General features: G+C 41.0%; 1 protein-coding gene across 4 annotated transcripts; it reads left to right on the plus strand.

Moving 5' to 3' along the window:
* The first annotated feature begins 25,694 nt into the window (after window positions 1-25,694).
* Window positions 25,695-38,438, plus strand: usp2b (ubiquitin specific peptidase 2b). Of its 4 annotated transcripts, none has more exons than XM_081365054.1 (12): window positions 25,695-26,262; window positions 31,094-31,144; window positions 31,512-31,635; window positions 31,760-31,871; window positions 32,011-32,121; window positions 32,949-33,013; window positions 33,133-33,236; window positions 33,332-33,409; window positions 34,026-34,104; window positions 34,253-34,360; window positions 35,176-35,296; window positions 36,601-38,438. In XM_081365054.1, exons 1-12 carry the CDS (start codon window positions 26,104-26,106, stop codon window positions 36,683-36,685), a joined length of 1,197 nt encoding a protein of 398 aa, XP_081221180.1. In that variant the 5' UTR covers window positions 25,695-26,103; the 3' UTR covers window positions 36,686-38,438. The 4 variants fall into 4 exon arrangements, with proteins under 4 accessions (XP_081221180.1, XP_081221182.1, XP_081221181.1 ...); XM_081365056.1 differs by having other exon boundaries at window positions 25,739-26,262; window positions 35,176-35,334; XM_081365055.1 differs by having other exon boundaries at window positions 25,970-26,262; window positions 32,011-32,142; window positions 35,176-35,334.
* Window positions 38,439-66,229: the final 27,791 nt, after the last annotated feature.

Here is a 66,229-nt window from a genome sequence, read left to right on the forward strand (position 1 = left end):
TTATTTTAATAATTATTTTTGAATTATTACTAATAATAATAATAATAATATAAAAAATATAATAAGTAGCCTAATAATATAATAAAGGTATAAATGTATAATTGTGTGAAATGCATTATAAAAATTGGCTAGCAATTTCGACAAGCAAATACCAAGAAATAGGTCGCATCAGTTTGTCTTTGAAAAATCCGCGATGGGACTGAGCTCGAACAGCTTCAACATCAGCGACTTTTTATTGTATGAAATCGCTGTCAATCAAAAGGAGACGCAGCCTTTCGACAGACCCTCCAATCATCACGCGGAAGCCCGGAGTCCGGGCCAGCCCACTCCTCATTCACTCCCAGAGACCCTGAGCGTCCGTGGGCGGGACATAATCGCAGCATTTATCCAATGACCGTCTAGTTTCGAAGCGCTGAAAAAAATTGTTCAGAGTAGCCCCATTGAAGTCAACGGACGCTGGGCTTCAACAGGGAAATGCACTGTGACGCTACGGGAATGTATGAGAAGGAGATCGAGTCAGCCGACCTGCTGTATGTAACTGATTCTGAACGAGCTCGTCTTTGAGACGAACGTTTTCTAACGCATTTTAGTCAATAAAATGTTAATACAAAAGTACATATTTGACCATTCATTTTTTGACATTATAGGGGAAGCCGAGCTTCCCTTGCAGTCTTAAAGAAATCGCTACTGCTTGGGACCTTTCCCTGGTGCTTCGAGCACTTCAGGATGCTCCCTTTAGCCTTTGCAATCAGCAAACTTAAAGCTTCTGTCCATGAAGACTTTGCTGCTGGTTGCACTGGCCTCCATCTAGAGGGTAGGGGACCTGCAGGCATTTTCAGTCGACGAATCATGCCTAGAGTTCGGGCCGGGTGACAGCCATGTTGTACTGAGACCCCAGTCTGGCTATGTGCCCAAGGTTCCTACCAGTCTCTTCAGGGATCAGGTGGTGAACCTGCAAGTGCTGCCCCTGGAGGAGGCAGACCCAGCCCTGGCTTTGCTCTGTCCTGTCCTCGCTAACAGATATCTGTAGAGCTGCGTGCTGGGCGACACCTAAAACGTTCACTAGATATTATAGTGTACGTGTAGAGCTCTATATCTCTATAAATCCTCTCATCCTAAACAGGTAGAAGTACTGAGAGGCCCGCCTCTGTCGGCTTGCTGCGCCCTACTGTGCGCCTCTTATTGATCCAGAGTGAAAAACCTGTTGAGTCCTCCAACACCCTCGGCCCGGACATGGCGGAGCGTCCGGCACCAGGCATTTATCCGTTGAATCCTTGAGAACCGGGTCAAGGCTGGGTCCCATATGTGTGAACCTGCGGGGATCCCATATGTGTATTTCTTCCATGGCTGCACCTAAACGGAAGCCCGTTTCTTTCCCTTAGGCTAAGTCACCCAGTATTCATATGCAGTACAAACTTCGGGTTAGTCCATATGTATATCTCCACATAACTCCTTCTGGGAAGAATGTGGGTTCCGCAGCATTCTCCTTCCTAACAGAAAGGGCACGCTTTCCCAGTGTTATCCAATAATCTCACTGTATGGGTTATCACAGAACAACAGTGACAGATATACTCTGTGTAAGCCCTCTCCAATCGCCCTTGAAGGCAAGAAGGGACAAGAGGCTTGCACAGGGCGCTAGATGGGGTCAGCAGCTGTGGCCCTTTGGCAGGGATTCCTATTTGTCGGTCTCGACATGGCGTCAACTGACCGACTGAAGAGGAACGTCTCGGTTACATATGGTAACCCTCGTTCCCTGAAGGAGGGAATGGAGACGTCCCGTCGCCACATCTGCTGTGGCCCGTTGGGGCAGCCAGCTTATCGGCTCGGCTCCTCAGCAAAAAACTGAAGTGCAATCGTACCTGCTCCTCATTATATAACCACGCTGCGTGGCTGAACAGCTGATATATAAATGATTGCATGCCTCATGTGCATTGGCTCGTTTAGTTTCACTCGGAGTAGATTGGCCTCTCTAGCGAGATTCCTATTCGTTGGTCTCAACGTGGTGTCTCCGTCCCCTCCTTCAGGGAACGAGGGTTACCATATGTAACCAAGACGTTGTATTCAATTGTTTTGATAGAGGGAAACCAGATAAATTTCTAGTTTCAGGGTAATTTGTTCTTCAGACATTCTTCTTTAAACACAATAACTATCAGCTATTTAAAAAGTTACCTACATTTGGTTCTTGACCATTGAAAATGGGTAAAATTCAGCAATTTGAACATGGAGCTGCTTTGAGATCCCCATATGGGACTGAACTATATAGGGCCTAAAAAATTAAGATTCCAAAAGAAAAATTAATTAAGAATGAGAATCTAGAAGGATATTAAGATATCTTGAATACTTTTAGATTTACAGGCATGAAAGAATATTTTATGGCACTCAGACAGGTATGTTCTGTGCAATTGAGCTGATAGAAAAAAATTAGATACATTTCTAGTTTTAACATTATTTGTTCTTTAGGTATTCCTCTTTAAATCAGCTGTATGCATAGTGACCCACATTTGGTTTTTAAGCACTGAAAATGTGTACAATTTACCAATTTACTGGAGCCACATTAACATGCCCATATCTCTGGGATTGAACCATCGAGGACCTTTAAAATGTTTCTACCTTGTTCTGCATTTTTCTGTGTACTGCACTTCTCCTACGGGGGCAGTAAGGGAATTTGAAATGGATTGATCAGCAGCAGATTTAATCTGGCTTGCTATCGTAACAGCTCTGTCCAGTTTAAGATCAATTTCTAGTAAATGTCTCTCATGTATTCATGAGCTAAGCACATTCTCTATTAGCTGATCGCAAATCATTTTGTCAATACTGTCAATACCGAACTCACATGAAAATTCAAATAATCTCCTTGTTTAAAACCTGGTTTCATTCCTGAATGAATCAGTGTTTTTGAATTGAATCGAACCTGGGAGTGCACCTGGATATCTGTTGGAGCTGTTCTGAGTTCGGTTGCACTGGAACTTTGCCGTGATTTGCATGAATGTGAAGGGCCGTGCACAGGGGGGTGGCCCGGTGGCTAGAGCCACTGCCCCTCTGCCCTCATCGACTGAGGTGCCCCTCTTCCCCACCCCCACCGCTCCGCTCAAAGCATTCCGCTGATTCCGCTAATCCGCTCCAGGGTTTCCCGCTCGCTCCGCAGCATCACTCACAGTTCACGAAAGCTGTCGCATTAACAGGTAGGCTATGCAAGACAGTGGTTGAATCTGCGAAATTAGTAATTTGTTTTTGTTGTATTTATGTTGGTAATGTTTTGCTCTTGGTCTTCTGGCTTCTGGCTCTTTCTTTGATTTATCAAGCAGGGCTGGACTGGCCATCGGGCATACCGCGCACTTTCCCGGTGGGCCGACGTGCTTTTTGGGCCAATACATCTCATACTCATACATTAGTTTTATTATTAGGCCTATTATTTTTTCTTTTTCTTTTTAACGGCCCATAAAATTTGTACATCGGCGGCCCATTCGTTTTGTTTTGTTTTGCTTAATTGGCGGTGCTGGGTTTGAGCCGGTGTAATGCATCGGTCAGAAAAAGTCAGCGTTAGGTTTTTTTTTTTTCTTCTGACAGACCAGTCCATGAAACACGTAGATCATCGGCCCATTGGTTCTTTTATTGAATGACACTGGGCTGGCCCAATCACAACTTTAAACGAGTGAGCGAGCGTGCAGCAGTGTCAGTGTGTATCTGTCAAAATAGTCAGCGAGATGGAAACACAAGGAATGTGCAGAAAAACAGCTTGAAAAAATAAAAACAGGCCCTTGAAGCAGATACTGTAAAATGTGTCAAAATATACACTACCGTTCAAAAGTTTGGGGTCAGTAAGATTTTTTAATGTTTTTAAAAGAAGTAGCCTATCTTCTGCTCACCAAGGCTGAATTATTTGATAAAAAAACAAACAGTAATATTGTGGAATAGTATGACAATTTAAAATTACTGTTTTCTATTTTAATTTTAAATTGTAATTTATTCCTGTGATCAAAGCTGAATTTTCAGCTTCATTACTCCAGTCTTCAGTGTCACATGATCCTTCAGAAATCATTCTAATATGATGATTTGATGCTCAAGAAACATTCATTATTATTAATGTTGACATTTTGTTTCGTTACACAACAGTTGTGTACAATTTTTTTTTTCAAAATTATTTGATGAATAGAAAGTTCAGAAGAACAGCATTACTGTATATTCAAATAGAAAACAGCTGTTTTAAATTGGAATAATATTTCAGAATATTACTGTTTTTGTTTGCATTTTTAATCAAATAAATGCAGCCTTGGTGAGCAGAAGATCTTTCTTTTAAAAACATTAAAAATCTTTCTGACCCCAAACTTTTGAATGGTAGTGTATGTTTTCTGCCCTTCATCAGCTCCTGTGATGATGATGATAGTGAGGAGGATCAGGAGAGAGATGAGAGAGTGTAGAGCCTGTGGTAAGCAGAACTACTTTCAAAACACTTCGGCTATGTCATGAGTGTAGGAACCCATAACCCAGTTACAGATCATTTCCACATCTGCATAGTTGACGATTACCGCAATTCACTAGAAATTTAATGTAAACCATGTTTTTCGCCAAAATAAAAGCTTGATGCCGTTTCCGTCAAAATAAAAGAGCATGTGCTTATCTCTTTTCAAGTATAGAAATTGGTACAAAACTAATTATGAAAGTTTCCTTTATTGTTTTACAAAATATGGCTATTACTGTCATTTGATTAATATTATAACTATTATTATGTAGTAGGTGTAATGTAAATAGACACTGTAACTAAAAGAGGTTTGAATTTTTCTTTGTTTAATTTGCACACTGAATATGGGTTGGAGCTTTTAATTTTGAACTCTCAAAGTGCACCAGATTGATGAATTTAACATTAAAATGCACAAAATTTTCTTACATGGGGGGCATGCCCCCAAACCCCCCTAGAAGGACCGAGGTCCACCCACCACAGTTTTACCAAAAATCCTGTGAGAAACACTGGTATTGCTATGCCAGTGCAGCTTACAGCTTGTTTTAGGATTCATCACTGTATTAAAGGGATAGTTCACTTTGAAATTCATTTTTGATATGTTTTAGCTTACCTCAAGGGCATCCAAGATGTAGGTGTCTTTGTTTCCGCAGTAGTTTCAATTTTGATATTTTTTAGGTCAAACCGTTCTTGTCTGTCAGTCATATAATGCAGGTCTGTGGTCACTGTCTCAAAACACAAGCACAGAGTCCAAATTAAAACAATTCCCCATCGTCCAAATGAAACAATTCCCCATCATAAGTACACATTGATGGCCTAAGACACGAAACGAGCGGTTTGTGTGAGAAAACGAACAGTATTTATATAGTTTTTAGCTCTTGAAAACAGCACACGTCCAAATGGTCTGACGGCGCGGGCGAGTATAGATGTATACATAGATGTCGCCTTGGCTACTGCAGTTCATTGGAACGAAACCGTAGCAAAGCGACATCTAGTGTATATATCTATGCGGGTATAGATGTATACACTAGATGTCGCCTTCGCTACTGCAGTTCATTGGAACGAAACCGTAGCCAAGGCGACATCTATGTATACATCTATACTCGCCCGCGCCGTCAGACCATTTGGACGTGTGCTGTTTTCAAGAGCTAAAAACTATATAAATACTGTTCGTTTTCTCACACAAACCGCTCGTTTCGTGTCTTAGGCCATCAATGTGTACTTATGATGGGGAATTGTTTCATTTGGACGATGGGGAATTGTTTTAATTTGGACTCTGTGCTTGTGTTTTGAGACAGTGACCATAGACCTGCATTATATGACTGACAGACAAGAACGGTTTGACCTAAAAATATCAAAATTGAAACTACTGCGGAAACAAAGACACCTACATCTTGGATGCCCTTGAGGTAAGCTAAAACATATCAAAAATTAATTTCAAAGTGAACTATCCCTTTAATAAATGTCAAATTTTTACTATTTCATCTGTTAACTCTCACTCTTTCATATACTCACTCATTACATGGGATTAGTGGTTTTAAGGAATAGGAGTTGGAATGCATATATTTAAGGGCGTGCAAAGATGGGTGCTGTTTATGATCATATATAGTGGGACAGTCTGGGCCAAAATGCCAGGGCCGATTTTTTTTTTTTTTTTTTTTTTTGCCCCAGTCCAGCCCTGTGTACAACATATCCACGTTCTAGAATTAGCTGCTTGTCTAATCAAATTATTGTACTCTCGATCAGATCTAATACAAATAACTAAATTTTATGTTGTTGGCACACTTTGTAGTGTGCTAACCCCCCCAAAAAAACTAAATAGTGCCCCTTTTTTGGTATGGGCCACTGCCCCTTAAAATGTCTGTGCACGGCCCTGGTGAAAGCAACTCGGACTCTGGTGCCCACTTGTTCAGGAAGTAAAGTAACTTGTGCATGTGTTTTAGCAGATGAGAACTTCACTAATTCAACAGAATGCATGTAGGTGTTGAAAGTGGTGATGATTTTTCCTTAGATATGAGCAAGAGTGAGCATGCAGTGTAATCGTGCCGAGTGAGTGAAATCAGAGTGGCAAACGAATGGCTTGTATAGTATAGATATAAAATAATATAGAATTTATAGACAATTGGAAAAGTTTTTGGGGCAAACCTGACCTGTTGAAAAGAGATGGTATTCATCCCTTCTGGGATGGTGCTGCTCTTCTCTCTAGTAATATGGCTTAACCGACCGTCTGCTAGCGGCCTTGCGTCACCAAGGTCAGATAAATCCCATCACATACAGGTAGAGCCTCTTTCACCTAGCTATCATCATATAGAGACTGTGTCTGTTCCCCGAATTTGGAAATCCAAAAAATGTTTTAACCCATCTAAGGTTAAAAATGTAATTGATGTTCAACAAATAAAAAACAGCTATAATACAGATGAGCAAATGCTAAAGCTTGGGTTGCTGAATATTCGACCGCTTACTTCAAAAGCACTCATTGTTAATGATATGATTTCAGATAATAACCTAGATATGCTGTGTTTGACAGAAACCTGGCTAAAACCAAACGATTACATTACTTTAAATGAGTCCACCCCGCAAGATTACTGTTATAAACATTAGCCTCGTCTGAAACGCAAAGGGGGGAGGAGTTGCTGTAATTTATAGTAATATTTTCAAGACCACTAAGAAATCAAGTTTTAAATATAATTCTTTTGAAGTGTTAGTACTTAATGTAAAAATATATAGTATAAACGATAAATCACGTTTGAGATTTGTGTTGGCTACTGTATACAGGCCACCAGGGCACCATAAAGATTTTGTTAAAGAATTTGTCTGATCTTTCTATCAGAATTAATATTGACTGCAGATAAAGTACTAATTGTTGGTGATTTTAATATACACATCGATAATGAAAAAGATGCATTGGGATTGGCATTTAAAGACATTGTAAACTCTATTGGAGTCAGACAACATGTGTCAGGACCTACTCATTGTCGTAATCATACTCTAGATCTAATATTATCACATGGAATAGATGTTGATGCCGTTGAAATTCTGCAGCAGAGCGATGACATCTCAGATCATTATCTAGTCTCGTGTAAACTTCATTTAGCCAAGGCTGCAAAGCCGACTCCGTGTTTCAAATATGTTAGACCTATCACTTCTGCCACTAAAGATTGCTTTATCAATAATCTTCCTGATCAGTTTCATCATCTCAGCACCCCGGATAGCGTAGAAGAACTCGATATTGCAACAGAAACTTTTAACTCTCTCTTTTCCAGCACTTTAGACACAGTTGCTCCGTTGCGCTTAAAGAAGATTAAAGAAAATAGTCCAACGCCGTGGTACAACGAGCACACTCAGGCCCTTAAGAGAGCAGCCAGAAAAATGGAGCGCAACTGGAAGAAAACAAAACTAGAGGTATTTCGCATTTTGTGGAAAGAGGGCTCGATTGCTTACAGAGAGGCCTTAAAAGCTGCTAGATCTGCTTATTTTTCAAACCTATTAGAAGAAAATAAACATAATCCTAGGTATTTATTTGAAACGGTGGCTAAACTAACGAAAAAGAAAGCTTCAAGCCCAGAAGTTTCCAAGCAACACAGCAGTAATGACTTTATGAACTTCTTCTTCTGCAGATTGATAATATCAGGGAGAAAATTATAACTATGCAACCGTCTACTACACTATTGCATCAGGCAGTGCATTGTAGTCTCCCTGAGGAAAAATTTGATTCGTTCGTTGTTATAGAAGAGGAAGAATTTACTAAACTCCTTAAATCATCTAAATCTACAACATGTATGTTAGACCCTATACCGACTAAGCTACTGAAAGAGATGTTTCCAGAGGTCATAGATCCTCTTCTTAATATCATTAATTCATCTTTGTCTCTAGGATACGTACCAAAAACCTTTAAGCTGGCTATGATTAAACCACTTGTTAAAAAAACGCAACTTGATCCTACAGAATTAGTCAATTACAGGCCAATCTCGAATCTACCTTTTCTGTTAAAGATATTAGAAAAAGCAGTGTCTTCACAACTGTGTTCCTTTCTTGAAAGAAATGATATCTGCGAAGATTTCCAGTCAGGATTTAGACCGTACCATAGTACCGAGACTGCTCTCGTTAGAGTCACAAATGATTTGCTCTTATCATCCGATCGTGGTTGTGTCTCTCTATTAGTGTTACTCGATCTTAGTGCTGCATTTGACACTATTGACCACAACATTCTTTTAAATAGACTCGAAAATTATGTTGGCATTAGTGGAATTGCACTAGCATGGTTTAAATCATACTAATCTGACCGTTATCAGTTTGTAGCAGTAAATGAGGAGATGTCTCATCGATCACAAGTTCAGTATGGCGTACCACAAGGCTCAGTACTAGGACCGCTGCTGTTCACTCTGTACATGCTACCATTAGGAGATATCATTAGGAAGCATGGCATTAGCTTTCACTGTTATGCCGACGATACTCAGCTGTATATTTCTTCAAAACCTAACGAAACTTACCAATTCACAAAATTAACGGAATGCATTGCTGATATAAAAAATTGGATGACTAGTAATTTCCTACTACTTAATTCTGAAAAAACAGAGATTCTAATTATTGGACAAAAAACTTCCTCACGTAATAACCTAGAATTCTGTCTAACACTTGATGGCTGCTCTGTTAAGTCTTCGTCGTCGGTTAGGAACCTGGGTGTGCTCTTTGATACCAATCTTTCATTTGAAAGTCACGTGTCTAGTATCTGTAAAACCGCATTTTTCCATCTTAAAAATATATATAAATTACGCCATATGCTCTCATTGACAAATGCGGAACAATTAGTTCATGTGTTCATGACCTCAAGGCTAGATTATTGTAATGCACGCTTAATAAACAAACTACAGCTAGTTCAAAACGCAGCAGCTCGAGTTCTTACCAGAACCAGGAAGTATGACCATATTAGCCCGGTTCTGTCAAAACTGCATTGGCTGCCTATTAAACATCGCATCAATTTTAAAATATTGCTGATTACTTACAAAGCACTAAATGGTTTAGCTCCGCAGTACTTGAGCGAGCTCTTAACGCATTACAGTCCTTCACATCTATTGCGATCTCAAAATTCCGGCCAGTTGATAATACCTAGAATATCAAAATCGACTGCTGGCGGAAGATCTTTCTCCTATTTAGCACCAAAACTTTGGAACAGTCTTCCTACCATTGTCCGGGAAGCAGACACACTCTGTCAGTTCAAAGCTACATTAAAGACACATCTCTTTGACCTAGCTTTCACATAATACATTATAGATTTCTATAATTCAATGTTAGGCTGCATAGATTAGGTCAGCTGGAACCGGGAACACTTCCCATAAATCCTGATGTACTCGTTACATCATAAGAAGAATGGCATCTACGCTAATTTTAGTGTCTTTGTTTATCCCGAGGTTTTCCCGCAGCCAGCCGGATCCAGGCTGTATCCAGATCTGATGAAGGACCTTCGCCTGAACCCGATCCATCGCAGTGCTGAAGTGCCAACTAGTCTCTCCCTATGGAGGATCCCTTTACCACTCTACAGATAAAGCGTTGTCGGGAAACTCAATTCGCGTACCTACCCCGAATTGATAAAATAAAATAAAATTCTGTATCAAAAATTATAAGGAAACGCCAGTACTTTGTTTAGGCTTGGTTTGTAGGGAATTCCAAACCTGCGCACATATATTTAAACGCACATAACTATAGAACCAATTCTTAATACGCATGTGACCGCCATCTGCGTTTCTCACAGGTTCGCTTTTAAAGTCTGTGTAGAGAGAATGGTGTTGTCTTAGCGGCCACAAATTTAATAACAAATGATCGTTGCGACGGAAGCGAATCAATCAAAACTAACTTTAGCTGGAAAATAACTTTATTAAAGAACCGCTGTAAAGCCAAAACAATCTCTGTTACCTTAAATTATACGTTTATCTCTGTAAAGCTGTCACGGATTGGCCAGGTTCTTCTACCACAATCACCCAGCGATCACAGTCACCTGAGTTTTAACGACACACACCTGCACCCTATCAACCACTCTGCTTCATAAGCACACACCACGCACCTCTCATTGTCCGGGCTCGTTCATACGAAGCGGACTCTTAGTGCTTCTCTCTGCGAGTTTCACTAACCATACTTACCTGTGATTACTTACCTGAATTCTGTGCCATTCCAGTCTGTCCAGATCTCGTCTCCAGCGGTGTGCGAGCCGTAAGTCTTCCAGTCCTGTCAGCGGTGCGTGAGTGTGTGCCGTAAGCCTGCCTATCCTCTTCAAACGGGTTTGTATTCACTCTGGAAATCTCCTCCCGTCGTTCCTGCAAGAGAAAGAACTATTATTCATTCACGGATTGCATTCAAGTATTCACCATATCTGAACTCTGATACTCACCCATTCCTGCACGTTGATACACTCTGATACTCTGCTGTTTTAATAAACACCATCATCATTACTTACCTTGTTGTCCGTCTGCTTCCGTAACAGTAAGCCCGGACCAAAACAGTAAACAGCATGAGTGTTCCAGATCCCTTCCAAGAGCTGGTGGATTCACTAAAGAGGGTTTTATCATCCTCTCCTACCACCACCGGCACCAACACCACCGAGCACTTCTTCGACCACCGCACCTTCCAGTCCCATGGCCCGACCGGCGCCCTACTCTGGCGGGGCGGAGGAGTGCAACGGATTTTTGCTTCAATGCTCTTTAATATTCACCATGCAACCTACTCTATATCCCACAGACCAGTCTAAAATTGCATTCATCACATCTCTTCTCACCGGACCAGCTCTCCAATGGGCCGAAACTATCTGGAATCAAGCCGGCCCTGCCATTAGTTCTATCCAAGCATTCGTTTCCCACTTCAAGGAAGTATTTGGCCGAGCGGATGGAGAAATATCAGCCGGTGAGCAACTCTATCATTTATCTCAAGGAACGATGTCTACTCATGAATATGCCCTTCGCTTTCGCACTCTAGCTGCGGCCAGTGGATGGAACGAGCGGTCCGTACTGACCACCTACCGGCTTGGTCTTACACCCCAACTCCGTCTGCAGTTGGCTGCATTGGATGACAATATGGGGCTCGAGAAGTTCATACAACAATCAATCAGATGCTCAGACCGTATACAATCTTATCAGTCCCATTCTGACTCTACATCTACTACTCCTCCGCCCATCTGAAGCTGCCAGCCCTCCAAAACCAGAACCTATGATCATCAAATCTGGTAAACTTACCGCTGCTGAGCGACAGAGAAGGCTGACCCGTGGTCTATGCATGTATTGTGGAGCCAGTGGGCATGTTCGGCTGAACTGTCCACTTCGTCCCATACGTACATCGGTGAGTGCTTTCCGTTCTGATGATGAAAAGATGCATCCTCTCTCTACTTGTGTCCAGTTAACCACCCATACATCCTCTGTTTCAGCTCACGCTCTCATCGACTCCGGGTCAGCAGGAAATTTCATCTCGGGGACCCTCTGTCGCCAGCTCCAGCTCTGTACCGAAGCCTCGTCGAATGTTTACCAGATCCAACCCATAACCAAGTCCATCACTGCACGTCCACGTATTCACCGGAAATGTGAAACCATATCACTTCAAATTGGAGCCCTACATAAGGAGGATATTCAGCTGCTGGTTCTGGAGGGAGCCAATGTGGATATCATACTTGGGCGTCCGTGGCTGGTGAAGCATGATCCCATCATCTCTTGGGGCTCCGGGGAAGTGATAAGATGGGGCAAGGAATGCCTACCAAGATGTTTTCCGGTTCTTCCACGTCCTATTCCGAAACCTGTTCCAGTCTATGTCACATCATTTGAAAGTCCACTCGAGAAACAGTCCACGAAGATTCCTGACATCTACTCCTCTTTCCAGGACATCTTCTGCCCCAAGAGAGCTTCCCAGCTACCACCTCATCGGCCATGGGACTGCGCCATTGACCTGATTCCTAATGCTCCTTTGCCCAGAGGAAAGATCTACCCGTTGTCACTTCCAGAGACCAAGGCCATGGAGGAGTATATACAGGAAGCTCTCAGTCAAGGGTATATTCGTCATTCTACATCTCCCACAGCATCCAGCTTCTTTTTTGTTGCTAAAAAGGATGGAGGGCTGCGGCCATGCATTGATTACCGGACCCTAAACCAAGGCACCGTCAAATTCAAATATCCCCTTCCTCTCGTCCCTGCGGCCCTCGAACAACTTCGTTCTGCTACTATCTTCACGAAGTTGGACCTCCGCAGCGCTTACAACCTGGTGAGAATACGTGAGGGGGATGAATGGAAGACCTCTTTTGTGACCCCTACTGGCCACTATGAATATCTCGTAATGCCCTATGGTTTGGTCAACGCCCCCTCCGTATTTCAGAACTTCATACATGAAGTCCTCCGGGAGTTTCTGCATCACTTCGTGGTCGTCTTTATAGATGACATCCTCATCTACTCCCGGAGTGAGGTCGAACATCGCCACCACGTTGTGGAGGTCCTCCAAAAACTCAGAGCACACCATCTCTTCCTGAAGGCCGAGAAGTGTTCTTTTCATCTCCCATCAGTCCAGTTCTTGGGTTACCTCATTGACCGGCAGGGGGTCCGCATGGATGGGAGGAAGGTTTCTGCGGTAACTACCTGGCCAGAACCCACCACGATCAAGGAACTTCAGAGATTTCTTGGATTCGCCAACTTTTACAGACGCTTCATACGAGGTTACAGCATCATCACCACTCCACTCACCAACTTGCTCAAAGGTAAACCGAAAAATCTTCTCTGGACTCCTGAAGCTGCCGCAGCCTTCCATTCCCTCAAATCTGCCTTCACACAAGCGCCACTCCTGACGCATCCGGATCCAGAACTCCCTTTCGTCGTGGAGGTGGACGCCTCGACTTCTGGAGTTGGAGCCGTCCTTTCTCAACATCATGGGACACCAAAATTACTCCATCCATGTGCCTACTTCTCCCGGAAGCTCAGCCCAGCGGAGAGGAATTACGACATCGGCAACCGGGAACTCCTGGCCATCAAGCTCGCCCTGGAGGAGTGGCGACATTGGCTGGAGGGCGCCATCCATCCATTTCAAGTGATCACTGACCATAAAAATCTCCAGTACATCCGTGATGCAAAGCGACTCTGCCCCTGTCAGGCCAGATGGTCATTATTTTTCTCAAGATTTCACTTTTCCATTACCTATCGTCCTGGTCCTAAGAATGTCCGTGCCGATGCTTTGTTCAGATTACATGATTCTCCAGAAACACCCGAGACAACCACCAACATTATACCCGAAGACATCATCATAAGTCCCATCGAATGGTCTGCTCCTCCAGCCGTCGCCACTCCTGATCCCCGACCTCCGCCGGGCTGCCCACCTGATCGTCAGTTCATTCCTAGGACACAACGGGTAGATTTCATTCACACCATTCATACCTCTCTGGGCACTGGACATCCCGGGGCCAACAACACTCTCTCGCTGTTATCCGAGCGCTTCTGGTGGCCGGACATGGCAAGGGATGTGAGGAGGTATGTACAAGGTTGTAAGGAGTGTGCAATGTCCAAAAGTCCCAGACATCTACCTGCAGGAAAGCTCCATCCCTTGCCAATCCCTAACCGCCCCTGGTCACACCTAGGAGTTGACTTCATAACTGATTTACCTTCATCGGATGGAAACACCTGCATCTTCGTCATAGTAGATCGATTCTCTAAGTTCTGCAGGCTATTACCACTAAAAGGTCTTCCCACTGCCCTGGAGACCGCCGAACTTCTCTTCAATCATGTCTTTCGTTATTACGGGATCCCAGAAGACATTGTATCGGACAGGGGACCCCAATTCATATCCCGGGTATGGAAGTCGTTCTTCAAACTCCTAGGTGTGACAGTCAGCCTCTCCTCTGGCTACCACCCTCAGACCAACGGCCAGACGGAGAGGAAGATCCAGGAAGTGGGGCGGTTCCTCAGGACCTTCTGTCATGGTCATCAGAACTCCTGGAACCAGTTTCTGGGCTGGGCGGAGTACGCCCAAAATTCACAGCGGCAACCCACGACAGGCCTCACACCATTCCAGTATATCCTTGGATTCCAACCTCCACTATTTCCCTGGAATGGTGAACCATCTGAGGTCCCCGCAGTGGATTACTGGTTTCGGGAGAGCGAGAGAGTCTGGGACGAAGCTCACCACCATCTGCAGAGGGCAGTTCGCAGATCCAAGACAGTCGCTGACCGGAGGAGGATTTCGGGCCCAGTCTATGTTCCTGGAGATAAAGTTTGGCTCTCCACTCGCGATATTCGTCTGCGACTGCCCTCCAAAAAACTTAGTCCCAGGTTTGTTGGCCCCTTTACCGTCCTGGAACAGGTCAATCCCGTCACCTACAAACTCCAACTACCACTGCAGTACAGAATTCACCCCACATTTCACATTTCCTTGCTCAAACCCTTTCACAAACCTCTTATTCCCTCCACAGAACCTGGCCACGAAGAGGAACCCCCTCCCTCCTTGATGCTGGAGGAAGGGTCCATCTACTCCGTTCGAGAAATCCTGCAGTCCCGACGTCGTGGTGGTCAATTGGAATATCTCGTCGATTGGGAAGAATACGGACCAGAGGAAAGATCATGGATCCCAAGAGTCGACATCCTAGATCCCGCGCTCATGGAGAAATTCCATTCCAGCCATCCTCAGTACCCTGGACCTCGTGGACGAGGAAGACCACCACGGCGCCGGAGACCTCGGCCCTCAGGAGCGGGCCCTGGGGAGGGGGGTAATGTCACGGATTGGCCAGGTTCTTCCACCACAATCACCCAGCGATCACAGTCACCTGAGTTTTAACGACACACCTGCACCCTATCAACCACTCTGCTTCATAAGCACACACCACGCACCTCTCAATGTCCGGGCTTGTTCATACGAAGCGGACTCTTAGTGCTTCTCTCTGTGAGTTTCACTAACCATACTTACCTGTGATTACTTACCTGTATTCTGTGCCATTCCAGTCTGTCCAGATCTCGTCTCCAGCGGTGTGCGAGCCGTAAGTCTTCCAGTCCTGTCAGCAGTGCGTGAGTGTGTGCCGTAAGCCTGCCTATCCTCTTCAAACGGAGTTTGTATTCACTCTGGAAATCTCCTCCCGTCGTTCCTGCAAGAGAAAGAACTATTATTCATTCACGGATTGCATTCAAGTATTCACCATATCTGAACTCTGATACTCACCCATTCCTGCACGTTGATACACTCTGATACTCTGCTGTTTTAATAAACACCATCATCATTACTTACCTTGTTGTCCGTCTGCTTCCGTAACAAAAGCTGCTTTGAAACAATCTACATTGTTAAAAGCGCTATATAAATGAAGATGACTTGACTTGACTTGACAATCCACAGTCTTCCTCAAGAGTCCATTTGCAAGCAGCAGAAATTTGCAAGCAGCATGCGACGCACATACAGCAAACCGAAGTATCGTTCACTGCTGTGCATGATAGCAACAGATTAATAACAATATTTTGACCCATGTTCTGTTTTTATCATGCGCCATGCACATCTGTGATTTACGCAAATGCCCCAGGGTTGAATAACCAATGCACAACATGGAGGCAAATAACCACCCTGACCCAAAGCCGAGTCAGTTCAGATTGTTTAATCCACAGCTAGCTGTTATGATTATCCCGCTTATACAATGGTTATTTGCCAGCATTGACAACTTAAAGCTGTTACTGATGTCTGCAGTGCAATATTTGGCCGGAAAAGTAAAAATGGTGGTTATTTTTGTCTGTTACGGCTCATTAGATCTAGCATACTGCCCGTTTTGAAATATGCCCGTTACGCCCATTGTGCGCAATATTAAATTTATTTGAATGTATAAATGATAGCATTTATTTAAATTTATTATTGAGAGAGAGAGAGAGAGAGAAAGAGAGAAAGAGAGAGATGAGATATGCATGTGTGAATTACTTGCGCCTGTTCAGTGTCTCTCTCTATTAACAACAAAGATGTGAGTTTACTTCAGAACCAATGATGTTACCCCCTCGTCGCTGAGAAATATGTAGCAATTCATTAGCAAAGCTATTTTATTAATAAAAGTCACGGGGCAATGTTTATAACAAGTTTTTGTGTTCCTGAATTTTTCTGTGTGTGCACAGCGCGATCTCTTGAGTGACATATGTGTGTGTGTGCTTCAGTGAAATCAGCACATTAATATAGAATGGTGATTAAACTGACTCGGAACTACCTGTGCATTAAAGGTATCTCTGTCGTTTTGGAATGCGAAAGTTGGGGGGTGGGCGGAGCCGTAGCTTGGGCGAAGGTCTGTCGGGGTGGCGGAGGTGGTGCAGTCTGCATCTTTCTCGGCATACAGAGTTGCAAGGCCTCCTCATCCCTCTTTTTGTCTTTGCATCTCTTTAGCATCAGTGTTAGAGCTGAGCCAAAAATACCCTCTGCAACGACCGGAGCTTCCAGGATGGCTTCTTTTTCCCTGTCAGAGAGATAAGCCAGATTAAGCCATCGTACTCTCTCTTGGATAACCATTGTGGCCATGGCTTTCCCAGTGGCTTGAACCGTGCATCTCTGAAGACGCAGAGAGAGATCCGTGACAACACAGATCTCTTGTGATCTTGTGATTCTTTTGATCACACAGGTGTGTGTCCTTGCATGAAATTTTGTTACCGCATGAACAGTCGCACAGAATCTCCCTCACTTGCCGGGATAGACTGCATTGCTGCAGCCATCGTAGTGTCAAACAATCCTTCAAATCGGCTGGAATGCGAATCAAAGGAGCCAGGCAAAAAATGGCGTGGTGGCCAGTAATTCGTCCAGAAGTTCGTTGAAAAGTTTGTAGGCTTCTGGTGTGAAGCGAGAAGAGTCTTATACTGAGGGGTGGGTAGCCACTCCTAGACACTACGTCATGTCTGCCAGCCAATTGGGGCTGGCGTAATGTAATAGGGCTTCTGAGGAATAAATATTCAATAAATATAAATAAATATTGTAAGGCTATATTTTTTATTAGTAAAGAATAAAAAATCCATCAGTTTCCTCTCTGCCTGTTCTTCTTTCTCTACTGCTGTAGATGTGCATTAACCCTGAAACACTCTGATTATTGCTGTAATAAAAGCATAGAGCCAGTCAGGTTACAGATGTTTAGAACTGACAGGAAAATGTTTGGAATACAGCACACCTTGCATCACCTCAACTAACCTCTGCTGACCTTTTTATTACTGGCAGTTATATTAATATAATTATAGTTTTATTTATATACGTTCATTCAGAATAACCACCATGACTGTTTTTACTTGTCCTAGATGAGTGTATTTGGGTATAAAGCACTATATGCAAGCTAGACCATGCCCATGAAGAATAATATGGGATAAATAGTTAATGCAATAGTTTTCCATCAGTCATTTGAGTTAATAACCAATCATGTTTTACAGCACACTATTCATGCATTAGTAGGAAAGAGAGGACTTCAGTAAAAACAAGCTGGCCATGATATACTCTTGGCCAGGAGCCATTTGCAAGATATGCAGATTGGAAATAAGAATACTTTAAGGGTTACATGCATTCTGAGAAAGGGAGAAAGGTCCGTTCTGGCTTGGCTTTCCTAGATGCTCCAAATGTGTTACGTGGTACTTTGAATTCATTAACCAGCAGCACCAATGTGCATGTTGCTCATTACACAGAAGCCACAGTGATTGTAGTTTAACTGTGTGGTTATTTATGTGCAAGTTCTGAGAAGTCAGATTTCCAGCAGAAAGTGGAACTGTTTCTAAATGATGAAGAAGCTAAGAATGTGTCTGTTTGTGAGTGTTTGCAAATGTGTGCATGATAGTGATATCTGATGTGACCCTTTGTCAAACTAGCGGCATGCATTCCAGGGACCCTTCAGTGTTTGACCTGTCTGTAGTCAGTGGAACCTAACGTGCACACATGTGCATATTTTGCATACTCTACATTGCAAAACCATGACACACAACATGCTCAGGGAACACAGCTGTGTACCCTTACAAAAAATAAGTATACTTCAAGTTAATTTTATTAAGTAAAGTTAGTAAGTATACTAATATCTAGAAGTAGACTTGTAAGTGTACCGTTTCAATGCTAGTTGGAACTAAATTGGCCCACTTTTTAGTTTAAAGGTATACTTTTAAGTATACTTTAAGTGCAACAATAGTAAACTTTGAGTACACGACTAGTTGACACCTAAGTTTTTCATTTGTACTGCAACTATACAAGTGAACTTATAGGCATACTGATAGTTTACTACTTTTTGTTTATGAAAGTACACTTTGAAGTATACTACCAGTTTAGTAGTTTTATATTGCAAGTGTACATGCAAGGTTTCTTTAAGTGAACATCATTATCGTTTTCTATTTATATATTAGTTTTGCTCTTTACTACTATGTTCCTATTTGTATTACTTTTTTATACTTGATATATACCTTTAATTGTACTAATTGAACTCTTTCCATTTTAAAAACATTTTATACTAGCTTCATGCATCCTTTTTGATCAACACTTGATAGTTTTATCAACACTTGATAGTTGAAGTTTCATAAAAAAGCAACATTTTGAACAAAAAGCTGAGAAAACGTCTCAGGTTGCAACTGTAACTTTTGTTCCCTGAGAACAACGAACGAGACACTTCATCGATTGACGCTTTGGAGAACGCCTCAGGCGTGACAGGTGTCTGAAACTGCTATTGAATCACGGCAATCCTATTGACCTGCAAAAGCCCATGATGTCATCATCGTGCGACCCGGAAGTATAAAAGGGGCGCCTTGCAAACATGACATTCACCTTATCGTCTGAAGGGACTGTTTGGTAGCCAGGCCCCAAGGCATGGCAGAAAGATGCAGTGTCTCGTCCCCTGTTCTCAGGGAACAAAGGTTACAGTCGTAACCTGAGATGTTCCCTTTCGAAAGGGAACTCGCACTGCGTCAATTGACGCTTTGGGGAACGATATACCCACACCGCCATGCTAAGGGGAGTGCATGCCCATTGGCAGTGACAACTGTCAGAACAGAAAATGCCAGAAATTCAAATGAAATGCCAGAACCACTCACCCAAAGGTCACACTGCGCTCTCAGTGACAGCATTCCCTACGGCCATAGCCCAAGCTATATGCTTCATAGGAAACCTCCATAAACCTTGTTTAATGAAAGACCTACCTGGGCCTACTCAAGGGCCTAGGACCACAGTTTCAAAATAGGAGGGGTCCCTTCTTGGGAATGTGGCTAGGGAACCCGAAGGAGCGCCAGCCAATCACTATTCGGGGGAAACATATAGTGATCCTAACCCTAACCCTAACCTCACCCGAAGTGCCACCAGGAAGGCCTGACCTGGCATCACTTACATTGGACACTTCAGTCTGGCCAACTTCCTGTCTGTCCGAAGAGGACTGATCTAATTGGGAGGCCTCACAACAGGCCTATGACCGTCTGACCAGACTCAGGATTCCGCATACTCATAGTGACCCTCAGTGAGAGGAGCAAATTGGTCCGCCTGGTAGGCAAACCAGGCTGTAGGCAGGACAAAAAGAGGTTCCGTGAGGGAACCAGTAGCAGAGAATGAATACTTTAGTCGAGCCAGGGCGCAAGCTTGCCTTCAGAAGCTGCCTGCTAAGGCCAGCTGAACTTATAGCAAGCGGCCACTAGCTACCCGAACCCAGCATCGCTGGGAAACCACTTACAGGGAGGCCTGGTTGGGCCTACTACCTGACAACCACCACATGTGGAAACTTCGTCTTCTGGGAGGCCTGGTGAGGCCTACCACCTGGTAACCACCAAATGTGGAAACTCACCTTCCGGGAGGCCTGGTGAGGCCTACTACCTGGTAACTACCAAATGTGGAAACTCGCCTTCCGGAAGGCCTGGTGAGGCCTACTACCTGATAACCACCCTATGTGGTAACTCGCCTTCAGGGAGGCCTGAAGTGGCCTACTACTTGATAGCAAGATAAACAACTGGTAGCCATGAGCCCTGAATCCGGGTGTCAGTCCCAGGGCGGCCTGCTAAGGCCAGCCAGTCCTGGGGCTCAGTCTCAGAGTGGCCTGTTAAAGCCAGCCTCCTGAAAGTCTCCTTATGTAAGAAACTAACTGCCACGAACCAGAGAGGTTGGGGACTGAGCTACATGGTGGCCTGATAAGGCCAACCGCCTGATAGTGGTCAAACCTATTTGGCTGATCGTAATAGGGGCTCGCCTCCAGAGAGGCCAATTGTCTGACTGGCCAGTGAAATAACAGTCAAGCACCCCATGATGGGGCTCAGGGTCAGGAAGGCCTGCTAAGGCCAGAGCCTGACCATCAACACTGCTGTTTGTATACCTGTCACTCGAGACTCACTTAGAGGATTAAAGAGACCTACTAAGCCTGAAGCAAGCCAGTGCTGTCAGCCATCTTCACAGTGCTGGGGACTCGCCTATCAGAGAGGCCTAGTTGGGCCTACTAGCTGATAGCAAGTCTATTCTGCTACAAACATACACTGTTGGGAACCATTAATACACCAACATAACTATTGGGCCCACCCACAGGAGGCCTAATACGGCTAGCTACCTGGTCGCAGCTATAATGTATGTTGGGACTCACCTCCGAGGAGGCCTGTTAAGGCCCACTACCCATCAGTGAGTCTACTGCCCGAACTACTAAGGCCAACCACCAGAGGTAAGCTAGGCCAGAGCTCTCTTGGGGGATGCCTGGTCAAGGAGGCCTGCTGAGGCCTAACACCTAACCGTGCTGCCTTCGTTGGCAGATAAGCTGTTTATACAGCGCCTACAGCATCCTAGTACCTAACCACATTGCCAAAGGCAGTGTACTCAGCAACAAAGCAACACCCTTTAGGCAAGGGGAGTACAACATACGCCACTCTGCCTCAACCGACCCTGCGTGCGTTTGTGTTGGATCACCTCCCTCAGATGCCTCTTCTTGCGGGAGTCACGCCTCTTCTGCGACCTGCTCCTCCATGGAGGGGGTGCACGAGAGGCGACAATGGCTCTCTGGCCCTGTCTACGGTCCTCGGACTTTGAAGGTCCAGGCCAGCACCGTCATAGTGTGCAGGGCAGCACTGGCCTGACCCGCTGCCATATATGCTCTGCCATTCAAACGTGCTGTAGTCTTCAGCTCTCAGTGTCGACGCCCGCCCAGACATGAGATAGTTCGCAAATGTCTCATCAATAGGCGGCATCGACACATACCCATGCTCTCCAATCCCCTCAACATCAGCGAAACTAGCCTGCTGATGTCGGTGGATCCGGGCAGAGTATGGGTTCTTCCATGCCCTCTCAATCTCTGTGTGAAGATCAGCTCGCAAAATATTGTAAGAGCTGGTGGTCTATGGTCTATGATGAGAATAGTCTTCCTCATCCACCTGCAATTCACCCTCGTCAGCCGCCAAATCGTCTGAGCTGGCGATCTCAAGGCGATCGGTGATGTCCTTCTAGGAACCCCATGATGCAAGTTGCCACTCTGCCTCAGCACGAGCAGGACCTGAATCACGAGGTCCAGATGCCCTCGAGAACCGCCTGTGCGTGATCTTCAACCAGCCAAAAACGCACAGTTCATGTGTGTCACCCGGCATCAAATATCTTGGGCACGGGTCAGCACACTTCTGAAAACAATCAGCCTTCCCCGTGCGTTTCATTTTTAAATTTCTCTTACCATAAACCTTCAGCATTTACAAACAGAACAGTCCCTGAAGACGAAAAGATGAATATCATGTTTGCAAGGCGCCCCTTTTATACTTCCGGGAAAACTAAATTAAACTGTGTGTCAATATCAGAATGTCTTTTAAAAAATGTTGTAGGCTGACTGTAATTTTTTTTTTTTTTATATATATAATTATGGAGCCCGGCACATGACATGCGGAAGTTTAAATAATATAAAAAATGCAACACTTTATTTAGTTTAAATTGTGGCCAAAATATCTATTCCCTTATAAAACAAGTAAACAATTTAGTACAATGTGGCCACATGGCCACAGCATTTTGTTTTTCTTATCAAGTTTGAAGCTGCATTAAAATATATTTGAAAAATGTAGATATTATTTTATAATAATGTTTTATAATATATCACATTAATTGGGCTTACAAAATTCACACATAATGAATGGTTTCTGTTTAACATTACAAATAGTTAACTCAATTAACACAGCATCCGTTTTTTCCTTGCATCCTTTGACAATGGGCGGATTGATACTAAAGTATCGATACTTCCGATACTTATTATATATGTGTGAGTTTTAAACCATATTTTAAAAAGGTTTGTCCTTTTTTTCTCACTGACCCAGGGGTGTGTTGTGGTTGGTATGAGACTATGAGTGTGATTATATTCAAGACTTCTGCTGCTCTGCCTGTTGTGTTTAGTGCACCCACCGTTTGAATAATTTAGAGGTCACTGTGATTTTTTTCGTGTTGTGATATGTCTGTGTGTGTTGGAAGTGTTTAGAGGTCAGTGTGATGTTTTGGTCTATTTTTGACTGGCGGGTTCCGAATGAGTCACTGCAGTGGTTCTGGTGACATCACTCCGTCTGCGTCGAGGACTGCTGCTTATGATAGACTTTAAACGCAAGCAGTCTTTCTCTTTTTCTCTTCTTCTGTCATGCACCTGTGTGAATAGATGTTTTGTGAACGGTGGCAGAATTGACAAGATATGCTTTTCTTTTTTTTCTGCTGTTCTCGGTATCTTTCCACAAAGACTAGAACTCTTCCATGCTGACTTGACATTTTATCTACTAACCTGCTTAAACCGTCTTCAGGACCTCTGACAGTTAATAATTAAGTTAGAGGTCAATTACCAAGAATGTTAGACAAGGGCTCACGCCCAATCATTCTCACTTATTCTGGGCTTAAATCCTCTATCATGCTAGGCTCCACTGGTTGGTTCCCTGAGAGCAATGACCTCTGTGCCAGTCTAACTATGGACGTCTGTTGTGCAACAGCCCTGCATGCTGATTAGCTCAGTTATGTAAACACCAGTCATTCATGGCATGCTTTTGTAGGTTATATACTTGTGAAAGGCACTCAATTAATGCTTTTTTTCCAATAAGGAATCACAGGAAGCGTTAATTGTTTCCTTTCTGTACACCACTAAAGAACAACAAAAGTTTTCCTCACCAAAAAAGTTAAAAGATTTTTAGGGCTAAACGCAAATTACATTTCATATACTATTATCGTAGATATTATTTATGACCTGATTTATTGATTTAATATAATTTATGAACAAATAAATACACATTACAAAAAGAGAATGTAGTCATCATTATACGAAATAATAAAACAGTAATTTTCTGTGTTTCCATGTCCTTAAACATAAGTCTATGACTGGCTTAAATTTAGCAATAAATAAATTTTTATAAAAAATATATATATATTTTAATACTATATGTGTAGATGCCCTCTGTTGTTATTATGAAGGCACGCTCTCCTTTTGTGCTCATGTGTCGCTCTGGTTTGTTTATATAGAGAGGCCTGCTATTCAGATATCTACAAAACAGACAGTCCCTCTAATTCGCTTTGAGTGTGTGTCTCTCTCACATACAGTAAGCACATCTGTTAATTGTGGCAGTGAGATGGCAATGCTTTGGCATGTCCATCACTGATGATGTGGATTGTGGCTGGCATGAATATAAGGCTCAGCACACAGCTTCAAACAGCTCTTATATAAGCTCGACTCAGAGTGTGTTTCATAAGATGAATGCAATTATTTGCACAGAATAGGCCAGCTCTGCTATGCTTTAGATGCTGCTTACATAATAGGCTGGTGAAAAGACTCAAGAGAGCTTTAGAGAAATACCACTAGGGCTTTTTGCCATTGTTCCCACACAAATTGCCCTACAGCTGCTTCTGGGTCACTGGTCTGCTGGGCCTTTTAGTGTGGAGCAATTTAGGGTGAGGTAATAGGGTCACTAGAGGATAGATTTAGAGTAATGTTAGTAACAGTATTGAGTCATGAAACTACAACCATCACATCTCACAAAACTTTCTATTACATCATATTGTTAAGTAGAAAATGTTGTTTTATTCAAATGAAAAGTAAATTTTATGGTTGCATAAAACAAAATATTGTAAGACTAATAAATTAATAATATATAATTATAATAATATAATTAAAGTAAATAATGCTAAAACAAACAAAAATAAATACCCTGAAAAAAAAAGTAAAGGTTTTTGTGTAAGGAACTGTAGTTAATTCAGGCATTCTGGTAAGAGCAGTGAATGACGACTCCTTTAACATTCAACTGTACACTTTGTTGCCACTGAGCTAGCCAAAGAGTAACTTGAATAGGAAGGCTATATAAATGTGCAAAGGGATGCCCTGAAGTCACTCAGTATCAGCCTATAGTGCAAAGTCTTGTAATTAGTTTCATTTTAGCCTGTGAGCAATACACTGAGGCAAATGAGGGAAGAAAATGTGTGAGTTTTGGAGAAATTATGCAATACCAGAACATGTATTTCAAATAGCAAAAATATGTATATGTTCAAAGACTGACTTCAAATGACAGTAAAATTGACCAATTATATTGTCACTTATGATACCCCTATAGCATCAACCAAGAAGCAAAATAATTACTGCTGGAATTGTTTTCCATTTAGGTAAGTTAATTCAAATCTAATAGGCTGCAGTGGCAACTGATTTTACTCTGGCCGCCGATGGCACTGTTCAGCTTCAGTCATTTTGCAGAACTCAATGACCATTTTGCACCATTGCTTTAATAAAATGTGCATAATAGTTTGATTTCTTTCCCAAATAAATTGTAAGTGTTTACGGTCCATTAAATAGCCTACATTTACCAAAAGCTGTATCATAATAATATTATTATCAACATTGCTTGTTTGGTGGTGGGTTCCAAAATGCCATGATCGCTGTTCACTGTCTATGATGCGTAAATTAATTGTCTGTTTCAGCTTACATTAGCCTATATTTTGAATGTGTAGTAGGAGGGGGTGTCTGACGTTTTGCAACCCAGAGTTGTCATCATACGCTGAAGTATACACACCAGTTGTGTGATGATGCAATTATCTGTCATGATAACTCTCACTCTCCCTGTGCTGTGTTTGCTTGTTGCATTTCTAAGGCTGCAGCTTTTTAAAGGGATAGTTCACCCACAAATGGAAATTCTGTCATCATTTACTCACCCTCATGTCGTTCCAACCCGGTGAAACTTATCTGACTACAGGGAGGGACACATGCTCTGGTCGTGTGTTCAGTGCTGCTGTCACAGATGAATGGGAAGGTCTTGTCCTCTGCTGGGTGACGTCAGGAGAGTATGAGGCGTTTGGTGACGTCTCTCTCGTGCCGAGGGGGCGTGTGCTCGCCCGAGTAAAAGCAAACAGCACTCAGACTTTTCCATTATTGCTCTGCTGATATCTAACATTCAGCGCTCGGCTGAATACAGAACACCTGTCAGAATATTTAAGCGCGAGTCGATTTAGTACAATTCTGTATCTTTTTTCTCTATTGCAATATTTATTGTATGCGACCTGCGCGATACGTCGACATTATTCGTGAATGTTAAGCTCTCGTGAGCCCAAGGACATATACTGAGCACAGTGCATGACAAGAATATCACCTGAGGAATAGCCTGGCTACAAGGGACCATCAGAAAGACTGCAAGAAAAAAAGAGGATCTTTACTGATACGCAGGAATACTCTGGCTTTGGTGTTAAGTCATATTAAGACATTGCGCCGTTTATTTCGCTAGTTTTCTGCAGTCATAATGCCGAGTATAAGACAGTCGTACACGGTCACTGTCCCAGAGGAACCGCCGGCTTCAGCTTTCCCCTTTATCAAACAGGATATGCGCAGAAAAAGTCCGACGATGTCTCGTTCTATGCTGGTGTCCACGTTTGTGGGGCTTCTTATTAACCAGGCAAAGGTAAGCCTAACTAGCAGCTCGTAAGTTACCATCTCGACTTTAGCCTACTGCGAATAAAATAGAGGTGAAAGTAGTTTATCAGAGGAAGTATTTGAGAATATTTTGGCCATGAAAATGAACACTCAAGAACAAGTAACACTCACAAACTCACGCCTCATTGCTTTTGTAGTCATGCAGACTATTACTTAACATGTCCACTGTTTTCTCATCCTTTTTCCTACCTCAAATGGTAGTTTAGTAGCAGATTATCTTTGATTGTAAAATCACTGTGAATATCATAATATCACTCATCAAAATCACTATAGCCTATATATATATATATATATATATATATATATATATATATATATATATATATATATATATATATATATAGGCCATATTGTTGGGGCTTTGTGAATTTTATGAGCATGGAAGCTCAATATACGTCCTCACAATATTGATTTGTTTTTGATGTTGTTTATTTTAGGAAATGGTTGTAAGGGATAGCAACATAGGTGTTTTGCAATTTAGAAACCCCTGAGAAGATAAACATGACAACATATTTTAGAAAAGTATAAAATAGACAAAAACGTGAGACATCCCAAATGTGCTATGGGTGCAGAAACATTATTGACTCTAATAATTGATGGAGATGTGAGAAAATTATAAGACGTAGGCTACCTGAACAATAAGCAACAGTTGCATGCCATCTTTATGCCATCTATATTGCATGCCTTAACTGAAATAATTGTATTCTGAAAAATATATATATATAAAAATATAGCCTATATATATGCACGTTAAACTAAATCCATTAGATCTAATATGGTATTATATCAACTCTGTGTTTTTAAGGTTTACCTTTTAGGGAACAAGCCACTCTCACATTAGAAATATGCGCATTTAAAGTATTTGAGTCTTGCAGACTTGTTCCCCAATGTGTCCCAACAGAAGCGCATACAGATGCTGGCTGCTATCACTGACCTTGCCAAGTAACCAGTGTTCTCGCGTCCTGACATGTTAGCTTTTACTTCAGTGTGTTTTCAGACTCATAATGCTGCTTCATACGGAAGCTTTACGTTTATCGCGTCGGAATCACTGCCAATAATATACAAATAATGTGAATGTTCGAAGCGAGGACTGTTACATAACTCCGGTCATTGTTTAGTTGCGTTTTAAGCCGCTGGCTTAAGTGGCTTTGCGTTGAGCGATAGACGCCATCTACCTGCGCTGCTCTTGCGTCGCGCATATTCATGAGGAGTCAGGAAACCACTTAAGCACTGTTAATTAGAGTGTAAATTAAAACGGATGATATTGAGTCATCTGTGATGCAGACCTAGTTCAGGCTATATTACTAGAGGCATGTCACCACCTCCTTGCGCTGTTTGTTGATCTAAATTACTAAGGGCTATTTTATCTCAGAAAGGCAAATTGTTTGGATGTTTACGTCTGTTTTTCTGTGCCCGATTTGTGCTGTGTTACACATTCATACTAAGATGACTCAATACTGAGCTAGATTCCATATGTTAAACAAATGTTGTTGTCATGTTGTAAATACAGCACATAGATAGGCCTATTACTGCCAACGACCCCCAATATGCTGTTTCCCTTTTAAATGATGACAGTTTTACATTTTTATGTATGAGTAAAAAGAAATTATTAAAATATCTTGAAAATATTAACTTTTATTAACATTTTTACCCAATAGAGTACTATTAGATGTAAAATGGTACTGAAAAATGGTAGCCTACTCGAAAGAATGTTGCAAGGAAGGAGAGATGAAAACTTATAAATAAATAATGCTTTACAAAAAAAAAAAAAGACTTAGAAAGAGCGAAAAACTAAATCAAATTCTGTAAATAATATTAAGTCGCCTTTATTTTCTCTGAAATGTTCAGTGGACCCCCAAGAAATGTTCAAACCCCTAGTTTGAAAACCCATTATACAGAAACTGAAACAATTAATGGCAGCGAATAATCCATAAGATTAAGAATCCATTTAAAATGGTTATATGCGGCTTTTAATGATGGGAAAACCTTAAGCCTTATTTGCAGTGTTTTACAACAACACAGTTCAAGAGGCTTAACATAAATTATTGGAGTGATGATGACCACATTACCCAGTGTAACCAGTGTTTGTTATGCAACAATGTAAAATCAGAACATAACATTATGTAATATTCAGGAACAAATGGACTCCTAAGTAAGCCATGCCCTTCTGAAGGAATGTGTGTTATCTGTGTATCTAGCGATTACATTCCAAGAATTGCCAAAGGTCCTGTTCTTCACATGCCTGTGACCTTACACAAAATCTCTATCCTGTCTCTATCTAGATTGTCAATCATTATCAAGATAACAGTGAAATGAAATGGCGTGGCTTATCATCAACACTGGTTTAGATTAAGTTATGGCAACCAGATTGTCTCATTTCTGATGAGACAGTTCCTTCCAGGTGTCCCAACTTGTCCCAAATGTGTTCTTTATTTTTGAACAGTATGCACTGAAATATGGGACAAATTTGACCTGCTATAAACTGTTTACAAATGTGTCTAAAATAATCAAGGACACAAATAAAGGATGTTGAATAGATTCATAAATACACATTAAGGTATTAAAGAACTTAGCCTCTGGAGTCTGCTTGAATAAAATGTGTCTCAGTATGTGCATGTGACCAGCCTTTTGGCATCAGAGCACATTGAGTTCTTATGTTGGTGACAGCCATGGCTTCCAGAAACTAAGGTCAGGACACAGTGTTCCTTCTCACTCGCTTTTAACTCGTGCCAGCCAATTAGCTCGCAGCACTTCGAAGATCTTTGAAGAGACAGCCAATGTGAGATCCCGCTGCCCTCTTGTTACCCAGTCGCTTTCGAGGCAGAACTCCTTACGCTTGCCGTACCCATGGCTGCTGCTGGGTGCTGGCTGTTGTCATACCAATCTGTTTGGTTTAAGAGCTGGGTGTGAAAGCCAGAGACCGGCTCAGCAGCGGAGTGAGGCCTTGGACCATCTGTTCCCCCTCTCTCATTTTGTTTGGGGAAGAGAAAGCTCATCAGATGTTTGGATGAATATATGAATAAGAGAAAAACTCCTGGGATAAGTCACAGCTGAACATGTTTGAACCTGATGTGTCTGTCCTCCTCAGAGATGCTAATAGAAGGTGTTTGATTGGTGCACTTCATTACTTTTAATTGAAGTGTATTCTGATCTGTCCGAACATAACTCGTCACAGAGACTCACGATAAAACGGCGTCTTTTCAGTTTCGAGTCAACTAGTAGCTAGTAGTAGTAGTACAACTAGTTGTATCATTTCTTCCGATACTGCCCTCCGTAACCGGTAGGCGTGGCTTGGGAGTGGCCTCTTAGGGCAGCGAAGCAAGTGCATTCTTACATCCACATGAGCCAAAAATACATTTTCTGGCTTTTCTCAGTCTAGAAGGCTCCAACTTCTAAAATAATTTCACATTTCTACTACATAAATGACCCGATTTAAATACACATTCATCTTTCCAGCGGTGAAGTATCCCTTTAAATGATAGCATTTACTTCAAATATACTTTAAGATGTATCAAGAAAACCATCATAATAACATGGAACTGTTTAGTAGTGGTCCATGGCTCAAATAGTAGGCTACTAAAACAATGTTTTTTGTGTTAACAGTTCACCTCTTATTTTATAAAATTGTAATTGGTTTGTGAGATTTATGCCTCTACTCTGCATATGTGTGTATGGATGGATTGTTATAGAATTTTTGCATAGTGTGAACAACCATCACATCAGTGTAAAATATGTGAAACACTCAACATGCTATACAGTTCTGTCACACGCTGTACAGTCGGTGACTCATCTGTAGAGAGCATACCAATACCACAATTTTTAAAATTTTCAAGACTTTTAAATTTGAATCTCAGTCACACACACACTTTCTCAAACACTAACAGACTTCAAAATTACCTGTCCGAGGAGATGTTTGCAAATTTGGAACTTTGATGAGTTCTGCCAAGCATCGCAGTCATTATTGTAACATCACATAGTTAACAACGCAATCAGTGAATGACGCACACGAGAATGAGCACTGCTATTCCAGGCCTTGATATCACTGATTCGGAGTGTGTCAGTTTCATGCGTGATATTCATACTGAGAAACTGCTTGACGCATTGTTCGTGTTCTCTGGAGCGCTCCGTGTTATGTCATGGTCAACAGGCTGAGCACTTATGTCGAGAATATCAAACATGTAAAATCATCATCATCATTAATCATTCCCAGCTGTCTGAATTTTGATTGGTGGAACAGTTTCCTCTGCAAGATTTTAATATATCATTACAGTAAATTTGACCAAACAGTGATGATTCATCCCTCGTTGAATACATTACTTAAAGTCATTTTTGTTGTGGTGTGGCAGATGGGCATAATTTGTTTGTGTCAAGTCTTCAACAGCAGGGGTCTCTGTCTAAATCTGCTAACATGCCATTTAATAACCCAGAGAGAATGCTTTGCTTAGCTCACACACTCAAAACTATATAATAATACTGAAATATAATACCATATAGACTCATTATACAGTACAGCACAGTACAGTAGGCTGTTATGTAATTTTATATCATCAGAAACACATTTTTTTGTGGCATGCATGCAATGAAAATAACTCTTAAAGTCTCTATTAATTCTCTTCTTAAACATGCACTTTCACTTCACTGTCAGTATCTGTGCCAAACAAATGATGTGGCCTGAGTGAGTCATGTGCTTTAGTCATATTTAAATTTATCAAAAAATGTTTTGGTATGACTCAAGTGTCATTGGATTCAATGGTTATCTTAGAAAGCTCACTAACTCTTTTGCTGATTTTCTCTTGCAGAACTCAAAGAATGCTCAGGGTCTGGTGGGCCTCAGGAATCTTGGAAATACTGTGAGTATTTCTCAGTATGATTCCATTTATAGTTTCTGTAAAAGATTCTGTCAATATTTACTCGCCTTTATGCCAATGCAAACTCAAAAGACTTCCATCTGTGGAACATAAAAGATGTTTTGAAGAACTGAATATGTCTATGTTTTTGTGTGCACTGTTCCTTAAAGTCGACATACACACAATCTATTTTTCATTTTAAAAAATGACTTCGTAATTTTGGATCTTTTTCAATAATCCGTTACACGTGGATGTATGTCAGAAATACACATACTTCTGTTTTGTTATGACTTTAAATATTTCATTGGAATGCAGACTATGTTTACGTAGTAACCATCTAATTCACCTTTTGTTGAATGTGTCTCTGCAGTGTTTCATGAACTCCATTCTGCAATGTCTAAGCAACACTCATGACCTGAGGGACTACTGTCTGCGTAACTCGCACCGCACTGACCTCAACAACAACTGCAGGGCCAAAGCTGCACTAATGGAGGGTAAGAGACGCATTTACCAGTTCATATAGTAGAGCATTCGTTTTTATCATGCATACCAGGCAGCCTTGGGTCCTGTGTCTTAGTCAAATGTCTGCCTACAGTATATGTGTGTTTCTGTTTTCAGAGTTTGCCAAGCTCACTCAGACTCTTTGGACATCCGCTAGCAGTGAGGCCATCAGCCCTTCTGACTTCAAAATGCAGATCCAGAAATATGCCCCTCGATTCGTTGGTTACAAGTAAGTTACAGCTGCAGTAAAACATTTTGTATTATGCTAACATCATATTTTACTTGTTTTCTTCAATATGTAGTTTTGAATTAGCTGAAACTTGCCCTTTAAAATATACTTTCTTTCCCTTCTGTTTTCTGTCGTGTAGTCAGCAGGATGCTCAGGAGTTCTTGCGGTTTCTCCTGGATGGGCTCCATAACGAAGTAAACAGAGTGATAGTGAAACCCAGAACCAGCATGGAGGACTTTGATCACCTCTCGTACGTAGATACACCAAGCAGGTTCTAAAAACCCTCCCATTATGTTTGTTGTTTCAAAAATAGCAATGTTTCTGGTTTCAAAATTAGCAATGGTTTCAAGCTAAGATGTTTCAAATTTATATGAATTTTCCAACTTATAAGACCTCATTTTAGACAAATTCTAAGGCAGCATCACGCGTATCATTCACCTTGAAGGCCATCCCATAATGCATTGCGCCATGTAAGCTCGGCCAAAAAAAGTATATATTTTAAAGAAGTGCCTTTCATTTGAACTTTCTATTCATCAGAAAATCCAGGACAAATGTATCATGGTTTCTCCAAAAATATTAAGCAGCACAACCGTTCATCGTTGATATTAATAAGAAATGTTTCTTAAGCATCTAATTTTCTTAATAAAAAACTATTTTAAATTGTAATAATATCTGTCATTATCACTGTTTTTCTGTATTTTAAAAGAAACTGTGCAGAGCGCTATTTGTATGGAGCATGAAGTTGATGCTTCCGTAGAATGTTTCTATACGGGGGTCGAGGGAGCTCATTAGGTTTTGGTTTAGAGTCCCCGAAAGAATAATCTGTGCACTGAAAATTTAGCCATGGCCTCAGGAAAGCTACTAATGTATTTCTAAACAGATTTAGATAGGATTGGCCTCGCTCTGGGAACATATTAATACTGCTTTGTTTCATTTTGTGCTGAAATATGATGTAATATGAAGTGGTGATTGATCTAACAGATGAATCACCTGTGGTGTGTGGTTTAACTGTTGCAATCTGACAGTAATAGTGAGAAGTCTGTCTAGAGTCTTAAATTAAATGTGTTTTATCTACAGGGATGACGAGAAAGGCAAGAGAATGTGGAACAAGTACCTGGAGAGTGAGGACAGCAAAGTAGTCGGTGAGTTGACCTGCTGTGTGTGTGTGTGTGTGTGTGTGTGTGTGTGTGTGTGTGTGTGTGTGTGTGTGTGTGTGTATGTGTTCCCTGCTCTGGTTATAAAGAGTTTTTTTTCTTCACAGATCTGTTTGTTGGTCAGTTGAAAAGCTCATTGACGTGCAGCGAGTGTGGCTTCTGCTCAACTGTGTTTGATCCGTTCTGGGATCTGTCCTTACCTATCAATAAGGTTAATATAAAGATTGTCACACTCAAATACATAAATGTAATGTTTGTGTAAACGTGTGTGTTTCATTTTGTTGTTGTTGTTTTTCGTTTCCTTAGACTTCAGGAGAAGTGAGTTTGATCGATTGTCTTCGACTTTTCACCAAGGAGGATGTGCTAGATGGAAATGAGAGACCAGTAAGTATACATTTTACTAATTTAAGAACATTTGACTGTCTGTAGTAAGGAGTTTAAGTGATCAGTGTCGTACATCTACTTATTTGAGTTACAGCAAGTGCAGGATATAAATAATTTCTTATTTATTTTACATCCTAACTTTTTTTCTGGTTTAAAAAGTATTTATATATATATATATATATATATATATATATATATATATATATATATATATATATATATATATATATACAGTATATGATAACACTTCGCAATAAGGTCCCAGTTAATCCATCAACTAACAATGAGCAACACATTTGTTACAGTTTGATCTTCTTAATCTTCGTTAACATTAGTTAATAAAAATACAAATTGTTGTTGTCAATTGGTTCCCTAAGTAATACAAACAGATCACTTTTTGTATTGTAATAATGTATTTGTAGAAGTTGAAATTAACGTTAACTGAGATTAAGAAATGTTTTCAAAGTATTTTTATTGTTATTTCATGTTAATGTAGTTAGTTAAGTAATGTAGTGTGTGTATATACATATATATATATATATATATATATATATATATATATATATATATATATATATATATATATACATATCCTAACCTGTCTTTTTTCATGCAGACATGCCACAGATGTAAATCCAGAAGGAAATGCACAAAAAAATTTACCATTCAGAAATTTCCTAAAATCTTGGTGCTTCGTATCCTTTTTAAACAAAACCACAATACAAAGAATTGCATTCTTTACTACTATCATGTATTGAAGAATTAAATACATAACATCATTAAGTTATGGATTGGATAATAAGCAGCATGTATTTGTTTGTCCTTGACTCATAACTATCTCAGATCTGAAGCGTTTCTCTGAGTGTCGTGTGAGAACCAGCAAACTCTCCACCTTTGTAAACTTCCCCCTCAAAGAGCTGGACCTCAGGGAATTTGCCTCTGATAACAGTGGTGAGTTCTGCATCATCATTTATGACACCTGTATTCTGTACATCAGACACCAATACCTGTAGCCTGGTTAAAACCAGACCATTCTCAGTAGTAAGTGAGTTATGGTCTGGCAAAGCTTCTTTAATAACTCATTTCCAAATGGGCGTCACCAACGGACGTCGCTCAAATGCCTCTGGGCGCAATTGGATAGACCTAAAACTAATCAGAGCGATCGTCATCGTGTAAAGCCATATGCTGCGTCCCAATTGGCCTTACGCCATAAAAGTATGTAACGTTACTCTTTTTGTGAAGAAAATGTATTTACTTTTGAATGTGTAGCAAAAAAGTAGGCAAGCTTTGGGACAGACTATTTCGTAATCTTTATCGGACCGTTATCCTACCGTTTCGGAGAGAAATGTAGTAGCACGTTCATCTGCCAGTGGGTCTTTCATGGAGACTGTCCTCATGTGTTTGCAATTTGAATATAATAATGCATTTAAAAGTTGATGCGCTTCACCAACGGACGTCGCTCAAATGCCTCTGGACGCAATTGGATAGACCTAAAACCAATCAGAGCGATCGTCATTGTGTAAAGCCCGCCTCAACGTTTCTGATTGGTGCCGCGATTTCGACGGCATGGAAATGGACTTGAATGAGCTCTTTGCCAGACTACTTGCACAGCAAATCTAAATTTGCAGGAAGTTGTCTGGGTTTTCCCAGGCTACAATACCTGTACAGTTGTTTGAGCAATACAGTTTTTAATGTAGCTCCAGGATAATTGTGTTTAATTGTTGTTGTTTCTCTTCTCTTCTATCTTTCCTGCTCTCTACTCACAGTAAATGCAGTCTATAATCTGTATGCTGTGTCCAATCACACTGGTACATCTTTGGGTGGCCATTATACAGCATATTGCCGCAGTCCCTGTACAGGAGAATGGTACACGTACAATGACTCCAGGTAATTAGACATGACAAAATGTCTAAAAAAAAAAAGAGGTTTGTGCAGTAAGATTATAACAGAGTTATTCCTACAGTTTGGTGGATTTTATTTCCCTATGAAACAATACTGCATATTATACATAAAATGTTATTTAACTTTACTGCTACATGGTTTTCCATGCATAGATATACCCAATTTCATAATGATTAGTACCTAAGAATATTGTTTTGCAGCTCTTGTCAGACAAATTCCCATAACCCGATTCACGCTTTCTCAACTTCACTTTGGAAAAAGTTTACATTTATATTTCTAAATTACTACATTTCTAAATATATTTACTTATTCTCTCTGACATAAAATAAAATGTAAAACCATTAAATTAGTTTATGTCCCTCAAACTCCACTCCATCCTGTTACATTGGTGCTATTTGCCCTTTAAAATTATACCCTAAATATTGTCTTGCTAGAAGGAACATCATTTTTTGTAGGGAAAGCAACTCTAAGAACAAAGTAAGAATCAATCTTAAACTTTTCTCTCTTTTCCTCAATTTTAGGTGACATATAAGTGTAAAACATAACATGTCCATCCTGTTGTGTCAATTTATACTGGACATGAAAATGTTTATTTTTTTAATAGATTCCTAAATTCTTCCTTTGCTAGCATGTTGTTCTTTCCTAGCTAGTAATAGACTTTATTAGCTTAAAACGTCCACCCTGTTACACATTGCATTGTAAACATGTCCTGTAACAGGACTGACAAATGCCATAGAATTTTAATGTGAAATTTGAAATATTTGGTCAGGTTTTTTATGTTATATTAGCCTGAGCTTGACCAGTGTGTATTTATGATAGAATGACATTTTCTCCCTCTGACAAGACTTAAGAATAATTGAATCGTAAAAATGTTTTCAACAAACCTGCTCGGTCCATAATCCACCAAATTGTTGGAATGACCCAACTAAGCATGTGCATTACTATTTTAATCTTATTTATTTACCTAACATAGATCTGTATTTAACAGCATTTTAGGCTATAATGTAATTAGTATGTGCAGTGGCTACAAAAAGTATTTGGAAATTTAAGTCACTTTAGAAGTCTTTAGATATTATATTATATTATATTATATTATATTATATTATATTATATTATATTATATTATATTATATTATATTATATTATATTATATATGTATTTTTGTTTAACATATATTTTGTTATAAACATATATATATTTGATTAAAAAAATACAATGAAATAAGTAATATTGTGAAATATTATTATTACAATTTAAAAAACGTTTAAAATAAATCATTTCTATTTCAGGGTGAGCCCCATGTCATCCAGCCAGGTGCGCAGCAGCGATGCATATGTGCTGTTCTATGAATCGGCAACCTCTTCACGCATGTGATAATGAAACGGACAAGCCTTGGATAAAATAAACCCTTTTGCTGCTGTTGAACTACATATTGGTCAAGGTCTACATGCTTGGAGGACAATGGGACTCTATCCCAGGCCTATTAACCAAGGCCAAAGACACACTGGAATTAAATTATGGTCGTGGCTTGTGAAGTGGAATGAAGCCTGGGATTAGTTTTATTCCAAGCCCAGATCGAGCTTCACTGTAAGGGCTCCTCCATCCATCACTCCCCTTGAAAGAGGCTGCTGCTCTGGGGATGGATTTAACAAACTGAAATGGACAAAGACAGACAGAGAAACATGAACTACTACCTCTCTTGAATGAGCAGGACTGCGTGTGTGTGTGTGTGTGTGTGTGTGTGTGTGTGTGTGTGTGTGTGTGTGTGTGTGTGTGTGTGTGTGTGTGTGTGTGTGTGTGTGTGTGTGTGTGTGTGTGTGTGTGTGTGTGTGTGTGTGTGTGTGTGTGTGTGTGTGTGTGTGTGTGTATTTGTGTGTGTACGTGTCAGTCTCCAGACTGATACTGTAGGACTCTATGCACTGTGTAACTGGAGCCGTCCGGGTCTACAAGCAGTCACCACGACTCAAACAATCCCCATCCTTTATTTAATTTATTAACATGAGTTCAATGTTTCACTTAATTTCATTCTAATTACTACTAATTTAAACAAGAGGTCATCTTGCTGAGGAACCATATAGGTCAACAGTGTAAATGATGCTTGGATTGTTCAATGGATTGTTTACTTGTTTGTGCAAATATGTTTCTTCAAGCTTTGTCTCTGCTTTGCTTGATTTGCTTATTTTCAACAGAATATGCACATTGGAAGGGCTTAGTTTAACACTAATGCATGACTGTGCCCTTTCCAAAAACCCTCACCATTACAGAGAAGATTGTATGACTGCCCCTTGGTGGCTGGAAGATGTAAAACCGAAAAGAAAAGCCTTGGACCCTTTTCATTGACGGTGATGAGACATTTACACAGTTATGAATGAATATCATAAATCTATTATATTTTCTTTTTTTCTTTTTTTCTTAACATACATGTATAACACTATACTTTGTGTTATATTACCTTGGCATTGAATTACAGAAAACTGGTTAAAGCTGTTTCGAGGGTGTTTCTAATACAACGATCGAGGGAGTAACGGCAACATTTCTAATCTTTTGGAAAGTTGCATAGAAATGCTATCATGGATTTTTCTTTTGGTATTGGAGCAGATGGGAACTTAAAAAAAAAAGATTGTATTTTACGTTCACCACTATAGAAGTTATATACCACTATACCCAACCATGATGCCTTTCGCTTCTGAGAACCCCGGAAATGTGAAAAGGGTCCATGGAAATCCATCTCCAGAAGAATTATTCCCTCTTTAGGCATTTGCGGACTCAGTGTTTTCCTCCAGGGGCAATACCAGATTTGAAAGAGGCCTTAATATGTTTGTCAGGGACTACAATATTCAGTTTAATTTGAGAATGAGTCTTCATTAAACAGGAAGCCACCAGGAAGGCGTATGTATGTGTATATGAGTGTGTGCTGTGTGCCTTTATGTATTATTTCTTTATTTATGAAGTGAATGTTGTGAATGTAGCTTATTATTGTGCTTGAAACAGACAATGTTTTTTTCTACCGAGAGATTTTAAATGAGTGGTAATATTGTGTCTGAAATGTGACTGTAGTGTAACTCATATCAAGAGCTCTTTGCTTTTTAAAAGAAGTAAATATGAATAAAAGCAGATGTCTACATGAGTAATCGTGAATTGTCTGCATTACTTCATTAGAATATGCATATAGTGATCATGAATTATAGTGCTCCAGAAATGGCCTATAAAAACAGAATGTGATAAGATGATAAGATGTGCCAGTGGGTAAGCTGTGTGCCCCTTCTTCTTCTTCTTCACCATCTTCTTCTTCAATGAGTTTTAATCGTAGCTTGCATCCTTTATGTTGCACTACTGCCATCTTCTGGAGTTAACTAACTCCTACACACGGCAATATGTAAAGTCCTTGTCATTAGTCCTGTAATTATTAGGAAGCAGATCAGATATTCCCCTCCTTGTTTTCTTCCACTACATTCCAGTATGTCATTTAGCCCATGTCCAGTTAGCCCTATACTTTCCATATTTTTAATCATGTCCTCATAATCTGTTTCATTATTTCTGCAATTAACAATCGCATGCTCTACTGTTTCTGGGGTTTGACAATCCTCACAGAATCCAGTTGGATGTTTCCCCATAATATGGTATGGAGTGTGCTATTTAATTTACTGTGTCATATTCTTAATCTGTTCATGGTTGTTTCCTCTCTTCTGTTTCCCCTTTTGCTTTCCACAACACCAACTCATTATTTCATAAAATAACTATTTCTGGTCAGCCTACACAAAGCAGAGGCTGAATCCCTACGAATAAGAACTTTGTCTAGTTTACTCTGTTCAACCTGTTCTAAAGCTATCAGGATGGCATAAAATTCTACAGTGTGTACACTCAAATTATTTGCAGTCTGCTTGCATATCTCATATCCCTGGCTGAAAAGTACTACTGCAGAGCCTGTGTTTACAGATTTTGGGTCTTTTGAGCGATCTGTAAAAAATATGCTTCTCATAACTAACTAACATAACTAACCCATTCACCAAATAAGCAAGTTTGCCTGGGTTTCCCTTTTTTATAAAGGACTTTTAAGTTAAAGTGTATTCTGTCCCCTTTGTTCTGGTGTTCCTTGTTACCACGTTTGTTCCTATAGTCATTATTGTTAGTTTCCATGAAAATAAATCACCTTCACCTGTCCCTTGTCAGTGCCTCATAATCTTGTGTTTTTAACCCCAGTATTTTCCCTTGTCCTTGGTCACATTTTCTGCAATAATGAGCTTTAAAAATGCAGGAGAGTAGGATCCAATTGCCGTAATAACATTTATTAACAAAATAACCAAAAACACAAGGAGCAGAACAGGGACGTGCACAGGAATTTTGAGGGGCAGTTGCTCTGACCTGAAAAAAGCCCCCCCCCCCCATGGGCTATATGAAGGACTGAGAATAACAGGGTCTTTATTAAAATATATATATACACAAAGAAGTAAAACACTGAAATACAGCACTCAATCACCTTAACTACTACTAATAATAACACAGATTTTATCAATAATAATGCCACTGACGATTCTGATTATCGATCCGATTCTTTAACGGTTCTTCTTGATAGCACTGTGTGGAAAAAATGTAGTATGCTTTTCAAAAAAACAAGTGGTTTTATTTATTTTAAAGCTTAAGCTTGAGTAAGCAAACTGTACTTTTTATGTAATTTATGTAATAAATAGAACCTTATTGTAAAGTGTTACTGATTAGTTATACACCGATTCAGACGTCTCCTGAGTTCACTGTTGGAAAGATCAGTTGTTTTAGCCATTCATTAAAATGAATCGGTTCAAATGAGTCATTAGTTCGCGAATTGGACGTGTCATGCGCCTTGTGTGATTATCCCAGCAGTTAGGACATGGACATCCAAGATTTCTGTCAACACAGAAAACATTTCATCACTGGATAGTTTTTTTCGTTTAATTAAAGTGTTGTTTTATGTCAGCTGAATGTCCGGAACACTTTTCAGAGAAGTTAAGGAAACTTATTTAGCACAATTCACACCCAGCGGTAATTCAGGAAAACAAATCTCCGAATGCTCCACATGAAACTTTTGGTCTTCCGACCTTTTACCACCGTATCGATTAATTTTGATGAATATGTGTGAGGGAGAGAGAGCAAGACAGCGCTTAGTTTGGAGACGGTGAAGTCTTGTTTACACTTTCGCCTGGCTCCGAAGAGAGAGAGTGCGCGCGCGCAATCGGGTCTCTCTCTCTGCTTGTTCTTTCAGTTAAACATGCGCCGTCACAGGCGCAGCAGTTCATCTACATTACTCACCGATCAAATAAGACTTTGGCGGGACAAAAATTCACTTTGGCGGGCGCTAAAACAAGTTCAATGCAGGAAAATTCTTGCGTGAATTTAACTGAGTAGTACATGACCATGCACTCGCACAAATGTGACCACATAAAACTCGCACATTCTCAAAAAATGGTCGCAGTCTGGAACCCTGATGATGATCGTTCGTTTGTTATACATCACAAACTCACCTTTTCCGACAACGTTGAGTCGTCTCACCCGACAACCGCGACAATCTCCTTCTAGGGCCGCTCATGCAGGCTCAGCTCAGGTGCCGGTCGCGTGCAGCGCTGCAGCCACGTAAACAGAGTTTGCCCTTCCCCTAGTGACTTTCACTTTCGGTGCCCGAATGGAATTGAATGAGGCTTTGCGATTTTTTTTAATCTAGGCCTACGTGAAATTCTGCATCCATTGTACTTTTTATTTATTTATTTTTTTCCCCCTCGGAAGGGCAACGTGAGTCAAGAAGGGCATATGGGCAGTTGCCCGGGCAACCTGAGCAACCCCCCTGTGCACGTCCCTGGAGCAGAACATCTATGAACTCAGAAAACAATAATAAAGCATGCCAACAAACAACCATGAAGGACAGGACCTGACAACACACACAGGAATCACAGAGGTTTAAGTACACAAGGGCTAACAATATAACAAGACACACCTGGGAACAATGAAGACTAATGAACGGGAAACCAATCAACAAAAGGACTACAGAACATAGGAACAAAAGGAACATAATTATACTTCAATTATAATTATTCTCTGTTGCATTCATTTCCTGTTATCACTATCAAACTGCTTTGAAACAATCTGTTTTGTTTTTGACTTGACTGACTTTGACTTTTACTTGACTTTGACTTTGACTTTGACTTTGACTTTGACTTTGACTTGACCATAAGACCAGGATCATGCCATTGTGTCGCCCTGGTAAGAAACAACTATTGTTATTATAGAAATCTTTGACTACTGAAACCAAGTACAGCTAAACAAGACTTTAATTCATTATACATGTTTGCATAAGCAACTAAAAGTAAATTGCTTATGCAAACATGCATATTTACTTTTAGTTACTTATGCAAACATGTATATTTACTTTTAGTTTGCTTATGCAAACATGTATATTTACTTTTAGTTGCTTATGCAAACATGTATAATATTGGATTTGATTGATTGATTGTTGATTGATTGATTGATTGATTGATTGATTGATTGATTGATTGATTGATTGATTGATTGATTGATTGATTGATGAATTCATACTTTTATTCAGCAGGGAATGGGATGCATTATATTGATCGAAAATGACAGTACAAATGTTACAAGAGATTTCTATCAAAAATAAATGCTGTTCTTTTTTTTCTTTTTTCTTTTTTATTCATTAAAGACTGTTGGAATGCATCACTGTTTCTACAAAAAAATTTACAATATAATCAACATTGATATTAATTATAAGACATGTTTATTGAGCACTAAATCAGCATATTGGAATGATTTCTGAAGGATCATGTGACACTGAAGACTGGAGTAATGATACTTAAAATCTTAAAATTTTGCCATCACAGGAATAAATTACATTTTATATTAACATATAAATTAACATATTATATTACATTTTATAAACAAATATATTCAAATAGATATTTTTTTAATAATATTTCACAGCATAAAATGTAATATTGCTGTTTTTGCTGTATATTCAATCAAATAAATGCAGCCTTGGTGCGCATTAGAGACTTCTTTTAAAATACATTTTTAAAAGTTTACCATCCCATCAGTAGTATGAACAGCAGTGTAAAATATTTAATATATACATAACTTTAAATGTAATCAAATGTTATTCATTTTTTATTGTATTTTTCATTCATTTATTTTAAATGTTTAAGTATTTACTTTTTTTATTTTGCTTTTGTATTAAATTAATATTTATATTAAACGACCCAGAACAAATAAAATCAAATAAATTTGACACATAGCTCATTTCCATGCACTATACCAGTGTACAGTCACTAGAGGGTGACGTTAGTCCTCACTCTATCACTTACACACACGCTCCTGCTCACAATGACCTGTAAGTGGAGAAACTCAAGTCTTACTTATTGTGGCACTGAGCATCCTTGGGGAACATGAGGAAAACAGCTTATAAATCATACCAAGTGATTTTTCTCTTGTGGTTTTCTGTGAAGGTTAAGTTTAGGGGTAGGGTTAGGCAACATAGAATACAGTTTGTACAATATAACAATTATTATGTCTATGGACTGTCCCCATAAAACATGAAAACCCAACATGTATGCGTGTGTTTGTGTGCATGCCCGTGTGCGTGTGTGTGTGTGCGCGTGTTCGTGCTCTCAGTGCCTTTGCAGATTAGGTTTCCAGGCTAACGCAGATTATCTGTTGGAGAAGAACTCAATTTGTGAGAAGGAGAGAATTATCTCACTTCCACTAGCTGACTGTGCCAATATTAACTCAACCATACTCTCAGTGGTAGTGACAAACTGCTCTTACCCAACTGCCCTTTTCTTGACCCATACACTTAAAATATACATTCCTAATCTCTGACCTTGACACCGTCAGTCCAGATTAAAGTTTATATATCAATCAGAGGGGTTTTGTAACATCTTCCAGAGTAAACATCATACCGGTCATGATTAATTATCCCCTTAATGGTTACATAGTGGTTACACTTAAAGATCTATGAAGTTTATTGCATTATAACAACATTTCAAACCGAGATTGTAAGCATTTTTTAATGCATAGAAGCACAAGCACTTTTAAGGATCACAAGAGAAACATTTCACACACAAAAAAAAAGTTTATTAGGGTTTATACTGTTATATACTGTTTTTAAGCATTTAGACACTTTCTTGGGGAGAGCCTTGGTTAAAAGCAGTTGGATTATACTGTATATATTCATTCACACACACACACACACACACACACACACACACACACACACACACACACACACACACACACACACACACACACACACACACACACACACACACACACATCATTATCAGCTTTACAAATTTGGCATTGTGGTTCAGGGCCAATTCAGGACTGTCTCTATCTCTATCTCTATCTTACTCTGCATTCAGAAATTCACAACATGTGGGATTGAACTAGATAGTGTTTATAAAGCAGTTGCTGGAGGGAAGGATAAATATTTGATGTGGTGTCCTGTTTGATGGCGAGAGAGATAGAGAGCACTTTTACCTGCTGTGTGACTGAAAACTCTGATGTATATTTCTGCCTAGTGTTTATCAGTTAATTCTAACATAACACACAAACACTATGGTTACACACACGCAGCCTTATAATGCTTTGTGTTATCCCAGGAAGCAAACTCAGAATTGCTTCTGTTTACACAAAGGAAATATAGACATATCATAAATGTACAAGTACTGCACATAGCCATGTCATAAAAAAGACAACTCAGCAAAAAGACAAAAAAGCAAATATAGAGACAAAGAAAAGATCATTGTATTAAATCATAAAAACAATAGATCAAAACAAAGGGGTTTTGGAAATATGACACAAATATAAAAACAAACTTCAAGAGAAAAGTTTCATAAAAATAGATTTGTTAGATTCTAAATGGTAAAATTATTGGTATACTGTTCAAAAGGAGTGTTGTGACACGTTGTAGATGTCAAATCAAGTCAAGTCAAGTCACCTTTATTTATATAGCGCTATTTACAATACAGATTGTTTCAAAGCAGCTTTACAGAGATAACAGGAAAATAATGCAACAAAGTTCTATTCCAGAAGAAAATATCATCGCAGTCCAGCTTAAGTAAGTTCAGTGATGTTTCATTTTTGTTGTAAAAAACTTACTAATTTAGTTCATTTTTATATAGACCTATAGCCGCTCTGGAGTAAACCGTGATGTCATCGTCTAGCTCAGTTCAGTTCTCATATAATGGTGTCAATGCAGGCAGATCAATATTATAGTTGAATATTAAATTAAATGTTAAATTTAATGTCCCCAACTAAGTAAGCCAAAAGCCAATGGCAGCAAAGGTGAAAGAAGGCGAAAAAGGCGACAGTGGCAAGGAATCAAAACTGGTTGCAGAATGGAGAAAAAAAGCCTTGGGAGAACCCAGGCTCAGTCGGGGGCCAGTTCTCCTCTGGCCAATGAACGAACAGTGTATGATTATGATTCAGGCAGCATTATAGGTCAGAAGTCAGACTGAATTGGAACAATCAGAATATTATCCAGTTCCATGTGGTTGAAGATCAGAGTAATCTCGCCAGTATGGAGACGGGTTTGTTGAGGATCTGTGCCGATGGCTGTCGTGTTGATGAGGCCTTCACAGGGGAGAGTCTAGTTGACACAATCTCTGCTGACACTTCAGCGATGCGTTGTGGTTGTGTCTAGGTGCAGGTCCTCCATCTGGTCTGGATACAGCCCGGATCCGGCTGATTACAGTAAACCTCGGAATAAGCAGAAAGACTAACATTAGCATAGATGCTCTTATGATGTAACGAGTACATTTGGTGTTATAGGAAGTGTTCCTGGTTCCGGCTGACCTCATTTATGCAGCCTAATAATCATTTAACTGATTTGAATAATAGGAATGTATAATTTTCTATTTTTATGCCAGGTTAAAGTCAAGAGATGTGTTTTTAGTCTAGATTTAAACTGACAGAGGGTGTCTGCTTCCCGGACAATGTTAAGAAGACTGTTCCAGAGTTTTGGTGCTAAATAGGGAAAGGATCTACCGCACGCAGTCGATTTTGATATTCTAGTTATTATCAACTGGCCAGAATTTTGAGAACGCAGTAGACGTGAAGGACTATAATGCGTTAAGAGCTCGCTCAAGTACTGGGAAGCTAAACCATTTAGTGCTTTTAGATGTTTAATATGGAGCCAATGCAGTGTTGACAGAACCGGGCTAATATGGTCATACTTCCTGGTTCTGGTAAGAACTCGAGCTGCTGCGTTTTGGACCAGCTGTAGTTTGTTTATTAAGTGTGCAGGGCAACCACCCAGTAGAGCATTACAATAATCTAGCCTGGATGTCATGAACGCATGAACTAACTGTTCCGCATTTGTCAATGAAAGCATATGTCGTAATTTAGATATATCTTTAAGATGGAAGAATGCGGTATTACCGATGCTAGAAATATGGTTTTCAAATGAAAGATTGGTATCAAAGAGCAGTTCCTAACCCAGCAAGCAATTTTGCGTTTAAAAGACGTCTAATAGCCGTCCAAACACAGCTCATACGTCTAGGCTAAAACAAGGCAAAATTTGGGCTGTCAGTGAAAATGTAATAGACGTCTAAACCATCGCCCAAGAATAGACTCATCATCAATTAGATAAAGAAATGAAATGAGTGAAGTAATGAAACCAAACACCTTTAATCACTGTTTACTTTGCTTACATGATGAAATATCATACATCTCGCAAGTTATTTTGGCAAAAACTACATGTAACCAAATTCAAGGTTATTTTGGCTAGACGTGTGTTACTCACTATTAGTTAACCTAGACGGTGAAATGATGGCTATTTGACAACGAAGACTTGAGAGAGCAGCTATCAATTGTTAGACAGCATTCTAGGTTATTACGTGCAGAGGGTTTTGGTCCAATCATTCAAGATTAAATTTGCTAAAATGGAGTCAGATAAAAGTAAATTAGAATTTATCTACTTTGCCACACTGAAAAGACCGAACACGCAGGAAAACTTCACCCGCTTATTAGAAACTGTCATTGGGCCAATTGGTCTGGTCTTACACTAATGGAAAAGCGCTAGTCAAGTCAAGTCATCCTCATTTATATAGCGCTTTTAACAATGTAGATTGTTTCAAAGAAAGCTTTACAGAGATAAGCGTATAATTTAAGGTATCAGAGATTGTTTTGGCTTTATAGCGGTTCTTTAATAAAGTTATTTTCCAGCTAAAGCTAGTTTTGATTGATTCGCTTCCGTCGCAACAATCATTTGTTATTAAATTAGGTGCCGCTAAGAAGACACCATTCTCTCTACATAGAATTTAAACGCGAACCTGTGATAAACGCTAATGCGCATTAAGAATTGGTTCTATGGTTATGTGCGTTTGAATATATGTGCGCAGGTTTGGAATTCCCTACAGACCAAGCCTAAATTAAGTACTGGTCTTTCCTTATAAATTTTGATACAGAATTTTATTTTATTTTGTCACTTCGGGGTAGGTACGCGAAACGAATTTTCCCGACAACGCTTTATCTGTAGAGTGGTAACAGGATCCTCCATAGGGAGAGACTAGTTGGCACTTCAGCACTGCGTTGTCATCGGGTCCAGGCGAAGGTCCTTCGTCAGATCTGGATCCGGCCTGGATACGGCCTGGATCTGGGAGGCTGCGAGAAAACCTTGGGATAAACAAAGACACTAAAATTAGTGTAGATACTATTCTTCTTATGATGTAACAAGTACATCAGGATTTATGGGAAGTGTTCCCAGTTCCAGCTGATCTAATCATGCAGCCTAACATTGGATTATAGAAGTCTATGATGTATTATGTGAATGCTAGGTCAAAGAGATTTGTCTTTAATCTAGCTTTGAACTGACAGAGTGTGTCTGCTTCCCGGACAATGGTAGGAAGACTGTTCCAGAGTTTTGGTGCTAAATAGGAGAAGGATCTACCGCCAGCAGTCGATTTCGATATTCTAGGTATTATCAACTGGCCGGAATTTTGAGATCGCAATAGACGTGAAGGACTATAATGCGTTAAGAGCTCGCTCAAGTACTGCGGAGCTAAACCATTTAGTGCTTTGTAAGTAATCAGAAATATTTGAAAATTTATGCGATGTTTAATAGGGAGCCAATGCAGTGTTGACAGAACCGGGCTAATATGGTCATACTTCCTGGTTCTGGTAAGAACTCGAGCTGCTGCGTTTTGGACCAGCTGTAGTTTGTTTATTAAGCGTGCAGGGCAACCACCCAGTAGAGCATTACAATAATCTAGCCTTGAGGTCATGAACGCATGAACTAATTGTTCCGCATTTGTCAATGAGATCATATGCCGTAATTTAGATATATTTTTAAGATTGAAAAATGCGGTTTTACAGATACTAGACACGTGACTTTCAAATGAAAGATTGGTATCAAAGAGCACACCCAGGTTCCTAACCGACGAAGACTTAACAGAGCAGCCATCAAGTGTTAGACAGTATTCTAGATTATTACGTGTGGAAGTTTTTTGTCCAATAATTAGAATCTCTGTTTTTTCAGAATTTAGTCGTAGGAAATTACTAGCCATCCAATTTTTTATATCAGCTATGCATTTCGTTAATTTTGTGAATTTTGAAGTTTCGTCGGGGCGTGAAGAAATATAGAGCTGAGTATCATCAGCATAACACTGAAAACTAATGCCATGTTTCCTAATGATATCTCCTAAGGGTAGCGTGTACAGAGTGAACAGAAATGTTCCTAGTACTGAGCCTTGTGGGACGCCATACTGAACTTGTGATTGATAAGACATCTCTTCATTTATTGCTACAAACTGCTAACGGTCAGATAAGTATGATTTAAACCATGCTAGTGCAATTCCACTAATGCCAATATAATTTTCGAGTCTATTTAAAAGAATGTTATGGTCGATAGTGTCAAATGCAGCACTTAGATCGAGTAACACTAATAGAGAGATACAACCACGATTGGATGATAGAAGCAAATCATTTGTGACTCTAATGAGAGCTGTCTCAGTACTATGGTACGGTCTAAATCCTGACTGGAAATCCTCGCAGATATCATTTCTTTCTAAAAGGGAACATAGTTGTGAAGATACTGCCTTTTCTAGTATCTTTAACAGAAAAGATAGATTCGAGATCAGCCTATAATTGACTAATTCTGTAGGATCAAGTTGCGTTTTTTTGGTTTAATGTGGTTTAATCATAGCCAGCTTAAAAGTTTTTGGTACATATCCTATTCACTCTAAAATTGGCTGGGTTAAAAACAACCCAATTGGCAACCCAGTGCTGGGTAAATATTGGACAGAACACATGCTGGGTTAAATTAACCCAGTGACATTTTAACCCAGCAGGCTGGGTTGTCTAGAAACCCAAGATGTAGTAATTTTTTTTACCATTAATGGGTTTGCTATTCTGGGTTATTTTTGCTGGGTTATTTTTATTTTTCTTATAATTTCACCTGTGCTTTACTGTAAAACTTTGAATTAAGAAACAATGAAGAACATGTTTAGACTTAAAATAATTTTTAATGCTTGTCAACTGACATTCACAAATGTGTTAAAATTGGCAACAATGACAACAAACTGCACATTAAATTTAAATGCAAAAATCATTTAGTGCTGACATCAAAAGTAGTTCAATATTGTCAGTTTTAATAAATAAATAAAGATTAGTTCAGAAACTATTACATGTTTAACGGTTTAAATACAGTGACATTGACAATTATATTTTAAATTCAGCAAATGCAAAATCATTTAAAAATACATCAAGTATTAAATAGTCAAATACAATTAAAGAAAGAAAGAAGATTAGTTCTGAACAATGACATTTATACGTTTAACTATTACATGTGTAACGGTCTAAATACGCAGTGAAATCAACAGACAATTCATTTTAAAGTCAGCGAATGCAAAATCATTTTTAAAATATGCAAAAATGTACACAAGTATAGTTAAATAAAGTCAAATACAGTTAAGAAAGAAAGAAAATTAGTTTTGAACAATGTCATTTATACCATTTAATTCTTTAATTAAAGGAAATTAAAGTGAAATTCACAGATGTGCAAAATTGTAGGCCTATTTTACAGTATGTACACAGTGAAATTTACTTTTTTTTGACTCCGAAGAAGAAGACGACTCTTAGACGCGGGTTATGTAGACTCTGCCCGGTTTAGAAACTCCACCATGTTCGTTCCGACCTATAAAAGAAAATAAACACAAAAATACAGAGTTTAAATGGTAACGGTTTCATTATTCAGTTGAAGTCAGTTCAGTGTTGATTCAATTCAGTTCAATAACTGTGTGAGTTTATCATGAAATGGAGTTTATCATGATTTCAACAATAAATATTTTTATTTGGTGAAAAGCCATATAATAAGTGGTATGCTTTACATTATGTCTTGTTTGATCTTGTTTTTTTTGTCTAGGATCAAACACTGTCTAGGACTGTTGCTTAACAGGAATTGTTTTGAGGTAATGTACATCCAGTCAGTTTTCATCACAAAATAAACTCCTTCAGGGTGATATGAGATCCCTCCACTTTGTGTTGATTACCCTGTTGAAGTTTATTCTGCAATATCAACTGGCTGGATGTACAGTATCCCTTGCGTAATGCACAGGCAGTTCCAGACAGGTTACAATGCAATTTAAATAGCAGTTATGCGGTTTTATACTTACTAGATGAAGATCAACGAAAGCCTTTCTAGCTTCGTCAATAGATGGCCGATTTACCTTCTGACCAATACACTGTGGCAGGAAGAAGAAGGGGAAGGACCAAAAGAGCAAAATCACCTCTATTCTCTGCAGAAAAGAGACATAACATCTCAGAAACAGGACCAGCTACAACACATATACTAAAGTTTGTGCAGTAAGCTACAGACATAAAAAATAAATATGCAATAATGATACTAAATACCTTGCCTTTTATGTTGTATTGAAGATTTAAAACAACAAACATCACCTTGTGGAATATTTTCCAAAGACTGATTAAATTTTTCTAAATTAATTGCAATCCTTAAAATTCTGTTACATAAAATAGGCTATCTCCCTTTGGAGTGACTGATTTTTGTAACCTTACAGATCTTTTTTATGCAAACAGCAACACAACACACTAAAGTTGAAAAAAATAAAATAAAAAGAATAGTAGGGCCATACTATAATAGGTTTGAATAGTAGGTTCATTAAAAAATGAACATGTAGCTACTGATATTTATCCAAATGAATCGACATTGAATCAAGATCGGAATCGAACCACAAGCTTAGGTATAAATTGCTAAATTAAGAAGTTGGCAGCCTACCTATATTTAAGCACGGATCAAATGTATATGCGTTAAGTTCCGCGAGGTTGAGTTGATTATCACAGGCAGTCAAAAGCAGCTAAACATGAACTTACCGTTAAACTTGTCGATAAGACTGGGTAACTGCCACTCGAAGAGAAGAGTTCATATCCATATGGTTTTCTAACTAGGAAAAAAAAACGAAATTTTAAATTACACCACTTACCAAAAACGAATTTATGTAGCCTATGTAAAAAATACTTTTTGTACCACACCAAATCACCTCACTGGTCCAACCCACGGCAAGTGATGCACGCACACGCACGCACTTTGAAAGTGTTCGCGGTGCTGATAAGTCGATTCATTTCCGGGAATCATTTTGTTTCAAACTTGGAAGTGTGAACAGGTTTATTGAACCGGATGGTAGTTTCTTTTATACCTGCGGTCCCACGACATTTACGTAGGCTACTTTTTATGTTTTTTACATGTCGGTAAGGACAATTGCAGGCGTTTTACCTAAGAGCAGCGAGTCATATTACTCAATTGTTTTGTTTTGAGTGACTCGACTCACTTTGTTCAATTCGCTTGTCAGTGACAGAAACGACTCTTTCCTCTGTTTTCACAGATATTCACATATTTCATAGTTCCGTGTGATACAGAATCATTAACTGTATTAATCTGTCGTCTCACATTAAAATGACTATGCGAGTCAATATCTGATTCTGAGGTAACTGTTTGTCGTACAAGTTGCATCACCAATTTTAGTCTGACTATATAAGTTTAAGAATTATTGGTGCGAAAAAAGTTATAATTGTGCTAATTCAAACTAAATATTAATAAAGAATAAAATAAAACATTATATAAACTTACCTTAAAACAGTTGCACCCAGCTGCTTTGCCCCTTTGTCCTCTCAAAATGACAGCTTGGGAGCGAATTTAAACATCTCCAAGGCGGGAAGCTCGTGAAACAACCCAGCGTTGCGACCCAGCAGGTTTAACCCAAAAACTGGAAAATTAAAACTACCCAAAGGTGTTTAAAATGTGATAAAATAACCCAACAAAATTACCCAACAGACTTGACCCAGCATTCTGGGTTAAAAAACAACCCAGCATTTTTTAGAGTGTTGACAAAGATGAATTAATGATATTAAGAAGAGGATCTATGACCTCTGGAAGCATCTCTTTCAGTAGCTTAGTCGGTTTAGAGTCTAACATACATGTTGTCGATTTAGATGATTTAACGAGTTTGGTAAATTCTTCCTCTCCTATAGCAACGAATGAATCAAATTTTTCCTCAGGGACACTACAATGCACTGCCTGATGTGATACTGTAGTAGATGGTTGCATAGTTATAATTTTCTCCCTGATATTATCAATCTTGTTAGTAAAGAAGATCATAAAGGCATTACTGCTGTGTTGCTTGGAAACATCTGGGGTTGAAGATTTATTTATCGTTAGTTTAGCCACAATTTCAAATAAATACCTAGGGTTTTGTTTATTTTCTTCTAATAGGTTTGAAAAATAAGCAGATCTAGCAGCTTTTAAGGCCTTTCTGTATGCAATCGAACTAGTCAAAGTATATGTTAATATACTACAAAAAGTCTTACTGTAGTCCAGTGAGCTCCATTCTTCAGATCGTGCTTACGGACACACCAAGCAAATCAGCAATTTCTTTAGCTCTAAATCCTGATTGCCGCATTTACATATCTCCGGACTGAATAGGCATAATGTGCAGGTTGGACATGTCCCCACCACTTTTTGCCAGACTCGGTATTGTCCCCACCACTTTTTAAAAAAAATATGTTGTTGCATGAATAAACCTAATGCAAATGAAAGATATCCAGTTGATGTTTGTCTTAAATAAGAGGCGATCTGGCGCTGGAATGTGTCTTCACAAAGACGAGTGTGTCAACCTATCGCTTAATGCCGTTGCAGACTCTGTGATATTTTCTGCCGAAATCACTAACAAAATGCACACAAACGTGTAATGCTCATGCTATACAATCATTGATGAACATCTTTAATTAGGAAAAAAAAAAGGCGGCAGGGCGCACGCCCCCTTTGTGGTCAATATCGATCCGTACTGATGCGGATTACGTCACGAAAGTGTGGACCATAGACAGGTGTGGACTCGTAGGAAGACCGCGAGTGTGCCATTTGGGACAGGGCACGCTTGACAAAATTCCTACTCCCAGACCAAGGACACAAATGCTTATTGCGGATCTATGTATTTATGCACTAATTTATGCACTAACGTGAAGAATCTCGGGACTGACAATATATTGTATTACAGTAGATGTAAGAATGAAACTATCACATTAAACATGAGTTCTATGTCGACACATTAAACTCAATTTACTAATGTAATTGATTTCTGGACATCGTAATGTTATTTATTTATTGTACATATCTGATATAGAATTGTATTAGTGTATTAGCAAAAAAAAAAACAACAAAAAAAAAACTTTCAATTCACCTCGCCCCACCCACTGCCTGTTGATTGGCATTTGTGAAATGTCCTTTATTATTATGAAAAAAATCTGTGGGAAAGTTTTAATTTGGCAATACATGATTCGTCAAAAAGGAGTCACTCGTAAATTCAGCATATTATTATGAAAAACGTCTTTCTGAAAAAGCACATTTTATTATGAAAAAATAGATAGGCTATTTAAACTAATAGTGTGTGAAAGAGGATATTGTGAAATATATTAAACATAAAAATGTTTTCTTTTCATGGAATTTTAGAAAACAAATAGATACATTTATTTATTGATTTATTTAATTAACAAGTAATTAGTTAATAATTATTTAATTATTTCAGAATAAACGTGCATTTAATTGTTGTTTTATTGAATTAATTATTTATTGAATTATTTCATTTTGGGTAATTTGGTCCTCCATACCTTACAACCGACTCAAGGAGGATATGTTATCGAAGCCTTGGGGTGCTTCTCATTTCTTATTTGTGCATCCTCGTTTCCTTTCCTCGCTTCCTTTCCTCGCGTCTCAGCTCCGCCCCCTGTAGGATGCGAGGGAAGGCTGCAAGGAAAAGACGTGAGGACGGAGGAATCGAATGTAACTTTTTTTTATACATTGGAATCCTTGATCACTCGAGCGTCACTTCATCGCGTCATCAGCAGCGCTCAAAGGATCTGCCCTTATGTTTTTGGAGTTTGTTTATTTAAGAAATTCATAATAAATAATAATAAAGCAAGATACCCTGTTGAAATATGTGAGATGTGTGGTTTATATAAACTGCAAAGGTAAAGTATACATTAAAATGATTGTGACCGATGTGAAGGGGGAGGAGAATTTAGACGTGCGTCACGTTTAAGTCGTTCAAACTCTTCCGCATAGGATACACCTGTGTATCCTTGCTCATGACTCCTCAGGAAGCCTCCTAACTCCTCGGTCCTTCAAGATGGCTGAGCTCGATCGGTTTCCGGGTCATAGGATGGAGGACGGAGGAGAGAGGAGACGAGGAGGGATATTGAGAAGCACCCTTGGTGTTCAAAGGATTTGACATTTTCTTAAAGGAAGTAAAAATGGACTTAATATCAGAATAGAACATTCTAAAATTGGGATTACAGTGAACGGATCTGGCTTTGTGAAGATGAAATTTACCTTTGAAAATGGTGTTGTGTAAACAGCCCCTAAGTAAGTAAGTAAATACTTACTTATTTTGCAAAAACTTTAGGTTGTTGTGTATTAAGTGATTGATCCAAACTGTTCCATTTACCTGCAATAAAAATCCTCATTGTTATGCTCTCTGTGTTTTTTTATATGGTTAAAACCTTAATAACAATGACAGCTAATAATGATATAGGTCTATAATAAATAAAAAAAAAAATTAAAAAAAAAAATAGAGTAAAAAAAATAAGAGAGGACGATATTTGCATTATAATTAATAGGCTATAAGAAATGCCAGATAATTCATGTGTTATTTTTATTCATTCATGTGTTATTTTATTAAGTCAAACTGGTCAGTTTACCTAAAGATGGCAGTTCAATTCATATTTGCATATAAAATTTGCCTTGTATTAGGCTACTTAAAAATTTGATAATGCAGCACTGGGATTTCTGAAAAATATCAGGTTATGCATGCATGCAGAACGTCTCGGTTACGTATGTAACCCTCGTAGGGAACCCTGAGTAGGAAACGGAGACATTACGTCGGATGACGACGAATGGGGTTTCGCTTAGAAATCCTATCATCTTCGAGTATATAAAACGAGCCAGTGGCAATGAAATGCCATGGGTCTGCGGAATTTGCATAGCGTAACTCCGCCCCACCCTGGGGGTATATTAGGAAGTGCGCTGGCAACATGCAGATATGTCTTCGCTGAGGAGCCGAGACTGAACTCAGGCGTTCCAGCGGTACAGCGGAAGTGGCAGGGAGACGTAACGTCTCCGTTCCCTACTCAGGGAACGAGGATTACATACGTAACCGAGACGTTCCCTTTCGTTGTCACTGCGAGTTACGTCGGATGACGACGAATGGGGTTCCCAGTGTAATCACGCCACCTCTCGACTGTCTTCCAGTGCCCTGCGTAAGTCTGAGCTCCCTGTCGTGTGACTAGCACGGACGAAGGAGTCCTACTTAACACAGGAATACCAAGGTACACTGGGAAGCATATCCAGTGGAAATATGCAATCATGCCCAACCCGAAGGGGGGGACTTGGAATACACATATGACCCCGAAGGGCTGCATACGGAATAACACTGGGGTGTCCAGCCGCAGGTGGAATATTTCAACCCCAGGGGTGGCAAGGTGGCTTGCCAAGGGAAAGACACATGCTCAAAGAGGCTTACGGTGGAATACACATGTGGGGGTCGCCCGGAGGGGAACCATGCACATGGAGGCACCTAGCCAAGCGCGAAAGCTGCCGGTGGCATAACTCTGGCGTTGACGTCGTCAGTGCTGGAGGAGACTCAGGGCTTATCAGGCTCACCTGAGGAAAATATTGCACGTATCCCGTCCGCGGAGAGGAATGGCGAGCAAGCGAAGACACCTGAGCAGAATCTCTTACCGGCTAGTTGAAGCGAGTACATGAGAAGAAACTGGCTCCACTCGGAGATTATAGAATCTCGCGAATGTGTTAGGTGTTGCCCAGCCTGCAGCTCTGCAGATGTCTGTTAGCGAGGCGCCATGCGCTAGAGCCCAAGAGGATGCCACACTCCGGGTGGAGTGGGCCGTCACACCAAGGGGCATAGGCGTAATTCTATGGGGGGACAGGGGGACACGTCCCCCCCCAATATTCAAAGAAGGACAATTTGTCCCCCCCAATATTTGATCATACTGTATGATTATGCGGGCAATATCGATGTGATTGCAAATACGTCTTTCTTTCCAGCTCCGAAAATATCAAATCCCGGCCGGTCCATTTCCCAAATCCATTCGACTTGCCTTACCCTACACATTAACAAAACCTATTTCTCCTGAAATCCATGTCATGTTTTCCCTATACCTTTAGTAGCTCGTGCACGTCAGTGAGTAAGGAAAAACCAAACAGAAGAAGAGTTAGGAGCGCGAAATCTGACAGAGCAGGTGACGGCGGTGTCGTCTCACATGGTGAAATCTCATATGGCAGGTGACGGCGGTGTCCTCGCAAAGAAACCGAAGTACAGTTGTAAATTTATGTTTCCATTTATGGGTATTGCCAGAGTTTTTCCTGCATAGAGAATTATGAGGCGGCTGCCTCCGTCAAATTTCGTGCTGCCTCCGGCTCTCGACAAAACTCAGACAGACAGTCACATGGTCAGATACACTTTTCCCACCGTGATGGTTCTGTTGCGGTTATAAAAATATTTAAAATAATCTAATTAAATACAGTTATAATTTTTCAATGTAAATTATTTAATTTGATTGGTAACAGCCTAGTGTCTTATTATTTTAATTGGATATATTTATCAAATTTAAGAATTTGAAATGAAAGATGGAGCATACAGTTCATAAAATTAGGGGGTGAAATGCCCTTTATAAAGGTACAAAAAACTATTCTGAGTGTTTTCAAACAGTGATGTAATGAAAAATGGACAATTTTAAGTTTGAAGGGAGTAAAGCCTCTGTTTAGGCTATTAAGGAAATATAATTTTGCCAAAAGAAGAACTTTTATTTTAAATAAATGTTCATTTTAAATCAGCATGTCAGTGTGATATGTTACCATATTATCATGCTTAACACTAAGAATTTGAATAATTGTAATGTGATGATCAGATGCAGATATCTAAATCAGAGAATATCATAGGTTCGGGCGGTTTGCGGGTGGATTATTTATTTTTAACAGTGGATTCGGGTGACTCAAGTGCACCAGATTAATGAATTTACCTTTAAAATGTACAAAATTTTCTTCAGGGGGAGCATGCCCCCGGACCCCCCTAGAGGTACCAAATACACTCAACAGCATGACTGTTTTATGCTATTAAGTGTTCGGACTCGGAATTTTAGTTTATTTTGATAAAAAAATGTGTGCATGCGCCAAACACAAAAAGTCCCACAGCTGTCCCCCCCAATGTGTGATTGACAATTTCGCCCTTGCCAAGGGGCCATGGTCGACCTTGCTGCTGGTATGCCAAAGCAATGGCGTCCACTATCCAGTGAGACAACCTTTGCTTGGAGAGAGCCTTTCCCTTCAGCTTCCCACCATGACAGACAAAGAGCTGGTCTGAGGTCCTGAAACACTGCGTTCTGTCTACGTAAGCACGGAGTGCGCGTACTGGACAGAGCAGTGCCAAGGCTGGGTCTGCCTCCTCCAAAGGCAGCGCTTGCAGGTTCACCACCTGGTCTCGAAAGGGTGTGGTGGGAACCTTGGGCACATATCCGGCCCGGGGTCTCAGGATCACGTGAGAGTTAGCCGGTCCGAATTCCAGGCACGCTTCGTCAACCGAAAATGCCTGCAGGTCCCCTACCCTCTTGATGGAGGCCAATGCAACCAGGAGTGCTGTCTTCATTGACAGGAACTTAAGCTCCACTGATTGCAGAGGCTCAAAGGGAGCACTCTGCAGGGCAGTTAAAACCACTGAGAGGTCCCAAGAGGGTACGAGGGGAGGACGAGGAGGATTCAGTCTCCTGGCTCCCCTCAGGAACCTGAGGATCAGGTCGTGCTTTCCTAAGGACTTACCATCAACTGCGTCGTGATGTGCGGCAATGGCGGCAACATACACTTTCAGGGTGGAGGGAGACAGCCTTCGCTCCAACCCTTCTTGCAGGAAGGAAAGCACGACACTGATGGGGCATTTCGTGGGTTCTAGATTTTTAGAAGAACACCAGTTGACGAAGAGGTTCCACTTCAACGCATAGGCATGTCTCGTGGACAATGCTCTAGTGGAAGTGATGGTAGCCACCACCGCTGGTGGTAGGGTACTCAAACCTGCCTCATCCCGTCCAGGAGCCACACGTGGAGGTTCCAAAGATCGGGACGAGGGTGCCATAAGGTGCCCCGTCCCTGAGAAAGCAGGTCCTTCCTCAGAGGAATTGGCCAGGGAGGTCCTGTCGCAAGGAGTACTAGTTCTGAGAACCAGGTGCGGTTGGGCCAATACGGGGCAACCAAAATTACCTGCTCCTCGTCCTCCCTGATCTTGTGCAAGGTCTGCGCAAGAAGGCTCACTGGGGGAAACGCATACCTGCGGAGGCCCCGCGGCCAGCTGTGCGCCAGTGCATCCGTGCCGAGCGTGCCCTCGGTCAGGGAATAATACAGGTCGCAGTGGGACGAGTCGTGGGAGGCAAACAGGTCTACCTGTGCGTCCCCGAACTGATCCCAAAACAGCTGAACCGTCTGGGGATGGAGTCGCCAATCTCCAGCGAGAGGCCGAAGCCGAGACAGCTCGTTGGCCGCCTGGTTCAGGTCTCCCGGGATATAAATGGCACGAAGCGACCTCAGATGCTTCTGACTCCATATGAGGAGGTGGCGGGCGAGTTGTGACATACGGCGGGAGCGCAGACCACCTTGACGGTTGATGTACGCTACAGTCGCGGTATTGTCCGATCGGACCAGTACGTGTTGACCCCTGAGCAACGCATGGAAGCGGTGCAGGGCAAGACGTACAGCCAACAACTCGAGGCAATTGACATGCCAAAGGCGCTGGGGTCCTGTCCAGGAGCCCGCGGCCGCATGTCCATTGCACATGGCGCCCCAGCCCGTGGTGGAGGCATCTGTTGACACAACAACATGCCTGGACACTCGTTCCAAGGGCACTCCGGCCCAAAGAAAACTGAGGTTCGACCACGGGGTGAAGGTCTGACGGCAGGTCGGAGTCACTGGAACTCAGAGCGTGCCGTGGTGCTGAAGTGGTCTCATATGAAGCAACCCGAGCGGCGTGACAGCCGCTGCGGCTGCCATATGCCCCAGGAGCCTCTGAAATAGTTTCAGTGGGACCACACTCTTGCCCTCGAACTGACGAAGGCAAGTCAGCAGTGATTGCGCGCGCTCGCTCGTAAGCTGCGCACACATGGCGACCGAGTCGATCTCCATACCGAGAAAAGAGATCCTCTGCACGGGGCAGAGTTTGCTCTTCTCCCAGTTGACCCGAAGGCCCAGACGAGCTAGGTGCCGGAGCACAAGGTCCCTGTGTTCGCAAACCTGGTCTCGAGAGTGAGCTAGGATCAGCCAGTCGTCGAGATAGTTCAGGATGCGAACCCCGTGTTCCCGAAGGGGAACAAGGGCTGCCTCGACGACCTTCGTAAAGACGCGAGGAGACAGGGCTAGCCCAAAAGGGAGAACCGCGTACTGGTATGCCTGCCCCTCGAAAGCAAACCGTAGAAACGGTCTGTGTCGAGGAAGAATGGAGACATGAAAGTAGGCATCCTTCAGGTCGATCGCTGCAAACCAATCCTGCGGCCGTATGCACTCGAAAATGCGCTTGGCCGTGAGCATCTTGAACGGCATCCTGTGAAGGGAGCGGTTCAAGACGCGCAAGTCGAGGATTGGCCGTAACCCACCGGATTTCTTCGGTACAATGAAGTAAGGGCTGTAAAAGCCGGACCTCATTTCGGCTGGAGGGACAGTCTCGATCTCATAACCGGGGCATTGCCACCGACCATAGTGAAGCGGACTCCCCTGAAGCGGGGAGGAGACCGCGCGAACTGAATCGCGTAGCCGAGCCTGATGGTCCTCGCGACCCAGCGGGACAGCCTGGGAAGCTCTAACCAGGCTTCCAGGAACTGTACCAGCGGGGTCATACGGACAACAGACGTACCCTCGGTGGTGCAGCGAGGCGGAATGACCGGCCCAGGCGTGGGTGGCATAGCGGCCCGGTGCGGGGGCACGGTCATTAGCCGTGTCCTGCCAGAGGAGGCCAGGGGAGGACCAGCGTCCCACTGGGGCGTGCTCTGGCAGGGAACTGGCGACAGAGGGGGACAAGAGTGGCGAGGCTCGTGAGCGGCACGCACTGTCATCCGGACACTCTGTGTGCTCAGAGATGGGGGAGTGAGTTCTTTCTTTGACCACAAAAGGGTGCTGCCCGTCGTGGGACGAGCAGCGGGGTGGGAAAAACCAAGGATTCTCCCCCGGCCCTCCACCGGGGGAAGGAGCGGCCCTGCTACCGGCTCCTGGGAAGAACTCAACGCCATCTCTGAGCAGCCCGTATCAGGAGCGCCGCTTGGCCTGGCGTTTAGCGGGGCACGGGGCGGGAGAGGGCTGTGGCGCCTTCCTACGGCGTCCTCCACGACGCGACCCGGATGGAGGTTGCTGCTGGGGCCGTGCGGGAGGGGCGGGAGCCGTAGAAGGGCGCCCTCGGCGGCGAGCAGACTGAGGCACCTGTGCCAACGGCTGGGTGGAGGCAGCAGCTGGCCGTCGGGGCAGGACATGTCTGAGAGCCTCAGTCTGCTTCTGGGTGGTCGAGAACTGCTGGGCAAAGTCCTCAACCGCTCCGCCGAAGAGGCCAGCCTGGGATATGGGAGTGTCGAGGAACCGGGTCCGCTCGGCCTCACGCATATCGGCCAGGTTGAGCCACAGATGTCTCTCCTGGACCACGCAAGTGGACATCACCTGACCCAGGGAGCGTGCGGTCACCTTCGTCACTCGGAGAGCAAGGTCGGTGGCGGCACGCAGCTCATCAAAGAGCGCTGGGTCAGTCCTCCCCTCGTGCATGTCACGCAACATCTGGGCCTGGTAGACCTGGAGTGTCGCCATGGCATGCAGTGAGGAGGCCGCCAGCCCCGCAGCTCTATAGGCCTTCGCCACAAGCGTGGAAGAGAACCTACAGGCTTTGGAGGGGTGCTTTGGGTCACCACGGGAAGAAGCACTCTGAGGACACAGCTGCATCGCAACAGAGCGTTCAACCTGGGGAACCCCAGTGTACCCTTTGGCGGCCGCCTGATCGAGAGGAGGCAGGGCGGAGGAGGTCGCCGAGCGATCACGAGAAGACAATGGTGCCTTCCAGGACCTCGTGACCTCCTCATGCACGTCCGGGAAGAAAGGCATTGGGGACGCGCGCTGACAAGGATCAGCGGCGGCACCCAAAAACCAATCGTCCAGCCGCGAGCGCACCGGACCAGGTGGCGGGGACCACTCAAGCCCAATGGCCGCGGTTGCCCGGGAAAGCATGGCAGTCATCTCGGGATCAGACTCGGGCAATGCTGGCACACCCGAAGGTGGCAGCAGAGCCGAATCCTCACTTCCCAAGGACTCTCGCCCACCCTGTGATACAGCGATCGACATTGAATCTTCCTCTGGAGCGCCAAATGAGATCCGCGGCAAGTCAGAGGACTGTACTGCGAGCTCATTTGAACCACTCGCGGGTTGCACGGCACTAGAGGACGGTGTTGAGCGTGGAATAGTCGGCGCTTTGTCCCACACCGTAATCCTCAGGTCACCCTGGCCGCCAGCCGAAGTACTAGCTCTCGCGGAGCCCGTAGATCGGGGTGCGGATAAGGGGACTCTACCATGAAGGTCATTGAGTCTCGACCGTAACCGTGCGATGGGCATGTTCCCGCAATGGGAACATGACTCATCCACAAACGCTGCCTTAGCGTGCTCTAAGCCCAGACACACAAGACAGCGATTGTGCCCATCAGAGTCAGAAACAAATAGACCGCAACCAGAAGTGCACAGGCGAGGCATCTTTAAAAAGACGTGCCGCGTGCAAGCTCTTTTAGAAAGGAGATTTCTCCACAAATGCTGAAGCGACCAGGGAGAGAACACACAAACACTGGCAAATCACTGCACAGATAAGCAGGGAATGTGCACTCGCTGGAACTCGCTGTCACACCAACACTTGGAGAGAGGCTCGTCTCGAAGAGAAATGAAGAGATGAATCTCAGGATTGGCTGTGGAGTGAAGTACATCAACTTGGCTCCGAAGCGAAAACATATCTGCATGTTGCCAGCGCACTTCCTTATATACCCCCAGGGTGGGGCGGAGTTACGCTATGCAGTTACGCTAGGCATTTCATTGCCATTGGCTCGTTTTATATACTCGAAGATGATAGGATTTCTAAGCGAAACCCCATTCGTCGTCATCCGACGTAACTCAGAGTGACAACGAAAGGGAACATGGACATTAACCCTCTATATGTTTGATTCACATGCAGTATGAGCTTGAAGCCTTGAACTGAGAATAACATCATTTTAATGGGTTACTGATCTCTAATCTTGTTGCATTCAGGAGAATGTCTGGATTTAAAATCTTACACATTAAGATTTAAGTAAAGATTTTTAAGTAAATTAGAAACTGTGTGCGTAGATATGCAAACTTCAATCACGTACCCAGTGCTGCAACCCCAGTGAGGGATCCTTCAGCTACACCTGCAATCTGGCCTGATGTTAAACCTTCTGGTTCTCCTGAGGGTTCACTGACAGAGCTGTTGTGCTGAATCTGTGTAGTGGACAGATCCGTGGATGTGGAGGAAGAGAACAGGCTTGTGTCTGTGGAGTCAGACTCAGTGCTCACAAACATCATTGCAGTTGTTCCAGTGAAGTTCTCAACACTGTTATCTGCACAGAAGACCACTGAGAAAAACAAGAAAGAGTTCTTAATCTCTAGTATACTATCAGAGCTGACTGTGCTGAACAATTTAGTGTCTTGCTAAATAATACAATTATATCTAAATATGCATTGAGATTCACACATTACCACTTACAAATCCCATAAGAAAAGCAAACAATACCTGAACCCAGCATGATCATGAAGATGATGTAGTACATGGCTCAAATATTAGCCAGCAAACATCAAGATCACCCTGGGATAATTAATCTAAAAAATAAATAAACACATTTTTAGTAAGTTTAAAAAAACAAACAAAAAAACACATGGTAACACTTTACAATAAGGTCTCATTCATTAACATTAGTTAATGTATTAAATATATAACAACGAGCAAAACATTTGTTGCAGTATTTATTAATCTATCTTAATATTAGTTAATAAAAATACATTAATTGTTTGTTCATGTTATTTCACAGTGCATTAACTAATGCTTTAACAAATATAACTTTTGATGCTGATGTAAATGTTGAAATTAACTGTTCATCCTGAGTAAGTTTATTCTTAATTCATATTAACTAAAAGTTACTGTTACTGAACAGGAAATTTTTATTTAAAAAAAAAATTGACATTGAAATTATAAAGGTATAATGGCTGGATATCTTGGCACTTTGTCGCTCTCCTCTGATATTACAATCTGGATCACTATAACAACCCACCAGATCTGTATACAGAAATTACACTGACGCACCATTTTATGAGGGTGATGTTATAAAAAGCCCCAGTCTCCATGGATTTATGGCATGCAAATTATCCGTGTGGAAATTACCAGGTCATTATTACAGGTATGTCAACATACATGTTGTGGTATTTTCTGTAATGTTGAGATCATTCAAATCTGACCAGAAAATTAAAACTGTCATGAACTGCTCCGAGACACAAAGGTTGAGGATCCAAAACCAGTATTTATTAGGAGTAATCCACAATCAAGTCCAAAAACAGGCAAATAGTCAAACACAGAGTGGGCAGTCCAAACAATGATATCCAGAACACAGGCAAACTGAACAAGAGAAAAGAAAACAAACCACCAGAAAACAAAGGGTAGGAAAGCAGTGCAACATTAGCAAGACTGAGCAATGAATGAGACAGAAATCCAGGGGTGCTTCTCAATTCTTATTTGTGCATCCTCGTTTCCTCTCCTCGCTTCCTTTCCTCGCGTCTCAGCTCCGCCCCCTGTAGGATGCGAGGGAAGGCTGCAAGGAAAAGACGCGAGGACGGAGGGATCGAATGAAAGCTTTTTGTATACATTGGAATCCTTGATCACTCGAGCGTCACTTCATCGCGTCATCAGCAGCGCTCAGAGGATCTGCCCTCATGTTGTTGAAATTTGTTTATTTAATAAATTCATAATAAATAATAATAAAGAAAGATACCCTGTTGAAATATGTGAGGTGTGTGGTTTATATAAACTGCAAAATTAAAGTATAAATCAAAATTATTGTGACCGATGTGAAGGGGGAGGAGAATTGATTCGTGCGTCACGTTTTAGTCGATAAAACTCTTCCGCATAGGATGCACCTGTGTATCCTCGCTCATGACTCCTCAGGAAGCCTCCTCACTCCTCGATCCTCGACTCCTCGCGGTGCAATTAGAGAATTGAGATGTCCTTCAAGATGGCTGAGCTCGATCGGTTTCCGGGTCATAGGATGGAGGACGGAGGAGAGAGGAGACGAGGAGGGATATTGAGAAGCACCCCTGTGCTGCGTTCCAGTCCACTTTTAGACACGCACTTGCGAACTTCCCTAAACACTTCCCCTCGGGGGAATCCCCGCCGCCATTTTGAAGTGCGTTCCACTTCGTGAAGTGGACGAGGGAAGTTTATATCGACAGACCCTCGTTCCCTCGATTTTGACCGAGGGAGCGAGTCTACTTCATATGTACACTTCAGGTATCTATATGTCCCACAATGCAGTTCGATTGTGACGTCACCACAAATCTCGTCTAATCACCACCACAACAAACAACTCTATGATATATTAATTATAGATTTTTTTCATTTAAAACAACCCACACACACCTATATACATTTGGATGCTACATTAAACAAATTCGTAGAGGGAAAAAATGTAAATAATAAATCAACTCTTTAGCTGATTCCAAGTGATCAAGGGCTTAGGGCGTTCCAGTTCAGCCCATTGCAGTTTCCGCCAGTAGTGGGCACTCGTGCATCGTAAGCAATGACGTACATCCGAGTGAACGAGATGGAGGGAAGTTAGCAAGTGAAGGGCATGACAATTTTGGACTGGAACGCAGCACTAGTATCACTAGGGTGAAATTGATGAGGTAACAAGGCACAGCTGTAGACTAATCATGGCTGAAGTCCGAGCAGTGGGTTATGGGTAACGAAGTCCGAGATGAAATGACAATGAACAGGGGAGTGCCATCTGGTGGCTCTCAAGGGCACTCCAGTACAGGACCATAACAAAAACACTACAATAAATAAAATGTACACTAAGTAATCTCTCCACATTAAGTTAATTTTAATGTTTGTCTGTCAGTGTATGAAATCATTAATGATATACAATAATTTATACAAAAATTCCCTGGTTCTTGAGTACTGGGGAAAAGCAACAGGCTACAGAAATGCAAAAATAAAGGTCCAAGGAATGATTTTGGATTGTTTTTGATGCAGTTTCTGGTCCCACTTTATATTAAATGTCTTTAACTGATATTTGCTAACATTTAAAAGCCATTGGATACAATGCACTAATTGTGTGCATATGTTTTTACTTTGTAATTATATTTTAAAAATAAATTCCAAAATACTTGATTGTAATTACATCTGCAGTTAATTTCAGTAAATACATTTCTAATAATACTAACTGTTCCTGTACCCTTAAACCTAACCATACCATACCACCAGACCTGTCCCTAACCTCACCCGTATCCCATCTCAATAGCAGCAAAAGTGTTTTGCAATAGCCTACTTGAACCCAATAAATACATTGTACCTAACCATTTTTGTGTAAATACATTGTAGTTAAAGACCCATATACAGTGCTTCCTTCTTTCATTTTCACACAATATGTTTGTTTTTTCTTGTCTCACTTCACCAAATAGGGATTAATAGTTGGAGTAAAAAAAAAAAAACCTAATGTGTCTAATATTTATTAAATGTTGACATGCCTAGTTATTTAAAATAATGGATGAATTAAGACTAACGTGTTCTTCTGGTGTATCTATAAAATACTATACTTAAAATACTGCTACTTTAAATAAGGAGGTAATGATTTAGGCTAATGTTATAATTTAAATTAAATAAAGAGACATTCTGAAATGGTCTTGATTTGTGTCAAGAAACAACTAAAAAGATAAAGCCATTCATAAAATATTACTTTAAAAACTAATGGCAAGTAAAATTGTGGAACATGTCAGGGATTTAAACAAGAATTTGTGAATGTAGCCTACAATATTGAAACAAAAATCATTAATATATAGGCTAAGTTAAGCTCTGGAAGTGTCCCCATATATTGCAGGTGATAATGTTCGGTAATAGGTTTAATTCTTTATAATGAACTTGAAGCCTGAGGAAATCTTGTTGTGTCCACATTATTATTATTAACTTATTTATTTTTTGACACGGTTTATGAGGACTGGTTTATCAGTATAGTGACTGCAGGGAAAACTGTGAAGCAGTGGCATGGAAAGGTACAACAAGGAACATTTGTAATTGGTCCCAGTGAGAG

Source organism: Scardinius erythrophthalmus (assembly GCF_964197995.2).
Source record: "Scardinius erythrophthalmus genome assembly, chromosome: 5".
Lineage (NCBI taxonomy): Eukaryota > Metazoa > Chordata > Actinopteri > Cypriniformes > Leuciscidae > Scardinius > Scardinius erythrophthalmus.

Excerpts from the sequence above, each read along its gene's own strand:
- usp2b (XM_081365053.1), top strand. The coding sequence starts at position 26,104 with ATGCCGAGTATAAGACAGTCGTACACGGTCACTGTCCCAGAGGAACCG. Across the intron at positions 31,145-31,511 it reads TCAGGAATCTTGGAAATACT|TGTTTCATGAACTCCATTCT; the intron begins GTGAGTATTTCT and ends GTGTCTCTGCAG. Across the intron at positions 31,636-31,759 it reads CAAAGCTGCACTAATGGAGG|AGTTTGCCAAGCTCACTCAG; the intron begins GTAAGAGACGCA and ends TTCTGTTTTCAG.